Here is a 72,089-nt window from a genome sequence, read left to right as displayed (position 1 = left end):
TTTAATTAACATCATAACTTTTTAGATATAATTATACTAATTTGTATAGTAAACTAGCTAATAATGAAAGTAATTAGAAGCACTAGATGATTTAAATAAATTATAATGAAAATTATTAGGCAGAGTTTAACACCATTATGTTAGATCCGGCCATAATAAGACTCGTTATTAACTACACACCCAATAAACTAGAGTGAGCGAATTGGATACTTGTTTAGACATGATAAAATATGTTTAGCAAAATGTACACTATGTAATTTTAAGAAGCTATGGTTTATCATTTCTCCTTCTTGATACATAAAACATATATATGTCACGCTCAAACCATCAATCATCATCATCATCGTACTCAGTATATCCCACCAATAGCAAAGCTATGGTAGGGTCTGAGGAGGGTAAGATGTAGGCAGCCTTACCTCTACCCCATAGGGATAGAGAGGCTGCTTCCGGTGAGACCCCCGGCTCGATAGTAGTTTTGCATCAAGCCTTGGACATAAGGCACATAGCACTCAATCATCGAGACACCGGCTGATCGGTGCATGTACCCTTATCTTTCAGCTATCAACGCCACTACATGATGCCTGATTAACCGTCCGTCACTTTTAACGTTATTTTCACGAGATTAGTAAAATAACGTCAAAATTAGTGCAATTTCACTTTTGCCCACCCGAGGGTTCACACATATATACATCATATGTGCGCACCGCAAGCAGGGCTAACGCTCAAACCATCAATCTAAGTGTTAAATGAATCGTTTTCAAGTTTAGTGTCCGTGTTAATCGCATTGTCTCTAGCATGTAAAACATGATTAGATACGATTTGTCAACCCTGCAAAAACCAAATACATATGTATTTTTTTAATGCGGCTTTCATGAATATTCTTCACTAATAATTATTTTATTTTTGTTTTGAACACATTAAATGAACTTTCTTGTAAAATCAGGGTTGTTTATTTTCTAAACAAATAGTCTTAGATTCATTTAAACTATTAAATCCTAAATATTGAGACAATGGTACGTTTGAAAAATTATTATTTTATTGATTAAATCATATCAAATGATGATACAACACCATATACTTACTAGAATGAATCTAGCCATCTATACCTAATTGAAAACATTAGAAAGATAGATGATAAATGAAAAAAGAGGAATTAAAAAAGGAAAGTAACTCCAAAGACACATGACTAACTAACTATGGTTAGGTTAACAAATCATATCAAGAACCAAGCTTTCCATGCACTATATATACAAACCACCTCACATGCAATGTTTCTCAGTACACATCATATCTAGATTAAGCACTAATTACATAAGTCTCATCTAAGATAATGAAAATATTTGTAAATGCAAGCTTCTTTCTTCTAGTCCTATGCTTAGTGGTAGCCTTTCTCATTCTCTCACTCCCACATCTCTTTGTTATTTCTCTTGTGTCTCTTTTCCCACTTCTCTTTAACATATGGTTAGTCCCCGGTGGGTTCGCATGGAGAAATCCAAATTCAAACCCCACTAAGATACCTGGTCCGGTCGGTTGGTCTTTCCTAGGTATCTTACCTAAAATGGGTCCTCATGCTCATCGAAAGCTTGCATCTATAGCTAGCTCGATGGGCGCTACTCGTCTTATGGCTTTTAGCCTTGGCACGACTCGTGTGGTTATTACAAGTGACCCTGAGACTGCTAAGGAAATCTTGTGTGGTAGCGCCTTTTCTGACCGTCCTATAAAGGAATCAGCCACTTTGTTGATGTTTGAGCGAGCCATTGGGTTTGCCCCTTCGGGGATGTATTGGAGACATCTAAGGAGGATTGCTGCAAACCATATGTTCTCTCCCAAAAGGGTGTCGAGTCTCGAATGTCTTCGACATCGTGTGTGCGATAAAATGATGGAAAAGGTGTTAAAGGAGATGAGTGTGAGAGGGGTTGTGGAGTTAAAAGGGATATTACAAAAGGGTTCATTGAGAAATGTTATAGAGAGTGTGTTTGGTAGTGGATTAGGGTTAGAGATGGAAGAAGAATTAGGGTTTATGGTGAAAGAAGGATATGAGTTGATAAGTGAATTTCATTGGGGAGATTATTTTCCAATTAGGGTTTTGGACTTTACCGGACTCAAGAGGAGATGCCATAAGTTGACTTTGAAAGTCAAGAGACTTGTAGGTCAAGTTATTGAAGAAAGAATAAGAGGTGGTGAAGGTATAAACAATGCCCAAAATGACTTTCTTGGTGTGTTGTTGTCTTTGCCTAAAGAGGATCAACTCACCCATGCTGATATGGTAGCCGTCCTTTGGGTAATTAGTCTCTCTCTCTCTCTCTCTCTTATATATATATAATATTTCTTTCATTTTCTCTATATTTTTAGTTCTCTCTCTAGTAATATATGTATACCTATATCCACACATATTTAGTCATTCTCTCTCTCTCTCTCTAAGCCATATTTTCCTCTCATATGCATAACATGAAGCAACTACCCATAATTTTCTCTATGAACATGCAAAGGTTACATCTAACTTAACACTAGCTACTCATATATATATATATATATATATATAGTTTAATTAATGATAATTTTTTTATTGATACGCATGTATATAAACTTCATGTCATTATATAGTGTATTATGTATATGTAAGACTTGATATTATAACGTAAAACTGGTACAACATCCGTACATAATTAATTCGCTAATATTAATAATCCGGTAATATTTCTTATATAACAAAATCAAGGGTGTCAGTTCTTGACTTAGTTTTACAATTAACTCTAGGAGGTAAGCTTTTATTGAAGCAAAAGTAGATAGAAGTATCATTTTATGCAATACATAAGTTTGCCAAAAGTGGGTATGTTTTCTGAAAATTTAATTGTGAAATTGACCATCTAATTAACTAATATAAAATCTTATCTTTCTAAGAGAAAAAGTGAGGTTAATCCATTGTTTAATGATGAAGATATTTTCAAGTAGATGGGTGTTGTCCCAAAATCATTTATTTAGTATCTTTCATGGATATTTTGAGATCACTTTTCAAAAAAGAATGTTGGATATGAACCACTTTTATATAGTCAGACAGGTAAGGGAAATAATTTAAAAGTTTTCTATCTTTTGGTCAAAAGTTAAGGTTGGTAGAATAGAAAACTTTTTGAGGTGTACATGTATGGAAGGAACTTTGACTACACTAGTTACTAGCTACCTCAATAATACAAAGGTTTATTATCCTTGGTTTGGCACATTACTAGCTTTATTTAAGTATAGATAACTTTATAAAGACATAATAAATGTTTGAAGAATGATAAATATTATTAAGACTACATTAATTGAAGACACACTACTCAAGTTTATGGAATGTCATAATTCAAAATAGAATAATATAAATTTCATAAAACATAGCTATCACTAGGGTGACCCATGTCAGGATGGCATATTATCTAATGAACTTAAATATTTGTATAATAAGTAATAACATCATCCTAACCCTTAACATATTCAAAACCGTATAACTTATCCATGTTTTTGTAGGTTGCAATCAAGTTGTAAATTGGTTGATGATACTAAAAACTATGTTATAATACAACCCAAGCACGACAACTTTAATTAAACAAGTTACGTACACATGTCAACTTGTATTGTTTATTGTGAAATTAGTTAGACAAGATAAATAAAAATAACTTCTTGATAATCCGTAGCGTGTCAGAAATTGCCACTCATACCTATCGCTGATTTAAAAGTTGGTTTTACTAGAATTCTTGAACTATTGTTCTCTTTCTACAATATAAAGAACTAGGGCATATACATGCAATCATGCATACCCAACTTTATATGTAGTGTTCATAATGCTTGATGTCATAAATTTTAGTGAAATAATTGTGTTTTTTTAATTTTGTCTATGAGTTAAATAACATTTTTCTAACTTTTATCGATCCGTATAGGAGATGATATTTCGAGGAACGGATACAGTTGCGATTCTTCTCGAATGGATCATGGCAAGAATGGTTTTGCACCAAGACATTCAAGCAAAGGCTCAGGATGAAATTGAGAAGCTTGTAGGCCAACATAGGCATGTTCAAGACTCAGACATCCCAAATCTTGTTTATGTTCAAGCCATAGTCAAAGAAGTGCTTAGGTTGCATCCTCCAGGACCATTGCTTTCATGGGCTCGCCTATCTACTCACGACGTTCAACTAGGCAAGTTCTTTGTCCCGGCTGGAACCACGGCTATGGTTAATATGTGGGCTATCACACATGACCCATCCATATGGAAAAATCCATGGGACTTCAATCCCGAAAGGTTCATAGACGAAGAATTCCCGGTTATGGGTTCAGACCTACGGCTAGCACCATTTGGTTCTGGCCGTAGGGTTTGCCCGGGGAAGTCACTCGGGTTAGCCACCGTCAACTTATGGCTGGCAAGACTTCTCCAACAATACAAGTGGCTTCCATCTACAAAGGTTGATCTCTCAGAGTGCCTAAAGCTTTCTCTTGAGTTAAAAAGGCCATTGACATGTCTTGCTGTTGTGAGATGAACATGTTTTATCTATCTATCTATCTATCTATCCATCTAGCTATGTCTTTACATGTTATATATTGCAAGGAAACGAATTCCTTAAGTAGTAAATAAGCTGCATATTATGTGATTAATTGTGGCCATGGTTTAGCTTAATTCCACTCTTTCTTAATAGGAGGTGCACCCCCATAATTAAACTAGTATTATATACAATTAAACAAGAAGTTTGTTCCAAGTTAGAATATGTTGGATTAATGTATCAAATTATATTTATCTACTTTCAATGTTCGTTTGTAATATACGGAGTATAAGCTTTTGGATATATAGCTCATTGTTATAATGTTATGGATTGTATTGTAAACTATTTTATTATCACTTAACCTAAAGTTTAGTGTCTAGTATTTCATTGATGCTATAAATATATAAATCAATGCATCCATATATATAAGAAAAACAATTTCCTTCTTGAAATAAACCAACGTTTTCTTAATAATAATAATAATAATAATAATAATAATAATAATAATAATAATAAACTCCTCATAATTTGTTTCCCGAACATTCATTTAAATGTTCATGAAGATCAAGTAATCCAAATAATAAAGTTATATATGATATTGCAAACCGGATAACGACAAGAGTTTTAGCTCGATCCAAGATCATAAAAACAAATACCCATGTCAATACTCATGTTATTCGTGATCAATGAATAAAGATGTTACTATTAATGAGTTGTGTTTTGGTTTTATAACGTAGTTTAATTATTTTACGACTTTAAGCGAAAAAAAAGATATGTAACTTTGGTGTCATACATGTCATGGCTATAGCAGTAATAAATAGTGAAGAGGTATGTACCCGCCTTAACATCGAGCGGGGCGGGTCAACCCACAAGATATATACAAGACATTAGAAGTCAAAGATATTATCAAGGCACAAAGCCAAAACTTATGCTCAAGCATCACATGCTTGCACATATCACATATGCTCAAGCATCACATATGCTCACGCATCACATATGCTCGCGCGTATCACATGCTCACGCATCATATATGCTTATGCATATCACATCGTGCGTGGGGCATCCGCGCGCGGCGCATCCGCGCGCATTATACATGCCCACCCATGCGCGTGGGGCAACCGCGCGTGACGCGTATTACATGCTTGTGCGTATCACATCTACGCATGAAATATCTGCGCGTGAGAATAAAGAGAAGACCTCGCGCATCCTCAGGATGGGCGCATATCACACGTGCACATAATCAACCTCGTCCTTATCCAAATCAGGATTAGGGCAACCTTGATTGTGCATGTCAGACAACTTTCCAGAAGGCATCTTTTTAAGGAATAAGGATATGCTGATGTTGACAGCTGCTAAATGAAAGGTCGACAACTCAGCATGACACATGTGCTACCACGTGATTACAACCAACGAGAAAGCGCCAGGTGTCCCAAAGGACACGTGGCGCAAATCGATTGGAGGAGGCCAACGAAACCCTAATTTGGTTTTAGCTCAATCAGTGGAAACCCTAGCACTATAAATACATCATAACGTACACAGTTACAGACACATTGATTCACATTGAAGCATATTCAATTACATTCACTGACAGGCAGCCCTAGTCAGTTATTTTCTCATACACAGAGAGACAATCACATAATCATACAGAGTAACATACAGTATTCAGCTATTAAGCAATACTCTCCCAATTCCCTTACTCTCACATTATTATCTTCTCCTACACATACTTATTCTCACGCCGGAGGGTTACCCCAAAGAGGACCCCTCTGTCCCTTTCTGAGGGGTAAGTAACGGCGCTGTTCATTTTGTAGGTGGAAGAACACAGATCCAGAAGAACCATCGGTGAAATAGTACTATCAAAACCCGAGGAAAGTAGATCTGCTACCAGCGAGTAGATCCACGTTTCTTCATTGGCGCCATCCACTGTTACAAACGGCAATCAGATCTCATCAGATCTACATAAAAAAATCAATCACCATGGTTTCTGGCGTTCGTAACGTTGATCAAGCTCTGGAGGATATTGAACGTGAGGGTGTTAACGACGGACAACAGGTTCTGAGGGTTCCGCGTGATTCTACGCGTACCACCAGCAACCGTCCCTTCGTCACAACCCCTCACGGGCAGACTGAAACTCCTCCAGACGATCTCACGTTACAAAATCTTGCCGGCGCGAAACTGAAAGGACCAATGGGTCCAGAAGAAGAAACGAATGATCCGAATGAATGGCTCATAAACGAGCAGCGGCGTCTACTGGAAAAGTACAATGAAATGGTCAAACAGAAAAAGCTAGCCGACCAAACACAAAGGCAAGCGTTTGATAAGCAGACTACAAAAAGGCCGCGCGCGCCGGAAGAAGGACATTCTGTTCACACTGCACACACTGAGTTCAGTGATGAAGAAGTGCATAGCATGAGGAAGACGCGAGATACTCATGCAGGAGGCTCACAGCTCCGCGCGCCTGTGAACATGGCGCCTGGAGCCAGAGCAGATCGGGATCTGCACATGCCGTACAGCCCACCGGTCAGAGGGCAAGTGGACGTAACCACACCCTACAGACCAGCCATCTTGGTAAAACACTCAAAGTTTACTGCGCGCATCGCGCAGGCTCCCATCCAACACAAGACCAAGATGCCAAGTGGTCTGGGCAAATATGATGGCACAACAGATCCAGATGACTTTTTGCAAGGTTTCTATAACACGGGAAACCTAGAGAGCTGGACGATGCCAACATGGTGTCATATGTTTGCTCGCTGCCTCACGGGCGCAGCGCGGGTATGGTTCGAGAGCTTGCCGACTGGGCAAATTGATGGGTTCGAGGAACTATTAGAAAAGTTCCAAGCCCACTTCATACAGCAGCGCAGGCACACGCGCGATCCTGATGACATCATGCACTGCGTACGCAAGAATGATGAAACGATTGAAAATTACATCACTCGTTTCAATCAGGAGTCCCTGGCAATCGGGGGTATAACCGAGCAGCTCCTGCGTGTGGCCTTTATACAAGGCGCGCGCAGTGATCAACTCCGCCGAGCTCTCGTAAGCAAAGATGGTATGCCCACCACTTGGGAAAAACTAATGGAAGCATCGCGAGTTTTCGCGAGAAATGAAAAATAGATTGCCCAAGATAGGGCAAGAGAAAGAGCGCATCAGGCTGAATCACCGCGCAGCAAAGAGAAGAGGGCCAAACAGAACTCTGTATGGTCCAGGTTGCAGCCAACAAGTTTTTCTTCCGCAGAAAAGCAAGCGCAACCAAGCTCACCCCAGCCCCAAAAAGATGTTCGTAATCGCGGGGAGGGTGACAAGAGGGAGGGCGGCAGAGATCCTAGCAGACCTCTGCCAAGAATATGGACTCCCCTCACTAAAACACCTTCACAGGTGTTAAGTACTGAGAATGTTCAATTCAAGCCCCCCAAGCAACTACACTACAAGGGACCGCAAAACAGTGGCAAATATTGTGAATTTCACAGGTCCCCGGGCCACAACACCGACTCATGCCATCATTTAAAGGATGCGATCGAGAAGGATGTAAAATCAGGCAGGCTGGCTCACTTGGTGAAAAACCAAAGAATAGAAGATGAGCAACCGGAAGGAACCTCTGCCAGCAAGAAATACAAAAGAATCTGTGTGGCTGAGGGGGGACGACAAGGGCAGACGTCAAAAAAGAGAAGCGCGCAAATCCACGGAGATTGGCGCGAGCAGCAAGTCATCTTCCCAAGAATCAGGGGAGGCCCTTCAATAAGCAGTCCTCTCGTCATCACCACACACATTGCTCATTACGAAGTGTCAAAGGTCCTGGTGGACACTGGAAGCGAATCTGACATTATGTATGAGCAATGTTTCAGAAAGTTAGACCCGGCAGACCAAGCGCGGCTCGAAATTGTGAACGCACCAATCTGTGGTGTTTCAAATGAAATCATCCATCCCCTAGGCCAGATTCAGTTTGAACTAACTATGGGGGATGATGAGCACAAGCGAGCCGAAGTTGTCAACTTCTTGGTCTTGCCCACCACGTCATGCCACAATATGATCCTGGGTAGGGGAACGATTGCCCAATTTAATGCTGTACCGTCGCCAGCGCACGGCGCATTGGGGTTCCCTACACCAACAGGCGTAACATTTGTTTACCGCGATCATTTGTGCGCAGTGACAAGTACGCCGCGGGAAGGGAGAATGAAACTTCCAATGGCGGACAATGCGCCAGAGAAGTGGATTTTAAACCCAAAATTCCCAGAGCAAACGGTCACAATTGGCGCTACCATTTCAGACGAAACGAGATTGAGAATGAAAAGGTTGCTCGCAAAATACACGTCGGTCTTCGCGTGGCAACACTCCGATATGACTGGGGTCCCGCGAGATTTGGCGCAACATTCTCTTAACACGTTCAAGTAGGTGGAGCCAATTGCTCAGAAAAAGAGAATCATGGGGGATGAAAAGGCGAAGGCCATGAATGAGCAAGTTGAAGACCTGTTGCGCACAAACATCATCCGCCCGATTCGATACCAGACGTGGGTAGCCAATCCTGTGATGGTTAAGAAAAGCAACGGGTCATGGAGGATGTGTATTGACTTCAAGGACCTCAACAAAGCATGTCCGAAAGACTGTTACCCCCTCCCAAACATCGACGCAAAGGTGGACTCCGTGGCACCATTCAAGCTCAAATGTTTCCTGGATGCCTACAAAGGCTATCACCAGATTCAAATGGCACCACAAGACGAAGACAAGACGGCCTTCAGAACCGACAAGGGTGTTTTTTGTTACACAAAAATGCCCTTTGGTTTAAAGAATGCGGGCGCCACTTATCAGAGACTTATGGATTCGGTTTTCAGTGAACAAATCGGAAGAAATCTAGAAGTCTACGTTGATGACTTGGTTATCAAGAGCAGGGAGGAGAGACAAATGCTCAAAGACATCGAGGAAACTCTTCAGCGCTTAACGGAAGTTAACATGAAGCTCAACCCGAGCAAATGTACTTTCGGCGCGGAAGAGGGGAAATTTCTTGGTGTAATGGTCACTAAGGATGGTTTCAAGGTGAACCCTGAAAAGGTGGAAGCCATCCTTGACATGCCTTCACCATCCACCATGAAAGAGGTTCAGAAGCTGAATGGTAGGTTGGTGTCAATCAACAGGTTCCTAGCGAACCACGCCAGCAAATCTACACCATTCGTTAACACTTTGAGGAACTGCTTGAAGAAGAGCCAATTCAAGTGGACGCCTGAGGCTGAGCAAGCTTTCAGTGAGATAAAAGAATGTCTCATAAAGTTGCCCGCGCTCACAGCCCCACTTCCTGGCGAAACCCTTACATTGTACTTGTCAGCTGGAGACCGCGCCATCGGCGCAGTATTATTGGTGGATCGCAAGGGGATCCAAACGCCAATATACTATGTGAGTCGGGTGCTGACAGACCCTGAGACGCGCTATTCCATCATGGAAAAGTTAGTTTTGTCACTAACACACGCGTCGCGCAAGCTTCACAGATACTTCAATGGTCATCCGATTGAAGTTCTGACAGGTTACAACATCCAGCAAGTCTTGCGACGCCCCGCGCTCTCCGGAAGGCTGACAAAGTGGGCGCTGGAATTGGGTGAACACACGATCACTTATAAGCCCCGTCCAGCAATAAAGGGTCAAGTTTTAGCGGATTTCATCACGGAAATCCCAGAGGGAAAGATTGAAGAAGCTCAGCGCGAGGTAGACCCTCCGCGAGCAAATGATGAAGAAGATGTTTGGAGGCTATTCACTGATGGAGCCTCCAACAGCGAAGGGTCCGGCGCAGGCCTCAAACTGGTGGACCCTGATAATCATGAATATACTTATGCTATTAGATTGGACTTCAAGAGTACCAACAATGAGGCTGAGTATGAAGCCTTGCTGGCTGGTCTGCGCATTGCGCGCAAGTTTGGAATTAAAAGGCTAGAGGCCCATGTTGATTCTTACTTGGTAGCTGCTCAGGTCAACGGCCTTTATGACGCCAAGGAGAACACAATGCCTCTATATCTAGAGCAGGCAAAAAAGCTCGTTGAACAGTTTGACTTCTTCAGAATCATACACATCTCGCGCAGCGAAAATAAGTCTGCTGACGCGTTGAGTAAGATGGCTTCAACTAATTTTGATCACTTTGGCAAAGATGTCAGGGTGGAAGTGATGAGCAACCCGTCAGTGCAAACGCAATCTGTCCTTGTAATTCATACAACCCATTCATCCTGGATCACTCCAATAATGGAATTCCTGAAGGAGGGGAAGTTACCGGACGATCGCGCACAGGCGAGAAAGATAAGACACAAGGCGCAGAACTATGAACTACTTGATGGTACATTATATCGACGCTCTTACCTGGGACCGCTCATGAAATGCCTGGATGCTGAAGAAGCAAGCTATGTGATTAGGGAGATTCACGAAGGAATCTGCGGAATACACGCTGGCCCGCGCATGGTGGTTGCCAAGGCAATGAGCTCAGGCTACTATTGGCCAGGCATGTACTTGGATGCGCTGAAAGAAATCCAAAAATGCAAGGCATGTCAGAGCTACGCGCCAAACACCATGCGGCCAAAGAACAACTTGATTCCGGTGACCTCTGCATGGCCTTTCTACAAATGGGCCATTGATATTGTGGGGCCCCTGCCGCAAGCGCAAGGGCGAGTGAAATTTTTGGTAGTAGCGATAGACTATTTCACAAAATGGGTTGAGGCCAAGCCACTAGCAAAAATCACAGCTGAGGCGATGAAGCAATTTATCTGGAGCCACATCATTTGCCGTTTTGGTCTTCCTATGGAAATTGTGAGCGACAATGGCAAACAATTCACTGACAGGAAGATATCCAGCTGGCTCAAAGAATTGCACATCAACCAAATCTTCACTTCGGTCTACCACCCTCAAGGGAATGGCCAAGTGGAGCGCGCGAATCAAAGTTTGTTAAATGGGCTGAAGAAAAGGTTGGAGGGAGAATCCCATTCTTGGGTCGAAGAGTTACCTAATGTCCTGTGGGCGCACAGGACATTAAGCAAAACTAGCAATGGCGAATCCCCGTTCAGCCTAACCTATGGGACAGAGGCTATGATCCCAGCAGAAATTGGATGCCCATCCCATAGGGTACTCATGATGAGCAAGACTGATAACGAGCGCGAAAGAAGATTGGACCTTAACTTGCTTGAAGGGCGCAGAGAAGCGGCTATCATCAATGAAGCCAAATACAAGAAAAAGCTGGAAAAATATTATAATCAGCGCGTTAAAGAATGTCACTTCAAGAAAAATGATTTTGTCCTTCGAAACAATGAAGCTAGCCGCGCTATACCCCCAGGAAAAATGTCCCCCAATTGGGAGGGACCTTATCAAATCTCAGAGGAATTGGGGAAAGGCGCGTATGCTTTAAAAGATTTGAATGGAAAAAAGATACCGCGCGCATGGAATGCAGCACAGCTTAGAAAATGTTTCATGTAAAAATTCAAATATGTAATCAAGGCTTTTAAGCCATCATGAATGATGATTCGCGCTATCTTTCAATATTTGTTCTATTACCTTTGCATACATGTTTCACACTTCCTTTATTAATTTGGAGCAATATGACAACACTATATTGACTTCAAACCAAAATAAAACGAAGTAAAACATACATGCGCGAGCCTTAGCTCAAACACGTTAACGAGTCTTAACTCTAAAAACGTCAGGGCCTTAGCCCAAAACAAAGAGCCTTAGCTCAAAACACTCACAAACATCCATCTTACATCCCGCGCAGCCTGATCATAAAAATCCCTAAACACAACTAAGGCAAAGTACATGCCAAATCATAGTTGTTGAGGTCTCAGGTCGAGGTCGCGCATGGAATAAGAGTGGATATCTGAGTAACACATGCTGACATGTAATGGCTAAAACTCATAATTCCATATAAAAAACGCGCGACAACGAGGCGCAAAAAAGGAATAGTGAAAAGTCATCGCGCGTGTCAGCATAAACAAGATACTGCGAAACCACTTACAAAATAGGACTATGGTTAAGTGAATAATTTCCTTACAACCTTGTTCTTATTTTAACGTGCAAGCATATCTTATATCTATACAAGCAAACATGAAGAGATGAATGGAAATGCGCAAGATGTGAAAAAGGGAAAACAAATTTCATTCCATAGCGTTGAAATTTACAAGTATGATGAGTTACAAATTACAAATAAAAATAAAAACATGAAGGGCTTCTCAAGTCTCCACGTTGACATTAGCCTCTTCATCATCCTCATCATCGCCCTCGGCATCTGGCGCAGCCTGCTCCTCTTCATCTCCAAACTGACCATAGTCAAGTTCTTCCTCCTCATTGGAGTCTTCTATCACGACGGTGTCAGGAGCAGATTCTTTCGCCGCGCCAGAACCGCTGGCAGGGGCAACATCCCCCGCGCCACCATCATCGCCACCAGCCCCCTCGCATTCATCGAGTAACTTCTTTAGCGCGCCGAGGTCAGGCTGGTCAGCAAGCGCAGCAATCTGCAAATCAATAGAAAAGTATTGAGTACAAAACACTTGGAAAATTAATCAAGTAAAACTCATTAAGGTCAAGGTACCTGCATAAGGATGGGGATGGGAGTATTCATATACTTCTCCCCCACCGCGGCCATGTCCGCGCAGGCCGCGTCGCTCTTGTAAGGGTACTCGGATGGGTTTTTCTTCAACATGCCATATTCATACCCATCCGTAAACCCTTCAGCTCGACCCACCAAGCGCGCGGCAGCATTGCAGTCCATCACAAGGGCCTGAAACTCGGCAGAATATTTCATCGCCAAAGCGCAACGAGTCATGCCCTGTGACACCAGCCATTGGCGATCCTGCGCGAGGCCAGCAACAGACGTCTCGAGGGCAGGAACCTGGGAGTTTAATAACTCAACAGTTTCCTTGGTCTTTTTTAGCTCCTCTTTATCAGACGCTGCTGCCGCCAAAATTTTTTCTTTCTCCGCCTGCGCAGCATCAAGTGCTTCCTGGCTGGACGCTGCCGTCGCCAAGGCCTCATCTCTATCGGCCTGCGCGACCGCCAACTCCTTCTTCAGGCGCGCAACCTCGCTCTCCAGTGATGATTTCTCAGTGATACTCTGGACGATAGCTTGGTCACGCGCCTCAGCCTGCTGTTCCAAGACACGCACTCTCCGCGCGTACTTGGCAACTTCGGCCTCCGCCACCTGCTGCTTCTCCCGCGCAGCTTGGAGCTCATGCCCGCGCTTAATAAAGGCGGTGTTGGCACTTGCTCGATTTTCGCTGAGCTCGGCCTGGAGTTTCTCAGCTCGCGCGCGAGCATCAGAAAGGTTCCAGGCAGCCACCTTAGCCTCTCGCTGGGCTTCCACAAGAGCATCGCGTACTTTAATATAATCACGACGAAGCTCTTGGGAAGCAGCAAAGAAAGCCGACCCGGCGAAAATATAGTCGTTCAGCAAGTCCGCGCGGGTGCGCTCCTCCTGATACCTCCTTTCAGTAGGAGGCACGGCATGAGCCCAGAAGTCCTCGCATACGCCCATGGATTGGAAGGAACTGTCTTCATTAATATTCCATCTCGGGCGGTAAACGGGGTCACCTTCCTGCAAAACACAAGAAATGTTCTAAGTCATAAAACATACTTATATGGAGGTACGCGCAGCGGAGCAACAAATTAAAACATACCTGCGGGGATGAAGCAGAAAAGTCAGCGCCAGCCCCACCAGAAGTCTGCGCTGCGAACTCTTGTGGCATCGCAGGGCTGGCGCGGTCTCCCAAGGAGTCTTCAGCTTGAGCCCCCTCATCCTCCTCATCTTCTTCAATAGGCCTCTTCTCCTGCGACCTGGAGGGCTCCAAACCAGCCTCGCGGAGAGGGCTGCGCGTAGGAGGAGGCGAGGGAGGTCTCGACGCCGCCAGTTCGGTGCGCAATACGGCTTCCTGCTCCTTTGTAATCCCAAAAAGGGGAGAATCAGCACTAGCAGGAGCAGGACCAGAACCAGCGGCGCCGCCAACGGCGCCAGGAGTGTCACCAGCAACTTGTACGCCAGCTACAACTCCTATGAACAAATCAACAAGGAAAATTGGTTTATGACTGGATCCAAAAGAAAAAATTCAGAAGACAAATGTGCAAAACATACCTTGGCGCAATTCTGTTCGCGCGGCGAACATCGCCATAAAGTTCATTCTACCCTTCTCAGAGGGTAGAACGGGGGACTTCGAAGCAGACCCCGGCGCAGCCTCAGCACCTTGTGGCGCCTGCGATTGATCTGCAACCGTCGCCGGTCCTGCAAACATTCAAAGGAGCAAAGGTTTAATAATAATTCAATCAGATGAAGATAAGCAAAGTATACCTGTCGCAGGCGCGGCACTGCTTCTCTCTTCAGCCGCGCGAACGGAGGAGGTGACGCCACCATACCTCAAGTGGACAGGAGGTCTGCCCACTTTCACAGGCAGGGAAGCTAAAGAACCCTTGGTGGTAAACACCTGGGTTTCCTTAGGTTCCTTCGTTTGAGCATGGGGATGAGCGACAGGGGTGTCATCTTTCTTTTGTCTCTTACTGCCCCCTGCGCCAGATTTCCCCTTAGCTTTGCGCTTTAGTAGGGGCGCCTCCTCTTCCTCTTCCGCGAGCTCCAGCTCATAGTTTTCGAGCGCATCTGCAAATACAAGCAACAGAACTGTTAATAAATTTTGGTATTCTAAAGGAATAAGCATAAGTGCGAAGGCTTACCAGGCGCGTCGCTATCAAAATTAAATTCCAGATCCACAAGGATGAACATGTCATCGAAGCGATCAGGGAAACCAACCTCCCCAGCGCCAAGCGCGACGGAACCACCCTCCACTTGATCATCATAAGCGGCGTGGATATAATCCTTGGTGACTGCACAAAAAGAAGTCAAGTGATATCAGCAAAAAGAATTATGTTCGCGCAGAAAAAGAAATAAAGCAATAAAATAAACTTACACAACCCGTCGACTTGGATTACGGGCTCAAGCGCGCTGTCAGCCCACAGCTTACTCATGCCGACCCCCACCAGCGCCTCCTCGCGAATGCTCTTGGCAGGGGATGGTTCAGTGGTCAGCTTATTAACCCAGGCGCCAGTTGGGTTCTTGAGGACACCCTCATCCGCAGGCGCAGAAGAGATAGAGCGCATGGTCATACGGATGGGGATCACACCAGCCCTTATGTAAAAGAACCTCTCAGACCAGTCATGAAGGCTCTTGAATGAAACAGTGGAGCACTTCACCTTCTGACTGCGAGGAATAAAAGAGAACCAATTGTCTTGGATCTTGGGCTTGTAAAAATACTGAAAGCGCCGAGGAGTGGGCTCCTCGCGCTGGGATTTGCACATGAACTCAAAGTGAGTCACGCGCACGAGTCCAAATGGATGGACTTGGGATATATGAATCCCATAGAACTTCAGCAGTGCACCCACAAACCTTGTTATCGGGAGACGAAGGTTGCAGTGGGTGAAAAAGTGGCTATATAGGGATATATAGCCGGCAGGCGAGTCCGCCGCCGTTTGCCCGGCCCCAGGCAACATGCAGCCAAACAGGGTGGGAAAGCCCTGAGAGGCGATAAGGCTGTCAAGATCAGCCTGCCTCAATTTGCAGGGGATTTCATTCCACCTCCTCACCACCTTGGTCCTCCTTACCTCCTCCGATGAGCCCTCAGCAACCTTCTTCCCCTTGCCTTTCTTCTTCAACGTCGACATCACTACGGATTTCACGCGGCGTTTTCGAGAAACGATTGAGGTGATCGACGGGTTTGAGGAGTCCGAACTATCAGACATACAACTGAAAATCAAACGGAAACTTCTGAGGAACAGATATTTGGGAAGCAGAAAAAAAGGATAATCAGAAGACAAAGAAAGAAAAGCTTAGAAGAATAAGCAAGAAGGTGAAGGATAAAAACTCTAAGGGCTGGCTTTTATAGGCCCAGGAGAGAGAAATTTTGATGCTGAACGGACTTCACGCGCCCCCACTCGCAGGTCTTGGCCAATGCGAGCGTCACACGTGTCCCTGACACTGTGTGAGGAGACATGAAAGGAAACTATACGGCTGCTGCCAGAGTTCACGCGCCCCCACTCGCAGGAACGGACCAATGCGAGCGCGACACGTGTCCCTGACAGCATGTGAGGGGACACGAAAGGCAACTGTAGCACCTCGAGCACACGAAATGTCTGACACGTCTCCATCACTGACCCACGTCAGCAACCGTCACGTACACAGACGATTCGTTTTCAACCAAATGGATAGAACTTCGCGCAATGATGGAAACAACCAAAAAAACGACAAAACCCCTTTAAAAGACCAAATCAGTAAGTCTAATATCTATCTTACCGCGCTCGCGCGAGATAAGACACACATTAGACTGGGGGGCTTGAAGAGGTATATACCCGCCTTAACATCGAGCGGGGCGGGTCAACCCACAAGATATATACAAGACATTAGAGGTCAAAGATATTATCAAGGCACAAAGCCAAAACTTATGCTCAAGCATCACATGCTTGCACATATCACATATGCTCAAGCATCACATATGCTCACGCATCACATATGCTCGCGCGTATCACATGCTCACGCATCATATATGCTTATGCATATCACATCGTGCGTGGGGCATCCGCGCGCGGCGCATATCACATGCTCGCGCATTATACATGCCCACCCATGCGCGTGGGGCAACCGCGCGTGACGCGTATTACATGCTTGTGCGTATCACATCTACGCATGAAATATCTGCGCGTGAGAATAAAGAGAAGACCTCGCGCATCCTCAGGATGGGCGCATATCACACGTGCACATAATCAACCTCGTCCTTATCCAAATCAGGATTTGGGCAACCTTGATTGTGCATGTCAGACAACTTTCCAGAAGGCATCTTTTTAAGGAATAAGGATATGCTGATGTTGACAGCTGCTAAATGAAAGGTCGACAACTCAGCATGACACATGTGCTACCACGTGATTACAACCAACGAGAAAGCGCCAGGTGTCCCAAAGGACACGTGGCACAAATCGATTGGAGGAGGCCAACGAAACCCTAATTTGGTTTTAGCTCAATCAGTGGAAACCCTAGCACTATAAATACATCATAACGTACACAGTTACAGACACATTGATTCACATTGAAGCATATTCAATTACATTCACTGACAGGCAGCCCTAGTCAGTTATTTTCTCATACACAGAGAGACAATCACATAATCATACAGAGTAACATACAGTATTCAGCTATTAAGCAATACTCTCCCAATTCCCTTACTCTCACATTATTATCTTCTCCTACACATACTTATTCTCACGCCGGAGAGTTACCCCAAAGAGGACCCCTCTGTCCCTTTCTGAGGGGTAAGTAACGGCGCTGTTCATTTTGTAGGTGGAAGAACACAGATCCAGAAGAACCATCGGTGAAATAGTACAATCAAAACCCGAGGAAAGTAGATCTGCTACCAGCGAGTAGATCCACGTTTCTTCAAATAGTTAGCATATTAATACTAGATGGGTTAAGTTATCATATATAGTCTCCTAAATCTAGAATAAGTATAAAGACACAATATATCGTAAAATATAGCACAATGTTGAGTTAAATATAGCTTAATGTTGAGTACATAATAACGAAAAAATATAATATAATGTCGAGGAAAAAGACATGTCAATGAAAAAAAACACATAATAACGAAAAAAAATACAATAATAAATAAAAATGCACTATGATGTGAATAAAAATTCTAAAATCTATAAGATAGACATTGAAAAGTGAGAACCTCAAATCTAATATCATAGAGTTTGACGAGATAGTTCTAATGCCGCTAGTTTGAGTTCAGTCGGAGTTCGTTTGAACCCTTCCCACGGTTCTAATGTCAAAAGATTTATTAAATGAGCTTACTTTTAGGCTCGAGTTCAACCTCATGCTCATTTTAACTCGACTTGCTTAAACTTTTTTACGAGCCGATCTCGAATAACTTGTTTGCACCCTATATGAAATGCATATAAATCTTTTGACCACCACAAAGTTGTAGACATTTTTTTTGTCTTGTCTTACATATATCTAATCTATGTCTATATCCATATATATTCCATAATGCAAAGGAAGATAAATTAGGTGTATTGATTGATTGTGCGATTATTATTTTATCGATGGATTAATGTAGTCACTAGCTAAAGTGAAATCTCCATTTATTTGTAGCTTATTAGTATGATCCAAGTCACACTTCTTGATAATGGCATATATAATGTATTTGTAATGATGATGCAACGTGACATTAATAATAATGGTGGATGGGAATATTTACTTGTTTCGTGAATTGAAAATAGACATATGGATAACATGTGTCGTAAGGTTTATTATTGTAACCTAGTTTTTGTAATGGGCTAGCTAGTGATTGATCACGCACAACTTCTCTTTAAAGATTCGATTCTAGTTAGATATTTTCACGATTCTCACTTTATTTTCATCCATCGAACACACATAAAATTACGTAACCTAAACATGATTCGTGCAACATGTTTATATCCAAAATGGGCAAACAGGTTGACGGATTTGGGTTGATAAACTAGAACATCAGAAATAATAACAATAATAATTTCTTACCTGATTCAACCGCCGTAGATCTATCTTAGCATACTCTTCTCTATTATCTAAAGCTTTTGCACTATGTACGAACATACTAAATACTTACATTCAGTTGTCTGCAAGACAAGTTGACCTCAATGATTGCCGAAGTGATAGTCCATGTACTTGGTTTAAAAGCGACTTATTCATAAACTTTTGCACTATAAGGTTTCTCGCCACTCCCATAGCTTCTCATTCAAGCTCGATATGCTCCCCGCTACCAACACAATATCATTTGCGAAAAACATGCACCACAAGATGAGACAAGTGAAAGATAAATATAAAACTCAACGAGTCCTTGATTGCTACTGGTAACAATAGATTAATTATAATACGAGTTTTGCTATTCTTAGTCTCACCCATGATTATTATTATATCATGTTGCATACCTCGTCTCACACAATTATACTTGTCTAGTATCCGACCCTAATTACCTGTCATTCTAAAACCAAAACCATTAGCTCTCCTTTTAATCCAAAGAAACATCATAGTTTTTCGAATAGTCTATATGTTCTTCACAACCCTTGTTTTTTTCAGACTTAGTTCTGACTTCTTAAAAGTCGTGTGACCTTTGTCTTTTAAAAACCATGCGACTTTTTATCTTAAAAATTTTCTAAAAGTCACGTGACTTTTTATTTTTATAAAATCTTTACTTTGATCTCATAATTGTGTCTATGTCGGGCTTCTTGAGTAAATTGGGCTTATGGCTGTCCAACAACTTTTGCTTATGAGCCTTCTTGCTTTCATGGGCTCGTCTATCAACCGTAACCGTCAAGTCTCGTGTATATATGTAACCTAGAAAGCATTGGAATCTCCTTGTCGCAAAATCGAAATTCTTGTTGTCTGGTTTGGTATTATATTGATATCTATGTATATGTCTTTACTTAGTTGTTTAAGTAATTATCTCATTAATATATATATCATTACCTTTGTTTGCAGTTCAAAGCTAGCTGAAGATCGAAATCATCTATTGTCAAATCAATGAGTGAGTGTTTTTTCATCTTTAATTACTAAATTTTGTGAGCTTATTCCATCCTTGTTTTAATGCATGTGCATATCACGATGATGAGCATGCACTACAGTTCATCACATGATCCGCATGTGATGAGACATGACATGACACGTGATACAGTATCATGCAAATAGCTAGTATTTGAACAAATTAGACCATCAATTGAGCAATGAGTTTGAGTATTAATTTGAATAGATTAGACCAGCAAATCTGGCCATAGATTATGAGAGTGTATTATTATATTTTAGTGTTCAAAAGCTAATTACAGTTTAAAATATTATTTATAAATAATCTATTTGTAAAAAGCATCGGCTTTTGGGATCATAACGCATCGTCACGTTTTCAAAACCAAGATTCCATGTCAAAGTTTATCTATTTCAACCCCGTTTATTCTCGTTGATTACTAAACGCATAATGGATGTTAGTTTAAATTTTCGCATGCATACACCAAGTTCGGTTTATGTCAGATAAGATGTTTATAATGATAACTTAGGTTTTGATGCGAAACCAACTTAAAATTTTTACTTTATAAAAACATTTGTGTATGTAATTCCGTTATCAACATTGTGACCGCAGAGGAAATAAAGAAGGTGACGCGTCTCAGTCTTGCCAATTCTAAAGATAGCAACTTTGGGGAATGGTATAGTGAGGTATATATGTGGTTTGCATTATGTTTTTCTAGCTAGCTAAAGCTTCCCATGTATATTATTATTATAGGCTGCACTTGTGTAATTGGATCATCTTTTCTTTGACACCTAGGTTATTACAACTAGTGAAATGATCGGATATTATGATATATCCGGCTGTTACACCCTCCTGCCATGGACAATGGGCATTTGGAAAAGAATGCAAGTAAGGATGGAAGTGATAGAATTATAACTTTAATTACGGATGCATACGCATGCCCTAAGAAGCTTTGATGGAATAAATAAAACTGTTTTCTGACTTGTTGTTCATGCAGAATTTCTTTGATCCAGAAATTGAGAAGATGGATGTCGAACCTTGCAATTTTCCGCTCTTTGTATCCAAAGATGCACTACAAAAAGAGAAGGATCACATAAATGGTTTTGCTCCTGAGGTAAATTATGAGCTTCATGTCCTTAGGGGGTGTTTGGGATTTGCTTATTTTCACCAACTTATAACTTATAAACTTTTTGAAAAGTAATAAGATGTTTGAAATTGTTTATATTGTGAAAGGAAAAGTTCCATAAGTTACAATAATGTTGTAACTTATTAACTTAATGAAAAGTTATAAGGAGGTAAAATAAGGAATCCCAAACACCCCCTTACATTCATCTAAGCGTGTCTTTTTTAAATTTTTTGTCAAGTTTTATTATGTGAGAGTTATATGTTTTCCAGGTTGCTTGGGTGACAAGATCAGGTGACTCTGATTTGGAGGTTCCGATTGCCATCCGTCCAACTAGTGAAACCGTAATGTATCCCCATTTTTCTAAGAAGATTAGGGGACACCGCGATTTGCCCTTAAAGCTTAACCAGTGGGTCAATGTTGTTCGATGGGAGTTCAGTAGTCCAACTCCATTTATTAGGTAATAGTTTCATCATGATATTGATTACTGATTTGCTTTCGATATCTCTAACTTTCCATTATCGTAGGAGCCGTGAGTTTCTTTGGCAAGAAGGCCACACTGCGTTTGCAACAAAACAGGAGGCAGACACTGAGGTTCTTGAAATTCTCGAGCTGTATAGACGATTGTATGAGGAGTACTTGGCCGTCCCTGTTGTCAAAGGGAAAAAGAGCGAGATGGAGAAATTTGCGGGTGGCCTCTATACTACTAGTGTTGAGGTAATCTTTTACTTATGAATCAATGGGATCTTTATTCTATAATGTTTCACACCGCGCTTAAAATGGAAACAAAACCGTCGTCTATAAATTTTTTATCATAAACTCGCTAGATCATTGTATTCAAATGCCTTGTGATTTAGCACGCAAGCATGAATCCGTTACCACTTATATTGAAATGATTTAACTTGTGTGATCATGTTTGCCAGGCCTTTATTCCGAATACTGGTCGAGGTGTACAAGGCGCAACCGCACATTGCTTGGGCCAGAACTTTGCTAAAATGTTTGACATTAACTTTGAAGATGAAAAACGAGAAAAGACCGAAAAAGCAGAAAAGGCTATGGTCTGGCAGAATTCGTGGGCATATAGTACCCGAACGGTAACCTATCGTTTTTATCTTTATAAAAAATAAACAAGTTTTGATATATATAAATGTACTGTTTGTTTATAGATTGGGGTGATGGTAATGATTCATGGTGATGATAAAGGCCTGGTGTTGCCACCTAAAGGTGCGAAAGTACAAGTTATCGTCGTTCCTGTGCCTTACAAAGATGCAGATGTTGAAAACATATTGAATGCATGTTCTGCCACTGTGAAGACTTTATGTGATTCGGGCATTCTTGCCAAAGCGGACCTTAGAGACAATTATTCGCCTGGTTGGAAGTATTGTCATTGGGAAATGAAAGGTGTTCCCCTCAGAGTCGAAATCGAACCAAAGGACCTTGCTAATAACCAGGTAACATAGATGATAGTTGATACTCGTTCGGCTTGTAATAATATTGTTTCCTTAATTAGTTATAGTTAAAGCATTAGATATCTATAAATGAAATAACCTGAATTTGTTTTGACATGTTACCCGACACCCTTGACTCGGTCATTCTAGTTTCAAATCTTTAATGGAAAGCATGATGTGTGTTTTCAGGTGCGGGCAGTTCGTGGTGACAATGGAGCAAAAGTCGACATTCCAATGACGGATTTGGTTAATACAGTAAAGGGTATGCTGGATACTATCCAGCAAAGCATGTTTAATGTTGCTAAGCAAAAACGAGATGCGTGTATTCAAGTTACGAAAACATGGGATGAGTTCATTGAAGCACTAGGCCAAAAGAAATTGATCTTGGCTCCATGGTGTGATGAAGAGGTAATGATATTTAGCTCTCTAGTTTAATTTGTCCAAATTTTAATTTTTTAATTACATAACATCTTTATAAATAAGTATATATGTATGCCATAAAAAGTGTTTTAACATGTCACTTGTTCGGTTCACAACTATTTACGATTAACGATGCTTCAGGAAGTCGAGAAGGAGGTGAAAAGAAAGACGAAATGGGAGACGGGGTCTGCTAAGACGCTTTGTTCTCCATTGGACCAGCCAGAACTGGCTGAAGGTATATTTGTCAATTTAACAAAGAAAGATTAGGGTTAAATGAGCTATATTTTAGATATGTTTTCATCTTTTGGATTGCTTATTGTAATGTATCTTTGTTATAGGCACATTATGCTTTGCGTCGGGGAAACCTGCAAAGAAATGGACGTACTGGGGACGAAGTTATTAACAATTTGGTTATCGTGTTTAATTTCTGTTAGGGATATGAATAAAGCGGCTTTGTATAAGATTTGAAGTTATGTTTCTAAGTATATACAAGCAGATTGGTAGCTTTCTGTGTGTTTTATTATTATTATTATATCTAAAATAATTTAAATCTTGAAAGGCATCAATATGACAATGTTGCTAGATTTTTGTGTACCAATTTCACTACATCAAACTTTTCGACATTGTTCATCATTTAGTTATTCGAACAATGGCACATCAAACTCGACATGATAGTTAAGGTGACACCATCTTTTAACCAACGAATATTAATCACCCGATTTCCTTCAAATAGGCAAGTGCAACCGATTTTTCAACCCGACACCAAAGAGGTATGGTCACACTATGCCGTGTCATACTCTTTCTAAATTAATCACCTAATATTTTGTCCAATTTGAAAATGAACCAGTTTTTATTATTTATAATTAAGAATTACTTATGAAAGCCGCAGTAAATAATAAACAATATCAATATAGAAGTTTCCATTTACCGGGAATATATGGGCATGTAAATGAAGTAAACAATTTATTTAAACAAATGAACATGAACGTGTATCTCGTTTTTGGGTTTATGTTTGCGTCCCTATGCTCATTTATGCTTTGTTAGTCTGTTTTGTTGTTGTAAGGTTAGGCTAAATCATTAAATCAAAACTCTTTTCACTTCTACATACTAAGTTGTTAACGGCGCAGCTTGTTCCTCGCTTACCCATTATCTAGATGTAACTTGGTTTATGTTTTATATAAAAAAATATTGAGTTTTTTTTTTAAAAAAAAAAGTTGTCAACAGGCATGTTAGAATTTGAATATAATTCAATTATGAAATATTAAGATTAACTAAAGTCGTAGTTATTGTGCCAGTATCTTCTAGGCAATCAAGTGTTTGATTTTTCAAAGGGGTTTGTGACTTTGTTCTTGTTTCTTTTTTCACAAACAAAAGCAAAACCTAACATTATGTCGAATTTGAAAATGAACCGGTTTTTAATATTAATATTATATTTAATAATTACTAATGAAAGTTACATTAAATAATAAAAAATAACGAAGCTTCTATTTACCGTCTTTTTAAGGGCATATCTAGACTTATAAACAAACGAAACGTTTACTCAATAGTTCGTAAACCATTCAAGGGGTTGAACATGAACATGAACATGAACATGTATCGTGTTCATTCATTTATGATCGTTAATTTAAATTTTCCTTTACTCTTGTTTATGACTGTTAGTTTACGTTTTTCAAGTTCGTTCTTTACATGTTCTAATTTTTTCAAACTCATTACAGTTTTGTCTAGTTTTGATAATTTGTTAGGTCAAGTTGTAGTTCACATTTATTTTTAATAATTTTCACTCAGTTTTGTCAATGTATGTCCGATTACATTCGTTACCAGCTCATATGTTTATAAACATGTATATTTTCTTAACAAACAAAAACGAACAAGAAAACATTGTTTTTTAATAGGACCTTATCATAAGAATAGTAGATATGAATATTAAAATAAAGGGGTTTTAATTATGAGCCATGAAAAAAAGTCTAGTTGAACCCCACCACTAAGAATTTGATAGCCTTTTTGCACTAGAAACATGTAACATATTCCAAAATATACGGCAATCAATAAAGAAACACATGAAATTAGGAAGCATCGTGGTAGCACAACTAAAACAAGACGACACCATCCTAGTTGTGAATTGGTTGATCGTGTTCACAACAAAACACAAAACCAATAGTTGACATTTTACCTTATTATAGAAGCAACCTACTTTTTAACGTGACATGAATGTTATTGGTTTTATGCCCCACGTATAGGGCAGTATTCAAGAATCTCGATCGCTTGTATAAATTTTCTACCCGAGTATGACCTCAATTAGTGTTGGGTGGTTCGAATGGTCTTTAATTTGACTTAATCCAAATCACGCAAACTTAAAGTGGTCCCTCATTGTTGAATAGTCGGAATTAATATTTAGGTTGCTCGTTGTATTGGAACTCCAATACCAACATTTAGCTTGCTCGTTGGATCACTCGAATAGTACAATATAAGGTAGCATGATATTTGGAACTTTCATGATTTAAAATTCTTTGTTAACTCATTAGCTAAGATTGTATAGATAAGAGTATACAGAATCACGAAATAAAAAATAAACGAGATAACTCGTCAAACCACTAGATGGCTCAAGCTGAGCTACCAACTCGGATTGGACATACTCGAGTTAGTTCAACTTCTATGATTATAAACTTGAATTCGAGTTAATGTTGTGTTGGCTCGTAGTTGACACTTTGATCATTTCGAATAAATATTATGCAGTCCAGGTTTTATACCAATTTCTACGATACGTGAAGTATGATGTATGAATTAAAGTACTCAATGGACATGGTGTATGGTAAGGTACCTTCCTTTTGTTTTAAAGGTGGATAGTTCAAATCTTGTAAAACGCATGTATGTGATTTACACTTTTGTTGGTTGTTAAAAATATTTTGAAGTATATTAGTTTTCGGTTATAAAACATAAACATATATTATTGGATAAATTTGCATATCCTCAACAATAGAATATGTGGCTGTAAACATACTGGAGTTGGACCATTGTCACATTGTACATATATTTTTTCTACAAAGGAAAGGAAAGCAATGATTGAAATAAAAAAGTTGTAATATTACATTATTACCTATTAACTAATGTCTTCTTATATGAGCAAAAGGAATATATTGGCCTTCAATCTCTTCACAAATCCTTCATATAGAGAAAGTATATGATTACTAACTTTATGATTTTAATCATCTTATGTTAAGATCTTAATATAACTAATATAACTATAATAATATGATACTAATTTTAAACACTTGGAACAAAATATATCCTACTATAACATACAAACTATTCTTTTAAGTTTTAAACACTTGTATAGCATTAACATCTCTAGGGATTACATCTTGATTAACCACTGCAAAATTTATGGTATTTATTATAAAAACCGGTGGCCAGTGGCCGGTTCATCTGTCAACCACCATTGTATCATTTTCATTAACATCACCGTCGAATTCGCCACCGTCAAAAGCTTGTCTACACATCATCCCATGCCCGAATTTCCAGTCAAGCGCTTGGCACGCGCGCGAGCAATAATTAACGTCTCCACACACCGAACACCGTCGAAACTCATGCCTCCTCGTCTCAAGCCGACCACAACCACCATACGAGCATAACCTGACCTCCTGACTGTCGGTTGGTTCTTTAGGAAACCAATTGACAAGGAACCGGTTTGCTGGGTGTGGGTCCGATGCAGGCACATTACACCCAAAATCACTGAGTAATGGGCACACCGGACCCACCATCTGAGGGAGCAGGTTCCATGTCATTTGTTTACTTGAAAGTAACAATGATGATGGGGTTGTTGGGAAAACTCCTGCGAGCTCACGGGCGTTGGCTTGGATCAACAAACGACGCCCTTCGGCTACGTTTTTACTCACTCCGTATCCGTCTTGTAGACAATGTCCGAGCTCCCGGATAGCGTCGATGTGCCCGAGAAACGCGGCTCGGGCACACAGAGCAACTCCGGCTCGCAAATCCTTGTCGTTCTTCATTCCTCCGCTACCGTTAAACTGAATCACCGCCAGCGAGTACAATGCTGGCGCGTGAGACCGAATCGCCGCCTTCGCCATTAACGACGCTCCGCTTTCTCGATTTTGCAAACAATAAAATCGAATCTGTACATAACAAGTTAACAACAAACTATTAATGACTAAATCAATAACAATTTTAATTAAGTCATGCTAGAGCTACACCACCCATATCTAATTTAACTCTATAAGACACCATTTAGTAAAAAAAAATTTGTCAAACTTTTAAATTATTAGTCAGACTAACCGTTTACACAATATCCTAACAGTCGTTCAAACAATAGGGTGTAAAAATATTTCGAAAATTATTGGTCAGAATGGCCATTTGATTAATATCCGAATGTCCATTTTGACCGGTCAAACTTTGAATTTTTTTTGTCAAAAAGGCCACCAGACCTATATCCAGACTTCCGTTTGAAACAGTGCATGATTAGATTTCAAATGGTGTGTGCATAAAACTCACCATGCCGAGTGTGTAAGAAGCTTCAGCATTTCCGGCATCCGAACAACGTTTCAAAAACCGGTGTGAAGATTCCGACCAATTCTTAGCTTTAACAGCTAAACAACTCGAAGACGCCTTCGATAATACAAATGAATTAAGCCCTAATCCATTTAGTCTCTTGCATCTGTTCAAAATACAAAATCAGTACAAAATAATAATAATAATGCAAGTATTTTTTATTTTTATATTTTGAGATTCATACGTTGATAAAACACTGATGAAATCCGCGGGACAGTCGGCGGATGAGCCGAGCTTAGCAAGGATGGTTAAAATGATGTCATCAGGAAGATAGTGGAAAAAGTCATGTTGCCGGAATCTTTTACGGTTGATATTGATAGATTGTGTTCCGGTGAAGTTAATAATGTCTCTGATTCTCTTTTGATGACACATGATGTTGTTTTCATAACATGTTCCTCTTCTTGTTCTCATTACCTTATGTTTCTCTCTCTCTCTCTCTATAAACTTATGAAAATGTGGTGTAAATATATGTAAAGGATGTGTATAAGTATATATATAGGTCGGTTACATGGGATCCTTTTACTTTAATGTTTGTTGATGGTATATTAAAGATACAGTATAGTCTCCGTCCGACAAAGTCCTATGTAGCTGGGACAGCTTATTTAACAGCTAATATTCGTTTAACAAAACCTTAAAATAAAGATTACCATTAATTATGGTAAATGATTTGGTAAATTGTTAACATAAATATTCTTAATTTATGATTAAAATTAAATCAGTTTGAATGATATTTAAATAGTAAGCCTATCAAGTATATACGAAAGAGTTTGATAATGGTGGATTCTTTTAACAATTATGGAAAAAATGTTAATTTTGTTGATATATTGTGTAGAAAAATGGAAGTTATATGATAAAAATTATTGTGTTTGATATGCTTATAAATGAATCAAACATATTTATTGAATAATAATTAATTTACTTCTGCTTTATTCTACTCGTGTTATACATTTTGAGTGGGATTATAAGCTAGTTAAATATATGAAAAAAATGTATCAATGTTTTTGCAAGTTCTGATGTAATTTATATATTTATATTTATTTTAAATATAAATTATTTAAGTTCCATATATACCAACTAAAAGGTCGGGATTTAATTATTGATATGATTGTTAACTCATATAACAGCTTAATTCCTTGCATTCGTAACAGTTTATCATAATTAAAATTTGCTATTTATAATTTTAAATTTTGTCCAAATAAAAAAAATATATACCCCCACTAAATTCAAATATATGGTTTGAAACTTTGAATACATATAGAATGTTTAAAAATCAACCTTTGCCCATGAGTGTACTCGATGACCGGATTTCGTTAGTTGTTCCAAAAAAAAAATAGATTAAAGCATGTTACAAACTAAATGTGGAAAAAAAAATGTGAAAATATAGAATGAAAAATGAGTCATTAAATGGATTAATTAGACATGTATTTAGCATTAGTATCTAAATCAGAGTTACACAGTGAAAACATCACAAAACATACATGTATTGGGAAGCAATATTCCATTAACTACAAAATGATTTTAGGTGTGAAACATATATAAGATCTAGTATGTGACACGTTTTCGTTTAAGGTAGATCCGTTCGTTAAACTACAAGTGATTTCCACAACATTGTGACAATTAAGACAGTTTAACATGTCATAATTTTACACATGTCTTGTATAAAAGCTAACTAGAAGCATCGTTGTAGCACGGTTTCAAAGATCGTGATGTACCACCCATTACGTCGACTATTTTTTTTTAAACATCACTTAAAATTATAAACAGTTAAATTTTCCTCTATGTCATAACGGAAACTAAAACATATAACATTTTGATCGAAGACGATACAAAGTTTACCTACTCTATACTAAGCTATTGAATAAACCCTTGTATAAGTAACTCTTATAAAATTAATAACTAAACCTTTTAATGCAAAATACCATTTGTGGTAGTACATGATATATTTTTGTGGTTTAACAGAAATTGGAAATAAAGTAAAGATGCATGTATATTGCAAGACGAAGAAAGCCATAGGTTTTGTGACGACACTTTGATTTGTTCCCTGTGGCTGGTGCAAGACATCTTTTGTGATTCGACACGTAGATAGAATCGTGCTGACTCAGCAAAGCTGTTGCAAAGGCATGCGTGTGCCACGTGAGCAGTATAACTAACAATAAACAAGTAGAGTGTAGTAGAGGGAAAGCATGCGTGGGTGGTATGCCTGCCGTACGTACAATGTAAGTCAACATATATGTCTGACATAGGATTTGTTAGCTAGCTAGGTCCTTTTTGGCGGCTTATTTAGTTAGTTACTTGTTCAAGCCACGTGTACGATGTTCCATGACGGCGGCTGCTAGCTTAGCAGTTTGTTAGCTCACAATTGTATGACTTAACTTTATGACAAAAAGGTTAAATGTTTTTTTAAGGTAATTGTTTTAATCAATTTGAAAAAAAAGTAAGATAATCAAGGAGATCAAATGGTGTAGCATCGGTGATATGACAATTTATTAGTGAGTGATGTATGCGTTTGTTGCGTGATATCCTAATTCCTCGTCGACATGTTGGAGTCCACAACATGAAACAAAAGGCAATCCAAGCGGTAATATTACGGCGTGTTGGTGCATATAGAGAACTAGAAACGAGGCCCTCTTCAACAATAAACGAGTCACTGTACGTTAATAGAATCGAGGAGGATATCAAAAGATATAGTTTTCATTGGGTAAAACATAAAGGTAACATAGAAGGGGTTGAATGGGGAACATTGTGTTTGTTCTCTTTTTGAGTTTGTATAGTAATCAGGTGTATTTGTATTCGGGTGTATATGCATTTTGATGTGTTCGTATTTGTATAGTAATCAGGTGTATTTGTATGTGAGTTCAAATTCTTACAAGTGTTAGGTTATATGATAGTTATGTGTAAAAAAATATAATTTAAAATTGCATTTCAGAAGATTAAAGGTGACATTCTGTTATTAAGAAAATGGACAAGTTACATATTGCTAAAACTATGTCATTCGATTGATATTGGTTGATATGATAAGTTTATATGCATTTTAATTTAATCTGATTAATTTGAGGTCACCCTTCAAAGAAAATGAAATGAAAGGTTAATTATGATGTTGGACATATTCAAAAAAGTCGACAAGATCTAGTCAAGCAATTGGTAGGTTGACCTTTTCTTTCCTCCAGTTTTGACTTTTTCTTTTAAACCTTATGATACTTCTAATGTGAAATACATAGTGCTCATCTTTTTCTTCTTTAAGCTCAAACATGAGAATGTACACATTTACTTACATGTATGATATGTTTTCATATGCATTTACACAAAAACTGTAGAACACGATTGTATAAAATCGGTGTATGGTATGATACCCGTTTTGCTCTCCATTGTTATTTTACTTAGGTAAGTTAAACAATATGTATTGTCGTTTAAGTGTTTTTAATATTCTCAACTTATAAATAGTTTTATTTGAACGCTCCTCTATCTATATGTATGTGCAATAGTGCACCATTTTGATCAAAACTTAACGATTCACACTCTAACGTTAAACTACCCGTTGTGGGCGTTAAAATGGAGGCACCAAAGCCACATCATCGCCAGACACCAAAATGAGCTTGTGAGAGCGGGGCACTAAAATGGGAGGAGTCAGCCCATTAACGCCCAAACCACAACATGATAGTCAAATGGTAGTAGGTTAATTAAAGCCTATTTCCTACATGATAGTGACATGGCAAAGTGTTATACATTTTTAGTTAACCCACAACGGATGGTCTTATAAAAAATAAATAGGTGGAGAGGACCCGAGCTCATTTCAGTTAAATGCCTAAGTTGGTCCATGTCTCGCTCGTGAGACGAGTCCGGCACCCGGGAGGACATAATCCAACCATTAGGATTAGCAAGATCCGAGTACGATCAAGTTATATGAGACACATATTAATGTGAAATGCATATATGGACGGTTTCGTATAGCATATATGTATTATAACTCAAAGTACAATCGTCTAACTTATTCGGGGGGGGGGGGGGGGCATCAATGGTCAAGTATATTCGTTGATACAACCGTCTCCTAACTCGTTCAGGTTAAACCCCAACAATATACATCACTTTTAAAATTCAAGTAATTATACTTTTAGGGGAAACAATAGTACTACTAGAGAAACCTTTTGAGTATCTTATCTATTGCAATTGATGTTGACACTCACATCCAACATTACGGTTACCGAAATAATGTAAAAATATCCAAGTTGTTCATGTAAAAGTGTGTTTTGAAAGTAAACATAAAACATTGTAAATAAACACTTTTTGAAAATAGAAAAGCAAGATTTAGATGTCTCCTAAGCACACGGTCTTGATCATGCTCATTCACATAATATCAAACCACAAACATTGTTGCCATTTCTCTAAGTCATGTTTAACTTGGCATTTTAGTTATTATTTTGGTAGGCCTTATCAGTTTACTTCAAATGAACACTTACTTTGGTCCCAATAGATCCAGCATCAAGATTTTCATTTAATTCAGCCTTTGATTATGGAATTAACCATTGGTAGCCAACCTAGATCTACCACCAGATAATTTTATATCTATCTTAAGAATACATACCTACCTAAGAAAAAATAAACACTATAGAAAAGATAAGAAAATTTTTTTACCCTAAAATGGTTTCATGTAATGTTAAGAAAAGGTAAAAGAAAAATGTTATATTTTAAGCATGAGAACCCATTACGAGAAAACTCATGGGACCCATCAATATCCCGTTAAAAACGGGATCAGGTAAATCATAGTTTTCCTAGGTAGGTCGCTTTTGTAGGAAACTAGCGAAAGCAAAATTCGAACTTGAGACCCTACTCAAGGAGAATCATCTACACACTAGTTAGTGAGTTACCACCATACCACCGGTTGGTATTATGACATTTAGATTTGAATTTCCAAGAATATTTAGATTATAAAATGAAAGTTTTAACAAATGTTATTTTTACTATGTGGGTCACATTTATACGAGAACACGGGACCCACAAAATGAAGAGAGAAATAATAGCCAAAGTAACTCGCGTCTAATATTTTGTTGGTGACACATTAACAAATGCAATGTTTTTAAAACATCATGGGATTGGGAAATCTTAGGTTCAAGTCTTCATTTTTTATTTATGAATGATATTCATCGTTCCAAAAAAAAATCCACTTTGGAAGAGTGCTGCAACCTAGATATGTCAAAACTCAAAACATATGCAGTTTTAAGAATACAACCAAGATTTTTGGCATATAATCAACCAACAAGACAAAAGGTCCAAAATACCCTTTACGACGGTGTTTGGGATTGCTTATTGAAACAAATCTCTGCCTATTGCTTTTTGTAATAGCCAACAAAAACTTCAAACTCTCAAGTTCCAATAGCAAAGATTAGTTGTTTCTTTCCTCTCTTTTATCCCTCCCTAAAACTAGCATTTATCATTAATGGTCATAATATCATATTTTGCCTGCTCCATTTTTGTTTGTTTTTACTGTTCTCATTTTTCAAGTCTATGCATAGTATAAAGCAAATACTTCAAGAGTTGACCTACATCTTATATGCTTCATAATACAGTGAAACAGCCACATAGTGCAAGAAAGAATATGTGACCATGCTCAAATCATTCATTAAAGAAAGTAAGAAAAGTCTAGTGTAATACAAGACTACTTTACTTTGAAGGTTTGACCTCAACAAAACCATCATACAAGTCATATGTCATGTAAATCAAGCACATTTCATTTCAATTCTAGTAAAATATACTATTAAGACTCAAAATTCCAAAAGAAAGTTTGTTTTCCAGTAATGCAAATATCAAATAATAATTGTTACATTTATAGAGATTCAAATACTTTCCATATATGATTATAAGCTTTCAAAACATTTAAATGTTAGCATGCTACCCTTTTCGGATTTTCGTGTAGCGGATGAATAAATCTTAACATAATTGATGACAATAGAGGATACTCACAAATATGCAATGTGTATAATTGTGGTCACACAACATCTAATAAATCCCATTTTATCAAAGTAGTGTATCAACTAATAATACATGATTATATATTACTAGACGGGTGCCCGCGCGATGCAGCGGGGTGCGTGCACAAACATAATCGAACGCGTAACCGCTTGTGCTACACTCGTTACGTGGCACAATACACGCGTTGATCAGTCGTAGTACGTGTAAACAATGTCATCCGTATAACTAATGCTTGAATGCACGTACTCAGTGCCGAAAATCAAGAAGCAAAATTTAAATATACAACTATTTCAATTAAATTATTTCTTAAACCAACCTATTTTAAGCTGAATCCCGTTTCAACATGACATCGTTCTAACCCGAACTTGTTATGACTTGACTACTTTCAACTTGAAACATGTACCAACTTGAACGAAATTAACTTTTTTTTGTATCGACACGTTCTGACTCTAATCCGGTTCGACACATGACCCGAGCTCACATGACTTGATCTATTGTTGGTTATTACAGGTATCACGTAATATGTTAACATTATAAAATAAAAAAGTACAACAATATCATACTTAAATTAAAGAGAACAAAATGCTTGTTTTTATTGTATATTTTTTTTTATAAAAAATATTAACGTGTGAAAAAATTACGACTGTTAAAAAATCGTGGGGGTAGTTGGTTTTGAAGAAGGGGTAAATTTGTAACAATATAATAAGTTTACAAAAAATGGTTAAAGTTAAAGGACTATTATTGTAAGTTTCTTTTGAAACTAAATTGGTTAAAGTATTTTATGTTGAAAAGACTATATTACCCTTATTTAAAGTTGTACTGTATGCTTTATGAGTTGTAAAACTCTTAAAATGATATTAATTTTGCCCATCACTCACTCTTTATATATAGTAGAGATACTTTATATATAGTAGAGATAGAGATTATATATTCGAAGTGTAATTGAATCAATATTATACACATATACAGGGGCGGACCCACATAGTGTGGATCGGGGTCCCGGGACACCAATGTTTTTTAAAAATTTATTAGAAGCGGTATATTAAATTTTTTGAGGACCCCATAAGATTTAATACTTGGAACCCATACTATTAATGTTGATGTGGTCTGGTGGAAAGTCCCTTGTTTTATCTTTGAAAGGTCATGGGTTCAAGTCTTACAAGGCTCAGTTTTTGGTTTTTTGTGTTAATTTTTAGTGTTAATCAATCATTTGATTGCTAATGTTGCAATGATAACTTTGAAAACATTCAAACACCTTTAAAATACATATCATTGTTTTCAACTTTATGCATGGTTTTCTTTAGAAACATTCAAACACTTTAAAATATCAGTTTTATTTTTCACTAGTTTAAGTTAATGGTTTTCAACACATGCTTATGAAAGGGTGGATCTAGGTTCTATCTCAAAAATGTTCAAGAAAGGGAAAACAAAGTGTTTATGTGTCAACCCGACCCATTTTGACCCGTTCAGGTAGTGATGATTGAAAATAAAGTTTTATTATGATATTGTTTTTTATTATGTTCTTCGCCTCGACCTGACCTGAACAACGACCGACCCGAAAAATTTGAACACCGAAAATATGGGACCTCATTGGCAAAAAATCCTGGGTCCGCCACTGCACACATACATCTGAAGGTTTCAAATTTACTCAACAACCCAATACATAGATCAATATGGTTGGTTTGGAGGACGAACCGAGATCCGAACCGGGAGTTGGCGACCCGTACCCGACCCACCACAGCTATTACACGTCATCCGACCGGAACCAGCACATGTCCGACACCCACTATCTCCATCCGACCACCGGTTGCAAAGACAGCTGACCCGACCCGTTCCGTTACAGCTTGAACATCTTGGGAATTGACCCGAACCAGAACCCGAACCCGGACCCATCATTGGGTTGTGATCCATTACTGATTTCAATAAGGCTGCTCCGGCTATGACGCTTAGACCGGTGGCTAGTTGAGTCAATACGATCGGACCCATGTTAAAGATATTGAAGAATTGGTGATGAATTGATAAAAAGATTTGATTTTTTTTTGGGGTTGAATTGGAAACTGATTTTGTAATTGATTTGGGTGTATAAAGGTTGCACGCATGTGGAAGTGGTGATGGAATTGAACACGTAGAACCGTGTGAATTTGGGTTTGGATTGTAGTGAGGATATTGTTATGGATGCAAATGGTTGGTTTGATTGATGGCTAGTTCTTTCTTGTCCTCTTGTTTTTATTTTGCTCATTTTGATTCACACTCGGTATATAATCGATATCAAAGTTTTGAGTTTTTGATACTTGTATGGTTTGATACAAAACCGGTATTTTTCAAATTTTGTACAAAATACTGGTACTGATATGATATCGGTACCAGATATTTTAAATTTTTGGGATCGATATCAGTTTTATATTGAACATGATTATCAATCTAATTTACAACACGTTGGTGAATGGTGATTCTGTAATCCAAGTTTCAAACTGATGACGGGGTAGCCCGATCATCGAACCCAAAGCGAGTAAACACATTACCTTAGGAGCTTCGAAGATTAAACGGTTAAATGCTTAGAAGCTAATCTTCGAAGCTTCTTGATATGACATGAGCAATCCTTATCAGTCTTATCGTAAATGTCAAATCTCTTTATATGAAAAAGAAGGTTTACTGGCTTGCATGGAAAGTTGTAACACGTGTCTTGAAAATGAATGACACCCCCTTTTTACTAAAAGATACAGGGGTCGACTACATCTTTAAAAGAGTAGATAAACCTTACTTGTTCAAGCGATTAAGTTGATTTCACATCTCAACTTGAATAGGAACGCCCCACTATAAAAGAAGGACTTAGCACCTAGGGTATTTCATTCACACTTCCACCCTCAACATGCATATTTACACGTACACACTCTTGATTATCACCTTCAAATAACATATTAGTTTATTCTTATACTGGTTGTTGATCGCATGACATTCTCTCCTGCAATAGCTAACGGTTGTTTCATCTTAGCATGAGTCATTCAAGCTATCAAGACCCGCAGTCGTCTAAATCATCATTATCATTAACCCATCTTCGTGCCCCTCACGTGACGACCCGTTTTGTCTTTTTTCTCCCCATATAAACCTCAGTCCCAATTCGCAAGCCTCCTCACGTGAGTGCTGGGTTGTATTTGCGGAAAAGGGAAAAAACTATAGGGACAAAACCGTCCTTCACGTGAAGGGCACACTGATGGGTGTAACGACTAGACTTAACGAGATTAGTGAATTTGGGTTTAATTGCAAGTGAAACTGTAACATCCTGAAAATTTCGAGTTCAAAGTATCAACATTCCAAAGTCTAGGGACTAAAATTTGCCAAAATCTAAACTTGAGGGTTAAAAATGAAATATTTGTTTTCCTGACCCATCGCGCTACGCGATGAGTCAGAAGAGAACCCCATCGCGTACCGCGATGGGGAGTCTGACAGGTTGTGACACGTGTGCCACGTGGCACACGGTGGCACATGGTGGCACACGGTGGCACTAGGTGCTGCCACGTGGCAACACTGTCGCCACGTGTCGCGGCGTCTGCCACGTGTCGACACGTGGTAGGCCTATATGGGTGACTCACCTGGGCTACATCGCGGTACGCGATGGGTGCCCAGAAGCCCATCGCGTACCGCGATGGGGACCAAAATTTCGTCTATAAATAGCAAGGTCCGAGGTCTTCACTTGGCACACCAAAATTGAGTTCTCAACTCTCTCTCTAACATCTCACTACAATCCCAAGTTCGTATATCCGATTTGCTTCGATAAACGTGCCCTGTTTCCTCGATAAGCGTGCCACGACCCTCGAATGTGTATCAAAGTTTCCTTGAAGGTTATACCACTTCCCACCCTCATACAACCAAGACGGTGTTAGTTCTCAAGGTTTGTATCCACAAGTATTGAAGATTTGGCAATTCTCGATTTGCGTGTCGAGTAAAGAGAAGCGGCGTCGAAGTGCTGCTCAAGTCTCTAGAGCTCCCTACGCCATTTGAGGTTAGGCGTAATGTTGAATTCAATATAATTGAATATTATATTCAAGGCTTTGATCTTAAGTCGAGGGTATACTCGATACCTCGGTAAACGAAAAGAAAACATGACAAAGAAATGAATGAGTATTGAATATTGAATAAACATATATATGTGTGTAAGTATATATGAATGTATTCTTTGTTATGAATTTATTATTTATTGAATAAGAGTATTCTTAAATAATAAAAGATTACGTTTCTTGGAGAAGAAGAAACGTCGGGTTTTCATATAAACTAAAGGTTTATAAATTTACTTTTAAACAAGAGATTTTCAAGTAAATAAAGAATTGAACTAGAGGTTCAATCGAAGATTGAGATATAAGACTAAAGGTCTTAAGCCGGATCGTGTATCCGACTAACAAACATTTACACTCGTAACTATAGGTTCGAGGTAAAGAAAAGGGAAAGACCCTTAGACGGTGAGTGAAGTCGATCATAAAGAGACAAGGTGAATGCGCCCCCAAACTTTTAAAGTTGTTTTCAAAATGTGTCAACTTGTTATTTGAAATTGTTTACAAGGAACTATGTGTTCCTAAAACCATTATAGCTATGGGTATGAACCTAGCCCTCAGGCTATGGTATACATATGTCTGGATCCTTACAGAGGTGGTACTATGCGATGTATGGGCATGATCACACCACCTTTGGTCGTAGGATGCTCCGCTGCATGGAATACGACCCTATGTGTATATTTACGTGTACTTAATTGAAGTCGCACGCTGCGGTGTTTCGTGAGGTGACCTAGTGTAGAGGCTCTAGTTTATAATGTGTTATTTGACTTGGTTATTCCTAAGACACGTTGGGCCGAGGCAGGCGTAGTCTCGAGGGGTAATTATGTCAGGTCCCGAATTCTTGAATGTATGGTCGATTCGAATCGGATCTTAATCAATCATGTCATAACTCACACAAAATTAATCGTGTTGACAAGCGAGTTAATGACGGGTTACTATGTTTAGAAAGATGACCGTTTGTTAAAGGCGGAATCAATAACAAACATACGGTTGCAATGAATATTCAAAATACGAAGACAAACGAAGGATTCACTCAAAAGATTTCCATTTATATAACACAAAAGGATAATCAATTAGGGTTTAGAAGGAATCCTAGGACAGCCGTCACATACAAAATATTCTCTTAATTAATGTGTCGGTCTTATCCGTATTTTCGTTTCTCGTGTATCTCTCTTCTTTGGCGGCGTGCCCTAATTATTCTATTTATAGGCCTGCCAACCTAAGACAGCTGTCATTCCTTCTAGAAACCCTATCCGATAGTACATATTCAATTTACATATTCAAAAATATACTAAGTGTAAAACAAGTCTTTCGGGTAGGCTTTTCATTAAACTTCAGTCTCCGAGTACGCAGTGTACTCGGCCTTCCTTCAGACTTGGTAAAATAGAAGTGTACTCGGAATCAGTTTCCGGGTAGACTTTACTTAAAGAATATTTTACCAAGTAAAATATTCACCGAGTAGACTTCAATCTTCTTGAATCTATCAAACTTTGCTCGACAAATCCTTACGAGCAACCTTGTTCTTCTATGATCCTGTTCGGCTAATTGTCAGTTTAACAACTTATTGATAAGGCGTACTCGGGAGTACATACCTTACTTGAGCAGAACCTTACTCGAGATAACTTAAAGATATTCTATTAACTCATCAAGTATACTCGGACCATAATTATTAAAGAATACCTTGCCCGGTCTTTCAATTACTTGGCTTCTTGGACTTGGTTGACCAGACCTTACTCGGAAGAGTAAAATACTTGGTCTTGAAGAACAACCCTGCTTGACAAAGTGAACCTTACTCGGATATGCCAAATCAATGAACCTTACTCGGAAATCACTAAAAAGCATACCTTGCTCGGATATCCACTTTAAGAAGACTATTTGAAGTAAACCTTGCTCGGAAGGCAAAATCTCGTACTCGGCTAAGTAAAAGCTTATTCGAAGGTCCAAGGTGTGCTCGGATTCAATACTTAGCAGTTTCTGAGGAGGTTGAGAAGATTCCAATCTTCCAAATTCTTCGTTCAGGTCAAATCTCCTCATTTGGGTCAAATTCTTGACCCAACAAATTAAGTAAAAGAAATATTTTTGCGTCAGCGTGTTCACCAGCATTCGTTGCTGACGTATTTTATTACATTTTGCAGGTGAACAAGATTAGCACTTGGAGTTTCGAAGTGCTATTGATATATCCGATGGCTCGGATTACTTTTTGTAACTTAATATATAAACGTGATGGTTTTTGTAAATATTAAAACACATAAATATTTTGTAACTTTAAAGCATGTGTTTATAATCCCAACTTTTATATAAAGTTTCACTTTCGATCCTTATAAATTATAAGTCTTCCGCAAAATGAACGCAACTCTGATTTATTTACACTTGTGGTACCAGCTATTGAGTCACACGCCTAGGCCTTAGATAGGGGTGTGACAGGTTTGTATCAGAGCCATCGATCTTAGCGAATTGGGTATCATAAAACAATACCCAAGCTTCAATCCAAGTATATGAATTATTGATTATGTGTTTAGGGATAAGATAGGCTGGTAACCTTTCTTTCCCACTCCTCACTCTAAACCACCTATATATTAGATGTCGTTTAAAGCTCACATCGAGAACTATATGCGCAAGGCGAAAGAGGCCGGAATTGCCGAACCTTACCCCGAAGACAACATGAGCGAAGGATACTATGAAGCCTACTTCAACCAAGATGTGGAACACGACTTGTCCCAACCAGTGTACTACCCAGGGAGTCGACACTACCCGATTGGCGTCCCCGATAGTCCACCGAAGTCAAGCGATGAGGCGTCAAGGCACTCGAGCTATCATCCACCAGCTCTGCCGATGTACCAACCCGCGGAAATACCACAATATTTTCCAACTGGTTATGGACCGCCAAATCCACAACCAATCGAAGCTTTCACTTTCCAACCCACGGAGACAACACAATACTATCCAGTCGGGTATCTACCAAACTCTCAACCATCCGCCGAATGGATGAAGTATATTGCCGAACAACAAGAGTGGCATGCCGAAAGCTCCACCTTCAATGAAACAAGTTCCCAACCAACCCACTATGAAGGACCATCTCGTAGACCAAAGATGAGGGTGATGATGCCTACCAAGACCTTCCAGATGATCCCAAACATCAATGAACCCATACAACCCATGGAGGAAGATGAACCAGAAGAGGAAGAATCAGAGGAAAAAGAAGAGTCAGAAGAAGAGGAAGATCCCGAAGAGGAGGAAGAACCTGAGGAAGAGGTTGAAGAGGAACCGGAAGAAGAGCATCCTGAAGATCATAATGAGATAACAAGCCCGATGGATGGATCACTCACTTCCCAAAATCCAAGCTATGGTTCTGTGGATCCTTACATCCAATGTCTCGAAAAGCTTAGGATTGATACTTCATCAAGCTTTCCACCATATCAAGGTGAAATTCTGACAATTCAAGAACAAGCTGATGAAATCCATGAACAGAACCAAGCTGCCAGGACCTACCTCTACCTTTCATCCGACGGGGACTATGTTCCGTATCCCGAGCTGAGGAACCATTATGAAATGGTGACTCTGGGTTACCATGACCCACCTCCACAGTATGGATACCCAAACGTAATCCCACAGTCATATGAAGAGCACCTTGATCACGCATTGCACGAGACCGATGATTGGAGGAGGAAGGTGCATGAGGTGAAAAAGAAGAAAAAGAGTATGGGAGAAAAGCTTCTTCACAAATGAAACAAACTAACAAAGGTTGTGAAGAAGTACATGAAAGACTGAAGATGTTGATCAAGTGAAGACTGTGTGTAATATAGTCCTATCTGTTATGTGTAAAATAGTATGAATAAAGAACGTTTGAAACGTTCTCTTGTAATGATAGGACCTACTATATATATCGTGGAAACGATATATATATATATATATATGTGTGTGTGTGTAATATGAAAAATATATATCTTTTGATATATATTTATGTATAATAAATAAACGTGTGTTTGAATAAGAAATGTTGTTAAAATTTCAGACCTAATTGAAAAGAAAAAGAAATGTCTGAACAAAGTAACAACAACGAGAATGAAATTGCTCGTCAAAAGAAAGAGAAAGAAATGAGAGATAAGGGGAAAGGCCCCGAGAATGAACGGGAGGAAGAAATTCCCGATTAATTCATGACTAAAATACAAAAGATGATTAAGCAAGCTGTGAGAGAGGAATTTGAGTGGAGATCTCAATCTCATCAATCCCGACATTCTCAATCCGTTAATCCTTCCGTTCATCCTTCTCGTAAACCCGTGAAATTTCGTCCAAAACCTTCTCATGATGAGGAGAGTGACCATGGGTCTAATGCCGACGAGGGTATTAGACAAAAGTTTAAAAGAATGAAAGTGAGTGGGTGTACTTTTAAAGATTTCAAATACTATAAACCAAAAGAATTCCATGGTGACAAGGGAGCTATCACGACTGTGAGATGGCTCGAGGAGATGGAAACTCTTGTTATCACGAGCAAGTGTTCCGAGGAGGAGAAGATACAATACTCCGCTCTCATGTTCAAAGGTGAAGCGCACGAATGGCGGAATGCGCTGTTGATGAGTAGAGGAAGAGACAAGATGTATAGCTTGTCTTGGAAAGAGTTCAAAGCCATGGTGATGAAAAAGTTTTGTCCCATGCACAAGACTGACCAAGTGTAAACTAAATTCCTTAACCATAAGGTCGTAGGGACAAACCTTCGCGAATATAACACCAAGTTCCTCGAGTATTGTCGCCTTGTTTCCCAGCTGGTTAACCCTGAGTCCAGCAAAGTCACACGTTACATATGGGGATTGCCACAGGAAATCCGTGACATGGTGAGGTCTCACATGCCTCAAACCGCCGACTCTGCAATGGAGTTGGCTGGGTACCTGATGGGCGGCATGGTCCGCAATAAGGAAGAGGACAAGAAAGTGACTCCGACATCTGCTCAAGGAAAGACTGGTGGTAGTTCCAACTTTAGAGGCAAGGGCGTAAACCGAAGCAACTCTACGCCATGCAAGACTTGTAGGAGATATGATGTGTGCAAAATTATACACATTATTTATATCATTTATCCCCGATTTTATACACTTTTCATTACAAATCCATTTAGTTTGATACTAAATTATTTGTAACATGGATTTGTAGGTTCGAATGACGAATTGGTCCAAATAAACAAGAAATAACAACCAAAAGGACACAATTCAGAAACCGAACAAAACCGGGAATGAAGCAACAAGGTCCGAAATGGGGAATGAAGCAACTTGGTCCGAAGAACAACCGTTTGAAAGAACGAAGCCGGAAGAAATGAAAATCAAAAGCGAAGACAAGGCTTGAAGATAAAAAGAATAACAAGACACTGGCAAGACTTATGGGCTGTAAAGATTTGAAGACTGAAGACCAGCTGAAAGTTATGACCCATAAAGATTTCCAGCATCAGTTGACACATATGGGTTGTAAACACCCTTACGACCCATAAAGAACCGTCGGTCATTATTGTGTCACAAAAGTCGTCGTCGGTGCAACCAAGATCCAGAATATCCGGAATAGATAATATCAAGACGACCCCAAATAAAACTTATGGGTCATAAAGCAACCTTACGACCCATAAAGACTGTCGGTAGGAAGCACAATCCTGAAAATCTGGAATTGGAGATAAGATAAGATAAAAAGTTAAACTTATGGGTCATAAGGATACTGTTGAAAATATTACGACCCATAAGTATTCCAGATTTTCAGCTATAAATAGCAGCCCGAGTTTCAGCCAAAGACACACCTTTTCTCACATCTCTTCTCTCTAATTAGCTAAATAAGTTCCATATGAGTGCCAAGGAGGTTCCAAGAGTCTCGAGGAGGTCCTAACCACTTCCCGGGAGTTCTAAAGTTCTTCCCGAACACCCCACGAGTAGTATGTCTTTACTTTGTAAGTTTAATTTGGTTATGTTAATTGCTATGTTAGGCTAATAATCTATTAGTTTCGACATTAAGGGCTCTATTTTGTATTATGATTCGAATGTGAAATAGTTATGTGATTTTATTGTTGAAAGGTTTCGTTTGTGTAATTTCTTGAACTTTAAATCCGAAACTCTGTTAGGATTCAAATTAGTTTGTTAATGATCAATTTATTAATATGCTAATGACGTTCTTCAAAATTAAAATATGAAATATGATTTTAATCTTGATAATTAAGGAACAAATGACGGTTTTGTGTTTGTCTATGAATTCAATCTCGTTATAGAAATTATACAATGTGATTTAGTTTTCCGAACGGCGTGAACACTAAATGATAATTAATACTTTCATCACATGCAACTCGCACGCTAAGATCCGAACGGCGTGAGCTTAGGGTAACGAGTTGGCTCTAACTAACGAACTGCGCTTAGTTAGACATAGATGGAGGGAACGTCCGAACGGCGTGACGTTTAGTATTGATATAAATCTTTTAATAATAAAAATCATTGCACCATAATTATTGATGATCGTAGTTCGAATCAGAGGTATGAAATACCCCTTGTGTCGGAACTATCTTTAATAATTGTTTATTCTAAGTTACTTATTTTATCTCTTAGTTATATGTTAAGAATTTGTACTACTACTATTTAGTTTATGCTTATATAATTTATTATTTACCCAAATCCCCCCTGTTACAAATACTAGTTCTAAATCGTTCTCGGTTATAAAATTGTTAAAACGCAATCCCTGTGGACACGAACCTTACTACCACTCATACTATCCCTAATAGTGTGTAACATAGTGAGTTCACATTTATAAATTTATTTGCTGGAGCTGACGACACCCAACAAGATACCATAAGGGCCGATGCAATTTCGCCCCGTCTCCTAAAGTCTGTTAGTCATGTAATCGTACAGGACATGATGCCGCTAACTGTTGGAAGAAGAATATGACTTGCTTTAATTGCAAGGAGATGGGCCATTTGAGTTTTGAGTGCCCAAAGAACAAGCCTGCTGGTGGTGGTATGGGTGGAAGTGGCCAAAACAAAAAGAGAAACGCTCGAGTTTTCGTACTCGACACAAAAAGGGCCGCTGACATGCCGGAAACCGTTACTGGTACGTTTCTAGTCAACGACACGTATGCTAGAGTTTTATTTGATTCAGGTGCGAACTTTAGTTTCATAGATTATAGTTTTCGTAGTCTATTAAACGAACCATTAGTTAAATTAGATAAAACTCTAAGCATCGAGACTGCTAGTGGCGAAATCATTAAGATCTCCGAAGCCCTTGAAAACGGAAAAATTCTTCTAGCTGGTTATATTTTGCCTATTTGTTTGTTCCCCATGAGCTTGTCTAGTTTTGATATTGTACTTGGTATGGATTGGTTATCAGATAACCATGCTCGTATCATCTGCAATAGCAAAACCATAGAACTTCAAGCCCCCGGTAAACGAACAATTCGAATTGAAGGGGACAAATATGCTGGCCAAGTTAGCATAATCTCTATGATTAGGGCTAACAAGTGTTTGAATCAAGGATGCCTCGCATTCATGGCCTACGTCACTGAAGAATCTAAGCCAAAAGAAATCCAAGACGTCCCTATCGTTTCTGACTTTTCCGACATCTTTCCTGATGAACTTCCTGGAATCCCTCCCGATCGTGAAGTAGAGTATAGAATCGATCTTATTCCCGGTACGGCTCCGATCGCCAAAGCTCCATATCGCTTAGCGCCAACCGAGATGAAGGAGTTAAAGAAACAACTCGACGAGCCATTGGGGAAAGGTTTCATTCGACCGAGTTCTTCGCCTTGGGGAGCTCCTATTCTATTCGTCAAGAAGAAGGATGGTTCCATGCGAATGTGTATCGACTATCGTGCGTTGAATAAAGTTACAATCAAAAACCGATACCCACTCCCTCGTATTGATGATCTTTTTGATCAACTTCAAGGTGCTAGCTATTTTTCAAAAATCGATCTTCGTTCCGGCTATCACCAACTCAAAGTTCAATCGAAAGACATTCCCAAGACCGCGTTCCAAACAAGGTATGGACATTACGAGTTCACGGTTATGCCGTTTGGACTTACTAATGCCCCAGCCGCATTCATGGATATGATGAACCGTATTTGCAAGCCTTAATTGGATAAATTCGTTATCGTATTCATCGACGACATACTTATTTATTCTAAGTCTAAGGCCGATCATGAAACTCATCTTCAAACTCTTCTTGAAATCTTAAGAACCGAGAAGTTGTACGCTAAATTCTCGAAATGCGAGTTCTGGTTGCACGAAGTGCAATTTCTTGGTCATATCATTAACGTCAACGATATTCAAGTGGACCCCGCTAAGATTGAAGCTATCTCTAAGTGGGAAGTCCCAAAGTCGCCAACCGAAACCCGAAGTTTCTTAGGTTTGGCTGGCTACTACCGTAGGTTCATCGAGAACTTTTCTCGTATCGCCGTTCCCTTAACTTCTTTAACTCGAAAGAACATTAAGTATGAATGGGGAACGAAGAAACAAGAGGCATTTGATATACTTAAGCAAAAGCTTACCCAAGCACCCATCTTGGCTCTGCCAGAAGGTACTGAAGGTTTTGTTGTCTTTAATGACGCATCCCACTTAGGTTTGGGATGTGTACTAATGCAACACAAGAAAGTAATCGCTTACGCCTCTCGTCAACTCAAGGTACACGAAAAGAATTACACAACTCATGATCTAGAATTAGGCGCCATAATCTTTGCGCTTAAGATATGGAGGCACTATCTCTATGGAGTAAGATTTACCGTGTACACCGATCATAAGAGTTTGAAACATATCTTTGATCAAAAAGAGATGAACATGCGTCAATGACGATGGATGGAAACGCTCAACGATTACGACTGTAAGATTGTTTATCATGAAGGCAAAGCCAACGTTGTGGCTGATGCCTTAAGTCGTAAAGAACATGAGAAACCCAAAAGAGTTCGAGCATTGCGCTTAGAGCTTCAAATTGATCTCATTGAGCAAATCAAGCCCGCTCAAGTTCAAGCAATTAAAGAAAACCAAATTGCTGACGAAAAACGCAATGGCACTATTGACTCGTTAGTCAAAGCTGACGATAGTATCCTAAGACTCGGTAATAGGATTTGGGTACCGATCATTGGAGATTTGCGTGAAAAGATCTTGAACGAAGCTCACAAAACGAAATATATGATGCATCCCGGAAGTGATAAAATGTACCATAATCTCAAAGAGAATTATGGGTGGAATGGGATGAAGAAGGATGCCGCTTTGCATGTAGCAAAATGTTTGACTTGTTTGCAAGTAAAGGCTGAACACCAGAAGCCTTCGGGATTGCTTCAGCAACCCGAACTTCCCGTATGGAAGTGGGAGTTGATTACTATGGACTTTATTACCAAACTCCCGAAGACGACTCGACAACACAATGCTATTTGGGTGATTGTGGATCGATTGACGAAATCCGAACACTTTATACCCATCAATGAGTCGTACTCTATGGATAGATTAGCACGTATTTATGTAAACAACATTGTTGCTTTGCATGGAGTGCCGATGTCTATAATATCTGATCGAGACAGTCGTTTTACGTCTCATTTCTGGAAAAGCTTCCAACAAGCTCTTGGTACGAAATTGAACCTTAGCACCGCCTATCATCCACAAACTGATGGGCAAAGCGAAAGGACTATTCAAACGTTGGAAGATATGCTCCGTGCTTGTGTGATAGACTTAGGAGGAAGTTGGGACGACCACTTACCCCTAATGGAATTCTCGTATAATAATAGTTATCACGCAAGTGATCAAGCCGCACCATTTGAGGCGTTATATGGTCGAAAGTGTAGAACGCCCGTGTGTTGGTTTGAAACCGGAGAAAATCAATTGTCTGGACCTGAGATAGTCCAAGAAACAACCGACAAGGTTCTCCAAATACGAGAACGATTTAAGACGACGCGCGATCGCCAAAAGAGCTACGCCGATATTCGTCGTAAGCCGTTAGAATTTCAAGTCGGTGACAAAGTATTATTAAAAGTCTCTCCTTGGAAAGGCATTGTTCGCTTCGGTAAGAAAGGGAAGTCAACTCTTGGACCTTTTGAGGTACTCGAACCAATCGGCACTGTTGCATACCGTTTGCGACTGCCCAAGTAAATGCAAGGAATACACGATGTATTCCATATTTCGAATCTGCGTAAGTGTTTAACTGATGAAACTTTGGCGATGCCATTGAAAGGCATAGAAATAAACGAAAATTTGAAATTCGAAGAACGTCCAATAAAAATCGAAGATTCGAAAACCAAGAAATTAAAAAGAAAGACATTGAAAATAGTGAAAGTTAAATGGGACTCACGTAGAGGGCCCGAATATACTTGGGAACTCGAATCAGAAATGAAAAGAAAATACCCACACTTGTTTGAGTAAAGCAATCTCGAGGACGAGATTTGTTTCAAGGTGGGGAGGATGTAACGTCCTGAAATATTCGAGTTCGAAGTATCAACTTTCCAAAGTGTAGGGACTAAAATTTACCAAAATATAAACTTGAGGGTTAAAAATGAAAAATTTATTTTCCTGACCCATCACGCTACGCGATGAGTCAGAAGAGAACCCCATCGCGTACCGCAATGGGGAGTCTGACAGGTTGTGACACGTGTGCCACGTTGCACACGGTGGCACTAGGTGCTGCCACGTGTCACCACGTGGCAACACTGTCGCCATGTGTCGCGACGTCTGCCATGTGTCGACACGTGGCAGGCCTATATGGGTGACTCACCTGAGCTACATCGCGGTACGCGATGGGTGCCTAGAAGCCCATCGCGTACCACGATGGGGACCAAAATTTCGTCTATAAATAGTAAGGTCCGGGGTCTTCACTTGGCACACCAAAATTGAGTTCTCAACTCTCTCTCTAACATCTCACTACAATCCCAAGTTCGTATATCCGATTTGCCTCGATAAACGTGCCTTGTTTCCTCGATAAACGTGCCACGACCCTCGAATGTGTATCAAAGTTTCCTTGAAGGTCTATACCACTCCCCACCCTCATACAACCAAGACGGTATTAGTTCTCAAGGTTCGTATCCACAAGTATTGAAGATTTGGCAATTCTCGATTTGCGTGTCGAGTAAAGAGAAGCGGTGTCGAAGTGTTGCTCAAGTCCCTAGATCTCCCTACGCCATTTGAGGTTAGGCGTAATGTTGAATTCAATATAATTGAATATTATATTCAAGGCTTAGATCTTAAGTCGAGGGTATACTCGATACCTCGGTAAACGAAAAGAAAACATGACAAAGAAATGAATGAGTATTGAATAAACATATATATATGTGTGTAAGTATATATGAATGTATTCTTTGTTATGAATTTATTATTTATTGAATAAGAGTATTCTTAAATAATAAAAGATTACGTTTCTTGGAGAAGAAGAAACGTCGGGTTTTCATATAAACTAAAGGTTTATAAATTTACTTTTAAACAAGAGGTTTTCAAGTAAATAAAGAATTGAACTAGAGGTTCAATCGAGGATTGAGATATAAGACTAAAGGTCTTAAGCCGGATCATGTATCCGACTAACAAACATTTACACTCGTAACTATAGGTTTGAGGTAAAGAAAAGGGAAAGACCCTTGGACGGTGAGTGAAGCCGATCCTAAAGAGACAAGGTGAATGCGCCCCCAAACTTTTAAACTTGTTTTCAAAATGTGTCAACTTGTTATTTGAAATTGTTTACAAGGAACTATGTGTTCCTAAAACCGTTATAGCTATGGGTATGAACCTAGCCCTCAGGCTGTGGTATACATATATCTGGATCCTTACAGAGGTGGTACTATGCGATGTATGGGCATGATCGCACCACCCTTGGTCGTAGAATGCTCCGCTGCAGGGAGTACGACCCTATGTGTATATTTACGGGTACTTAATTGAAGTCGAACGCTGCGGTGTTTCGTGAGGTGACCTAGTGTAGAGGCTCTAGTTTATAATGTGTTATTTGACTTGGTTATTCCTAAGCCACGTTGGGCCGAGGTAGGCGTAGTCTCGAGGGGTAATTAAGTAAAAGAAATATTTTTGCGTCAGCGTGTTCACCAGCATTCGTTGCTGACGTATTTTATTACATTTTGCAGATGAACAAGATTAGCACTTGGAGTTTCGAAGTGCTATTGACATATCCGATGGATCGGATTACTTTTTGTAACTTCATATATAAACGTGATGGTTTTTGTAAATATTAAAACACATAAATCTTTTGTAACTTTAAAGCAGGTGTTTATAATCCCAACTTTTATATAAAGTTTCACTTTCGATCCTTGTAAATTATAAGTCTTCCACAAAATGAACGCAACTCTGATTTATTTATACCTGTGGTACCAACTATTGAGTCACACGCCTAGGCCTTATATAGGGGTGTGACAGAAACGAACCATAGGGACCAGAATTGCAAATTTGAAACTACTGGACTATAACTGCAGATTTGGATAAACCACATGGACAAAAGCCATAGTTCACTGAAATAAGTATTATAATTTATAATAAAAATAGAGTGAAAAAATCATGTCTACCCTTGACTTGACGATTAAATTCAACATAGTTACTGATTTGAATGTAATTGGCAAGAATTGTGAAACATGGATGATACATATGTAAAAAATAAACTTTTTGGACTAAATTTCTATTAATTGCCAAACCATAAGGACGAAAATGACACGTTATTCTAAAAAAACATAGAAATTAATTATGATAAACTTTGTTATATATGATAGTGATTGGTATATATCCTTACAATTTAACATATATATAGTTTACTAAATTAACCGAAAAACTAAATAAATAGATTTAAAGCATATATTATAATTTATAAATTTATATGACATTTTACAATAATAATAATAACAATAATAGATAAATTAATTAATTTTATAAAAATGGATCGCCTTTTAAACATATATTTATAAGTTAATGATTAAAAAAAGTGTTTGTAAAATGAAATCATATTCGAGTTTTGTTTTTTACAATATTTAACAATATAATATAACTTGTTAATGATAAACATTTGAAATTATATTTTTTTCAATCTTTAACAAACATGGTTTCTTGTTAATTTTTTAGATTTCACCAAGTATTTTGGAATATATAGTAACATACATAATATGTTAATATTTATTTTTATAAAAATGTATAAACATAATACAAATTGGGTGTAAAAGGAAAGTGAATAATTATTGATTTATAACATATATTATGGTCAATTAATATTTTAGTTTTCGAGGGAAAAGAGATATATATGAGGTTTAATGACAAATCAACGCGTGTCACAATTATTTTCTTTTAATAGAGGAGTAGAATATGATTGGATTTGGTCAACAAAGTCAAAGCCGAATTTAAACCAAACCTATTAGATCCAAACCCAATGCACAAATACCCGATTCCGGACTCGACACCCGGAGCCGGTTCCTAACTTCCTACCCGTACTCAACCTGCGGGTACGAATTGGTATTGGGTTTCTCCTACGACCTGTACCCAACCCGGACTCGCTGGAACCGGTTCCACCTTTACCAGCCAAAACCCAACCCGACCTTACTCAAAAACACAATCAAATACCCCACCATACCCGAGCCGGTTCCTACCAAACCTAGTTTTGACTTTTGTTTACCATACTTGGAACCGGTTCCTACAAAATACCCAGTTCATGCACCTCTATGTAGAGGTGCACAAAATACCCAATTTTGGAACCGGTTCCTACTCGTACCCGACCGCGGGTACGACATGGTATGAGATTTCTCTCCGGAGCCGTACCCGGAACTAGAAATACCCGGTTAAAACCTGGCCCGACTACCCGAAACTTGAAAAAATCCTGGGAAACCCGGCCAAATACCAGACTATACCCGGAAAATGATTCCTATCTGACCCGATTTTGACTTCTTTTTCCCATATCCGAAACTGGTTCCGGGTAAAAAAAAACTTATTTGTGCACCTCTATGTAGAGGTGCACAAATCGGGTTTTTTCTAATACCCCGGTTCGGGTATGGACCGGTTTCAGGGATGATCGGGTATTGAAAAATCGGGTATTGAGAGAAATCGGGTAGGGTTCGGGTAGGTGTTGAGGAGAAAAACTCAACCCTATGTACCCGGGTAGGGTATGATCGGGTTCGGGTATAATCGGGTATTGAAACTGGGTATGTGTCCGGGTACGACCGGATATTAATACCCGGTTTTGAATTTGTAACTTTTTTTATTCATTTTTAAATTTGTTTAAAATTTATATTTGCTTTGTAATTTATAAAAACAATTAAACTATATTACAAAAACCATAAATCCACTTAAATACAAATTATTTACTTAATAATATGCAATATAAAAAACTTTAACATAAAAGTTGTGAAGTAAACATAAAAATATACTATTAAAACTCCTGTATTATTTCAGCTATTTGAAAATTGGTATCGGGTATAACCGGGTATGGGTATGACCGGTTTCGGATATTTACGGGTATAAATCGGATACGGTTCCGGGTACGGGTATTGAGCTCAGAAAACATACATTATCCATACCCTATGGATAGGGTCGGTTCCGGTTGAGGAGTCTGCCTTATCCATACCTCTATCTCTATGGCTCTACCTCTATCGAAGAGTCTAGAAGGCATTTGGGCTAGTTTAGAATATTATTATTATGGGCCATTGCAACACTTGACGTGACCCAATAATAATAACAATAATCCATTGTAGCTCAACACACAGACAGAGCCTCTCATTCATTCTCATCGGATCGTCTGCTCCGTCACGACGAATTTCACCTCCGTCTCGTCGTCGTCATGTCTCAGGTGAAATCAAACTCCAATTCATCCGATTTCAATCCTATTACGAATTGATCTGCTTTTAATCGTTCATTTGTTCGATCGAATATGATAGATATGATCCGTTAGGGTTTGTGCCAATCGTTTTTATAATTAGTGTCTAATTCACCACTCGAATCGTTGTTTGATTGATGTGTAACACGTTAATCAATATGAATTGATAAAATATCAATTATTAGGGCTTAATTATGAATATTTTGAATTTGATGATCAATTGGATTATTTTGTTTGTGTTGTGGTTGCAGGTTGATAACAGGAACTCGTCCGCCGTCAAACGTGCTAGGACCGATGGTATGTTGATATTAAATGCTAGATACTTGCTCTTTTATTTTACATGTTTTTCATTTAGTTTTTGTAGCTCATTTCTTATTGATATATATTATATATATATATATATAGTTGCTAGTAATCCATTTATTTTGAAAACACAATGCAAAAACACCTGAGTGCATGTAGCCCTCTGAAAAAAAAGTCCATTGATGTGTTAAGGACATAAAGTTGAGAGCGGCTAAGGGTTGTAGGAAGCCTGTCTGTCAAAGCAGCATTTTCGTTGTTTGCTTTTGAAACACGCTGCATTCTGTTATAAGTTAGGGTAACAAGGTAGGGCCTTGGATTGTTCAACTCTTTTTTTGTAAGAAATTGACGTATTTTCCTCACATGATACATCATTTTTTTACAAAACGATAACAACACTCCAAGGCCTAACTTGTTACGCCAGATTCCTAACTTATAAGAGAAGAATGCAGCGTGTGTCAAAAGAACAAAAAAATTAAAATGTTGCTTTGACAGGCTTGCTACAACCCATACACACTCCCAAATTTATGTCTATAACACATCAATAGACTTCATCGAAGGGCTACCTGCACTCAATATACCTTTAGCTCATTCCTTTACAATTTTTAAAAGGGGGGGGGGGGGTTGCTTATATGCGCATTGTGTTTTGACACACTTTTTGATTGTTTGGATAGCGGAAAACTGCTTATAGTTATGATTCTTTTACATTTAATACCAATGTTCTTTCTCATCTGTCTCAAATGGGACACTTTACTAATTTTTGTGCCTCATGAAGTCGTGGTCATTATAAAATGTCTTTTTGTCATGTTTGGGTCATCAGAAACCAGGTAAAAATGCTGAGTTGACATGGTGATGTGTCGTTTTCTTGATCAATTTACATTTTTTGTTATTTAAAACGTTGATGCGATCTTTTTTTGTTATTTTAAAATCTTGTTTGAAAATGCTACATGAATGCTTAGAAAAATCAAAGCTGCTAAATAAATAAGAAAGAGACACATTACCATACCAGCTCAATGTTTTGGATTGCTTACCTAGCTTTCAAGTTACTGAATGACCCAAACAGGACTAAAAGATCTTTGACCCGCAGCACAAAAGATACAAATGAGAAAGTACATCGGTATTCTATGTGAAAAAAACCCTATGATCATCTGTTTGTATGAGGACGAAATAAGCAATTTGGGTAGGTGGCTGTGATTTCGTATTCAAACTGGTTATCTGATTCTGATCATTTTACCTCTCCAAATCCTGATGCACAGAATTGGTGAACACTAAAATAACTGAGTATCTTATTATTGTCTGTTGTTACATAAGATGCAAACACAAACGATATCTCACGCATTGCACTTGGCTCCAGCTGATTATTTGCTTCTGCTTATTTAAAAAGCATTTGCAGTTTTAATAAGCATTTCCGGCATCTCTTTACTCATCTTAATGTTAACATAAACTGGGATGTTGTTTTAAGGGGTTAGCAATGCATTTGATGATTAATTGGTTCTAACTTTGAACTCATTTTGCTCCACTTTCAGATCTTATATAATATATATGTAATTCAAGCTTTCAAAGAACCCTTAGCTGTTACTTTTAAGGCATCAACTATTTATACAGAGAAAATTCTTCTGTCAAACTTTTTGAAAGGCACCAATACTCTTACTTTGTTAAAGGTGACACTCTTCGGTGGTATTTGCACTTGCATGTGTAATGTAGAAGTGATCCGGCTTTATATTAAAATTTTCTTGGAGTTATATCAAAGTGTGAAACTTTAAGTTCTGGTATTTATTGGAGATTTATATGATTTCAGGTGGCCGTAGAGAAGATGACTGGACCTGTGCCAGCTGTGGAAATGTCAATTTTTCATTTAGGACAACTTGCAACATGAGTAACTGTACACAACCTAGGCCAGCCGATCATAATTCAGTAAGTTGCACAATAAGTTGCACAATCACATTGTCATCTTTGTTTTAATATAATCTTTTAACCAAATTGTGATATTGCAGAAATCTGCTCCAAGGCAAATGATGACCCCACAGGGTTACACCTCGTCTTCTGCTTATACTGGGGCCGCTGCACCCGCTTCAATGTATGTGGGTGTTCCACCTTATGGTGCATCTCTGCTTAATGCAACATCTATGCCGCCTTACGAGGCTCCATTGTCTGGTGGTTCTACCTATCCTTACATCTACAACAATCGCCTTGCTGCAGGCAACCCCTATCGACCTCTGCAAATTTCTGGCACGCCACCTTATTCTGGTACTTCATTGTTTCTACTTTCTATCAATGTGTTTTTATGACATATTGCGTTTATCAGTAATACATGTTTCTGTACAGGTGGTATCTATGGTTTGCCTCAGCTGATGGACCAACTTGGTTTGCGTTTGCCGATTGGCCAGACTGCTATGGTATGTCTTTATCTTGCTAGGGATGTAACTGTTATTTTTCATTGACCTCAAATATATAAACCGGATATGTACCCCGTTTCGTTAGTGGTCTAAGATCATAGCATGTGTTGATAAGTTTTGATTGATTGTCTGATTCTTGAAACTCAATAGGGACCAAAGCCTGGATTTTTCCCAGAAGAGACATCTCAAAAGAAAGGTATTTCACATCCAACTTTTTTATGCTTTGAAGCTTATAATATTGTGATTTGTGATGGTGTATAATGATCTGTTTGTCATTGTTTCAATTTTCAGATGGAGCTCGAGAAAACGACTGGGAATGCCCAAAATGTGGAAATGTCAATTTTTCTTTTAGAACCGTTTGTAACATGAGGAAATGCAGCACACCTAAGCCAATATTTCAGGTTTGATATGTTGTCTTTATATGCGTTCTATTTTTGGCACATTAAAGCATTTTGGACAATGTTTTATGTTTTGTATCACTAACTACTGAAGTTTATACTTTGATAGGGTGTTAGTATGCAGACTGCAAAGCCAAGCAAGAGTGCCAGTAAGTACTCAATGACAAAAGGGTCCAAGACCGGAAATGGTTCTAAACTCAGCTGATTAGGACTGGTACCGGTTTTATCCGGCCTGCCAGTCACTAATCAGCCCAACCTTCGGTTCAAGGATCTGGTTTTACTTTTACAGTCCAAACCGGTTTTAATTTTTTATTTCTGATTTATTTATGTACCTGTTTTTGTTGCAGAAACAGACACGCCCGAGGGAAGCTGGAAGTGTGAGAAATGTAACAACATAAATTACCCTTTTAGGACCAAATGTAACAGACAGAATTGCGGTGCAGAAAAACCAGAATCCCAGAATTCACCTACAAATGAAGAAAATAATGATCAGGTCTGTTTTGTCAAGTACTTAATCCAATTGTTCGTTGTTTGCTTTAAAATGTTCTATTGTTGCCTGCTTGGAGCCGTCTTGCATATAAATAAACAATTTTTTTTAATCATTTACAGCTTATCATCTATTACCAATTATGTTTCTCATCAGTTTATAATCTTAGTCTTAGTCTGATAAGCTTCAGATATGATTTTGTGATGTAAGTAAACAAAAATAGTAAATAATGAGTAAAACAGCGTTGGTTAACATTTGAGAGATTTTCCATTTCTCTCAGTAGTTTATCGTCAAGAGGTAAACCGACTCTAGAGTGATAATAATCAAATTAAGCATAAAATTAAAATTACAATCCTAATGCCTTTGTTTATAGATAAAAATACAACTTATGTCATCCTTTTTTAATAATGTGTATTTATCTAATGTTCCAGTGAGTTGGTCAGCTGTTGCTCAGTTTGGGTCTGAAAGTCAGTCATGTCGTCTTGTTTCTGTTGCTGCTGGTTATCAAGTTACTCTGGTTTGTGATTCCTGTTGTCAAATTGTGGTCTCTTACATTCAGATTTACGTGTCGGTTGGGTAAGTGTTCTGCAATATGTCGTTTTATTAAATAGGTACTTTGTCATGGTTCTTGTTTATGAACAATTAGGAATGTGTCTTGAAGTCAATTGTGTATCTTAATTTGGAGATCAGTGAGTGGTATAATGTTACTTGTTTTTCTGGATTTTGCTTTTGTTTCTCGTTGGTTTGGTCGTTAAAAGTCAGTCGTGTTTATCAGCACAGTTCACAATTGAAGTATCCATTTTCTAGGTGTAAAGTATCAATAAATGCTGATTGCTGACCAGTGTTTATAGGTTTCTGAACTTACGGTCATGGTTAAGTTGTCATAAGAAGCCCCAAACCAGTTAAACTAGGTCTATGTTTTTAGAGGTGCATGAGGCAAGCGTATTATTCTAAGCGCTGACCTAACCAAAATGGGTCTGAACCAATTTACTCTTGTTTCGACTTGTAGCTATATCACTTTTCAAAATTCTCTACATAAAATAATCTGAAATTTGAATTAAAACCATATTGAGAAGAACACTTTTTAAAACCTTTTTAGACTGCTTCAAAATGATTTGGTGAGTAATGTCTCTAAAAATGAGCAAGAACACTCGTATTTATAGGTTTATTTGGTTGTTGCTTGGCAATTAAAAGCCGTTTCGAGGGCGAGTCCAATGGAAACAGCCAGGGGCTTTGATTTTGGTCGTTTAAGCTTACAGGAAATTTGGGGTTGTCGCGAGTAAACGTTTCAAGCATTTGTAAGCGTGTTTTGTGGCTTTTTACTTGTTTGGCCCGTTAGAAGCGACATAATTACAGGCTTTTTTTAATGTGTAGAGCAGTAGAGGTATTTTATTTATTTTACAACCATTTAACAATCAAAGTAAAGTAAATGTCCTTTCATTTTTGAGAACCTATGGTGCTACCAGTGCAAAAGTAATTAGTCATACTTGAAGACAAAAATTAAAATTTGTACAAACCACGAAGGGCTATTTGTGTAAGAGCGTACACATTCATTCCCCATTTTTAAATTTAAGGAAAAAAAATACCAAAAACATAAAATAAATTTAAGTGGAAAATACCAAAAACATAAAAAAAAAAAACACATCTACATTTTATCAGCCATCCTCATTCTCCTACCTTATCCATTTAAAAAGCGTTCACATCCCCTATTACATGCTCAAATTATAACATAAGTGTTCACTTTTGCGGAATCTCATCAACAGTGGGGTGGTGGTTAATTGACAAAGACAAAATCTTTGAACACCAGGGTTTAGAGTACAAAAAAGATTAAAAGAAAGTTGTTGCTCTAATAAAACAAAATTCCTTGCTCCAAATTATACGGAATCTAAACTGAAACCCCATATTTGAGTGTTCATTATTCACCCATATCTTATGTTTTAATATGTTTGCGAGTGGAAGTGTATATTATGAATATATACGATGAGTCGAATATAGAAGAATTTTAGAATGTAAACATGTTTTGGATATATGTGTATTTTTGTTTAATTAAATGGATGGGGATGGGGGGTTTCATTGCATTTTTCATCCATCAACTCCTCCCTTGTCTAGAGGTTTTAAATTCTTAATCGACCATTAATTTTAAGGCTGAATGTTGTTTAATTTTAAGTTTGAACTCGATTAATTTTAAACGACAGTAACATTAAAATAAAAATAAAATTTCTTTTTTTTTTTAATTTATTATCAATATCGGGTAGGAGCATGTTCAAACAAATTAAAATTATTTAAATAAAATACACTTTATTTTAATCGTCTTCAATTATTCATGATCGTTTTTAATCGTCTTCATTTCTTCATTATCAACTTAATTCTTCAATCATCTTCATATTATGTTCTCATCATCGTCTTCTTCACCTAATAGGCCGGAAGACAGTCCTTCCTCCACCTATTCTTCGTGAATGGGTCATTCAATTGCAATTCGTCTTCGAGGTTTGTTTGGTCTTGTATACGATACACTGCGTCCAAGTGATCCTTCAGACAAATGCATATCTCTAACGACTCCAAAGTGAGTTTTGTTTCTTCATAACGATAATACCCTACCACTAAGATATAAAACAGATTCGAAGCTACCATAGAAGCTTGGACGGTTAGTAAAGCACGTGTTATAGTTGATATCAATTTAATATATAACTAAATTTATATCAGTTTAATATATAACTAGTATGTAGGACCGCACTACGCGACAAGACTATTTAGCTGAAAAAAAGATATCTACACTGTTCGGTTCGTTGCGACGGCTCGATTCTAAATTAAAAAGAGCGTAATATAGATCCATGTAAAACATGACACATGTCTTACAGATTATAAATTATCTAATTATGTATTGGTTTTTATCAATCCCAATTATCATCTTTTGGTTGATGTCATCCCAATTAACGAATTGGTTGATGACGATCCCACTTTTTATCATTTTCCTTTTTTTTTTTGCTATTGTAAGCAATACGAGTATTGTTGGACATTTACTAACAATAATATAAGTACCGTAACGAAGGTCACCTATACCAACCAAATTCATATCGCTTTTTATTACAAGTCGTATTTGTTTTTTCACTATGTTAATTTTCTTTTCATCATAAGCTATACGAGTGTTGCTACTACTGGCTTACGCATTGACGGAATAATCTTTCAATTCAATATGAGTATCGTAACAAACTTAACCTACACCAACCAAATACACGTAAATGTAATAGTTGTTGAATAAAAGTCTTTTTAACATTCTTGAAGTTGGGCTTGTTTAGTAAAACGTGCTCGGTAACCAAATAAGATAAAAAAAAATAAATAAGAGTAAAAACAAGATGACGTACGGCTGGGAGTTATAAACTTATAATACGAGGTTTTAAAACAAAGGACGATTGTTCCGTTCGGTTTGGTTTGAGTTTGTACGGTTTTGAAGGTTCTTCACTATCTATGATTTATTATTGTTATATTGATTCTAATTAATATGGTTATATATATATTAATGTTAGTATAATAACTTGGTTGGTTTTTGTTCATAAGTTGATGATTATTCATATTCACTATAACGATAATTAGTTTTTAATCATTAAATCGTGTCATACACTTATACGGCATGTATAGCCCAATACGAGCTGTATAGGCCTGTACAGTCATCATGAGGGTGTTTGATATTGTGTTTGAACTATTGGCATTGCTTTTCAACTTGTGGATATTTGGAATATGAATTACTACTTACATATATACCTTCATGTTACTGCATGTACAGATATATTTTCAACGAAGAAATCATGGCACCTGTAAGTCTTTTAACTTACACATATTAATTCTTCATCAACTGTTGAAACTAGTACTGGTTGTTTTGTATTACATTACAGGCCGCCGGGAGCCTTAAAGAAGAAATCGCTGAAGTTTGGTGATCAGGATCGATAAACACAATAACGGAATTTAGATCATATGCTCGATCCTTGTAACTTTCATTAGCTCGAAAAATTACAATACTCAAATCTCGTAACTCTCAACAGATATAACCCACAAGCTCGGGTATATATACTAGTTTAAACATGAAAACCTAATTAGACTAGAATACAAACTCCTTATCGTACTCAAACACTAATTAGTAAAAACATATTTAAACAATAATTAATAAATAAATTCCTTGTTGTCCAAGTCATTTGCTCGACTTGTTCACCAAGTAATTTATTCCATGTAAACCAAGTCACATGCTCAACTTGATAAACAAGACACCAACTCATCATAGGCTCGATGAGTCGGCCCAATGGAAATTACGCCCAACACCAAGCTCCCATAACGAACTAGCTAACGAATCACCCTCTGATTCGCTAAGCTCCCATAACGAACTAGCTAACGAATCACTCTCTGATTCGCTAAGCTCCCATAACGAACTAGCTAAAGAATCACCCATAACGAATCACCAATAGTTCTTATCCAGACTTTGACTCAAGGGTCAAAGTCAAAATCGTCAAGAACAGCAAATAGTCAACAGATCTTAGATCTGCAATTAAACCTTCGTTTCTTAACCAAATATCACGATTTTTGTATCAACGGAATCGTCTGACCAGCGCCTACAAACCCCAACCATCAAATCGGCCTAACATCGATGTTTAAGGGGTGCGATTTAGGCATATAGGTTACGGGTTCTTTTAGGTTAACAATTAACCTATCAAATGCTAATCAATTCCAGTAATATTTGTTGTTTTGGGTTCGTTTATAACAAACTAACACAGATCTATGATTTCCCAAATCAAACCGAACCTATACGAACGATTTCTAACTATAAACGTACCTTAAACGAGTCGAACTACGAACACGGTTAAGCGTTGATGTTGTTTTGGTTCGTCACGACGATCTAGCACCAACAAGCTCGGGTTCTCGTCTTCGGATCTTGGCTCGGGTTATAGGATAAGGTTTGTGTGTGTTTTCCAAGGTGTAGGCTATGGTGTAGAGATAATAATGGAAAGGATTATGGTTTAAGGGGTATTTATACTCTCTTAAGCCCATGGACCTAAGGCCCATCTATCCTTCTTGGTCCATAATTAATTTCATCTAATTAGCCCACTTGACCCATCTTTATTATTTTACTTTTTCTCTACCAAATCATGTAAACGTTCCCCATCATAAATAAATAATATATAATATTATTCTTAGAATTTTTGGGATGTTACAAGTCTTCCCTCCTTAAAGAGGTTTCGTCCCCAAAACCTAACTTATTCCTTGCATAGGGAACACTTCTATATTTACGCACTTTATTGAATCACCTAAGATTTCTGGCTTACTCTTCTTACTCCCGACTTGTAGTCATCGAGTGATGATCATGTGTTTTAGCTATTAAGGTAGCTTGTCCATGAGACCCTCGATGTACCAAGTCTCGTCTCGTCTTCTCAAGAAATCTTGTGTTATATAATAACGCTAACTCCTAAGATGACGCTCTATACAACACATCTACTTATCATAATCAACATGCATTCAAAACAGTTCATATCATAATTAATAAACACGAGTCTAAACTTCAATATAAAATAACACACATAGAGTCATTAATAAGTCAAACATAAAGTAAACTTATGGCTAGTAGCTAGCCTTCTTGAATGATATTTTCCAAGCATGCAGAGAAAACTGTTAAACCTCAAGCATTCTTCTCCGCCTCACGCCCTTCCTTCGGTTTTCTGCAGTCCCTTGCTAGGTGTCCACGTTCTTCACAGTTGTGACACATATGGTGATCCTTGCACTCCCAAGAGAGGTGTCCTGCTTTTCCACACCTGTAGCACACACCTAGTCCCATTCTGCACTCTCCCGAGTGTTTCTTCCCACATTTTCCACAGATCGGGAACTCATCTCTCATTGTTCCTTCCGCCGTTATTGTTCCCCTACAATCTCTAGCTAAGTGACCCGACTTACCACACCTGTGACATTTCTGATCCTCGGTGCAATCACGAGTTACGTGCCCCTTCTTCCCGCATCGGTAGCACTGGTTTGAACCAGCCTTGCATTCTCCTAGGTGCATCTTCCCGCACACTTTGCATGTTTCCTTTCCTGCAACCTTTGGTATCTTTTTTCCCGCATACTCCACGACACCTGCAGATCTTTTGGTCCCTTTCGCTCCTCCCTTATTATCATCACCCTTCTTACCGTCTTCCCCTGCCTTCTCGGTGGCCCTTCCATGGCTTTCAGCAGACTTTTCAGGACGAAATTTCTTCTCTGCAGCAGCTACAGCGTAAGAAATGGCAAATTGAACAACAGGATCCAGCTGATACCCTTCATCGCTGCTTGGTCCATGCAGAGTTTCACTTTTCTCCTTTCTCGTGGTAGTAACTAGTTCTTCAGAAGGCTCCCGGACAGCACGTGGCCCACAAGGACGTCCAGTGTGACCTCCCTTACCAACAAACCTTCTTGCTCCAGCCATCGTATTCTAAAGGAAAACACAAACGTTATCACTCTAGGAATTATTTAGCACATGATTCGTAAGGTAAGTAGTTAATGACGTTGATCAAGTGTAATTAACTATTTGAATTACTCCTCAGGTTCTACATACTTCCCTTTTTGATTTCACTTGGCTAGTTTCTACTTTAAACAGATAATCCATCAAAATCGATTAATCCTATCCCTAACATACCCAAATCCTTCCTTTAACAATTAAGCTAACATCTTACACATTATTTAACCATATACTTTACCGTTGCTGAGCTTGCTTGAGTGACACATGGCTATCTTGAACTGGTATCTTCTTTCTTTTCTTACTAAAATCCCATTCTCTGTTCGAGTCTAAGCATGTAGGATGCTTAAATCTCTCGAACTTTGCTCTGATACCAACTTGTAAGGCCCCGAACCCGGTAGCCCTACTTTAACGTTGGATTTACTCATAAACACAGTTCTTATAAATCGGAGTTAATTAAAACTTTCGCGGAATATAAAACGTCAATCATTCGTTACAAAACATTCGATCTTTTCTTTAAAACGATATCATAAAACATTATTTTTAAAACTTATTTTCTTCTATCATCAGATGCCAGCCGTTCAATCCATGCCACGTGCCGTCTTCATGCCTTCCCGATAAACATATATACCTGCGTGCATACTAAAAGTCAGCTACGCTGAGTGAGTTCTAGTTAATCACATATCATACTTTACATACACATATACGTGCCCGAAGGTACACATTACATACTTAACATGACCATCATTGTTTTCATATATATATATAATCATAACTATCCTTACGTTATAAAGAGCATTTCGCCCTACATACCTCGGATATTATTAGGGTCCGGTGCCTTCCATCCTCGGATATTATTAGGGTCGGGTGCCCTTCATCCTCGGATATTATTAGGGTCCGGTGCCCTCCATCCTCGGATATTATTAGGGTCCGGTGCCCTCAATGTCCTACTATTCTATATGCAAAAACGGTAAGTTTCATACGTACGTACATCATTAAATATTCATCTTACAACATACATATAACATCAATCCATTTCTGGACAGTACATGCAATTCCGAAGATCGTTCATGTACCGTCAAGAAATCATTCATACATTACACATAATACATATATGGCATACACTTATCACTTAGGATAAGTGTATTAACTAATCACATCGAGTATGCACACAGCCCTGAAAAACATAACAAGGAATGGGGCTAGAAACTCACCTGAACTCGGTTACTTCTACAGCTACTGGTTACTCCTTCTCGGGCTGTGCGCGTCTAATTGTTTAATAATGGAATATCAAATACTACTCTAGCCATTCTCGTTGTTACTTAATTAGTCTTACGCGTCTAAGCCGGTTTTACTTCATTAAACCATTACCCGGTTAGTTATCCTTTACTCGTTAACCTTTAAAGGCATCTTTCATAAATTGCCAAACTCCAAGGGCTGTTATGTAATTATATAATTATTTTCAAAGTCCAGGGATCATTATGTCTTTATATTAAACTCCTAGTTCGCTACTTTGCCCTTAACGAATTGGGTAAAGAATCACCCTCTGATTCGCTAAGCTCCCATAACGAACTAGCTAAAGAATCACCCATAACGAATCACCAATAGTTCTTATCCAGACTTTGACTCAAGGGTCAAAGTCAAAATCGTCAAGAACAGCAAATAGTCAACAGATCTTAGATCTGCAATTAAACCTTCGTTTCTTAACCAAATATCACGATTTTTGTATCAACGGAATCGTCTGACCAGCGCCTACAAACCCCAACCATCAAATCGGCCTAACATCGATGTTTAAGGGGGTGCGATTTAGGCATATAGGTTACGGGTTCTTTTAGGTTAACAATTAGCCTATCAAATGCTAATCATTTCCAGTAATATTTGTTGTTTTGGGTTCGTTTATAACAAACTAACACAGATCTATGATTTCCCAAATCAAACCGAACCTATACGAATGATTTCTAACTATAAACGTACCTTAAACGAGTCGAACTACGAACACGGTTAAGCCTTGATGTTGTTTTGGTTCGTCACGACGATCTAGCACCAACAAGCTCGGGTTCTCGTCTTCGGATCTTGGCTCGGGTTTTAGGATAAGGTTTGTGCGTGTTTTCCAAGGTGTAGGCTATGGTGTAGAGATAATAATGGAAAGGATTAGTGTTTAAGGGGTATTTATACTCTCTTAAGCCCATGGACCTAAGGCCCATCTATCCTTCTTGGTCCATAATTAATTTCATCTAATTAGCCCACTTGACCCATCTTTATTATTTTACTATTTCTCTACCAAATCAAGTAAACGTTCCCCATCATAAATAAATAATATATAGAGTTAAGTGTCATTTTAGTACCTGTGGTTTGTTCAATTACGCAACTTTAGTACCGATTTTGGACTTTTTGCAAATGGCTACTTCAGGTCTCTAAAACTTGCTATTTTAATACTTTTTTCTAACCCCATTTATTTTCATCCGTTAAGTTAGGGGTAAACTAGTAATTTCCTTTATTTTATTTACAAAAAAATATAAGGTTGAACAATATGAATTAAAAATAAACTCCTTTGATAGTAAAGGGACCTTTGTGCAATTTTCAAAAAAAAAATCCAACCCAGTTTCTTTCCCGTCTTTCCGATCGTATCTCGACGCCGGCGAGCTTGGTTGTTTTTCCGGCCAACTCCAAACAGTTCGCAAGACCAGTCCACAGCATTAATTCTTTTCTATTTCGCAATCATAACGCATCACGACTATCTCCTAATCTTTGGCTCGAGTTAATTCGGTTTTAATCAGTATTATTAACTTGAAACCTGCATTAAAACCAAATCAAATTAGACATGTTATTGTTGATTTAGCCAAATAAATACACCCAAAATCACTCATTCGATGATTGCGAACTCACTCATATGCTCAATTCCCCCAAACATCAACTCTGTGATCATCTTGAAACTCGCCATCGACGATACTTGAACTAGTCAACTGACATCAATCCGTCCACTTATCGGGTAATTTATTCCTAGTCCTTATGTAGAGAACAAAAGCCCTCTGTCAAATCACATTGACAGATGACGATTTCGGTCAATTTGAGGATTTCATTTCTAGGGTTTATGAGGATTTGGGTTCATTTACACATGTATTATAAACATTTTCAGAACTAGTTTGAAAGTAACTGTGCCACTTGCTAGAGTGGTTTCTTCATTTCTTGTTGCAACTTTGGTTAGTCTTCAGACCCGGGTTCGAGTCTAGGCACCCATTTTTTTGAGTTTATGATAAATATATTTGAAATTACTAGTTTACCCCCGACTTAACGAACAAAAATAAACGAGGTTAGAAAAAGGTATTAAAATGGCACGTTTTAGAAACCTAAAGTAGCCATTTGCAATAAATTCAAAATTGGTATTAAAGTTGCGTAATTGAATAAACCATAGGTACTAAAATGACACTTAACTCTAATTTATATTATTATTTTTAGAATTTTCGGGATGTTACAGTTTGTTGCAATCTTGTTGGCCACCTTGAAAAGGATGATTTAAATGGCATATTCTCATGTTAGTTGACTCTTAATAGTCTTATAGTGATTTTCTGTTTGGTAGTGATAGTTAGTATTTTAATTATTAGTAGTAAATATCAACAAAAAGTGGGAAAAACTGTGATAACCCATTCATATCGACACCAAATGAGCTTTCACACGTTGATTACAAATAGTGTTCAACTAGTTCCCGTTCCGATCAGCTCGAGATTGGCTTGTTAAAAAGCTCGATCGAGCCAACCTTAGACGAGCCCGAGCCTGATTTCGAGCCTAAAACTAAGCTCATTTAATAAACAAGCCTGAGCACGAGCTTCACTTATCGAGCTCGAGTCTGCTCACGAGTCTACACGAGCTCGTTAATATAATATTTATACTATTTTTTATATATAATATTTATACTATTTTTTATATATATTTAATATTTATACTAAATAATATATATTACTTTATATATAATATAAAGTTATAACTGAAAAAAATATAAAAATAATTATAAATACTTTGTATTTAAAAAGTATTTAAGAAACAATAAACGAGCCTAGCTTGAGCTCGAAATGTAAGTTAAACAAGCCGAGTCCAAGCTAGTCGAGCTCAGGCTTGGCCGTTTGCACCCCCAGTTTTACCTAAGCAACGCCTTTTGATACTACAATAATAATAAAATAATTATCTAATAACAAAAAAATATATAAATTCCAGAAGGACAAACTATGCCAGTTTCCAAGATTCCAAATTCTTTGAAGAATAAACTTATCATCTCCAAGACATGCCAACCTCAAATCACACGAAGACTATCAGATTCTTTATTCTCCACATAATCAATCCTCTTATCTACTATGTAAAGAAACATTATTTATATATCCTAATAACAAAATTGTTTGAAGTAATTCATCTTCATGTATTAGAATCGTTTAAAATTCATAAACTTAACTCATTTTTAAAACAAATAAACAAAACTAAAAACATATATGTGACTTAAATTTCGCTTATAATAAAAAAGGCTTTATAAACAGGTCAGGTTTGTACACGACAAGACATTTTGACTTAAGCGGATATAAAGATACACATCTATTTATGGTAAAAACTTTTTTTGATCATCCTTCATCTAGTGTTTCAACTGTTCAACATCATGATTTTGTATTTTTCTATTTCAAGACATGTTTCACTAAATGCTCATGTTATGAACATACTTTTCTTGATTAATCTTTGGTACTTGTACACGAGGCGTGATCAAAATGACAAACACAACGAAACACGAATTTGAATAAATAAAAGAATATATCAATCTCGGTTCAAAATTTTCTAATTTATAATAAGGGAGACATGGATCAACGGCCAGTACTAAACAGTCTGACCATCGAGCCACGACCTCCCAAACAAACAAACGAATAGAACTAAGGAATATTTACATCAATCACCTATAAATCCACGAAACTCATTCCGCTCTATAACGACCTCCATTAGCATTTAAACAAATAAACACTAAACATGTACTCGTATAACCTTCGGGCTCGGGTCAGGCTCAGGTCAACCACTTTCTCTCATGCAATTCCCAGGCAAGAGAAATCTATAATCGTCCGCGTTTTCAATAAGATGTTGCGGAAGATGAACAGCCGAATACGAATGTGGGATGGGTCCCATTTTCCCGATAATATCCTTAAACGTATACTCCTCGGGTATCATATCGAAAAGATTGGACCCTTTGCAAATCACATTTTGAACCCTACTAGGGTTCAAAAACCTCTTGAACCTCACTCTATCACTATGACTATAAGCTTTCATTTTGAATATAAACTCATTAACGTGTCGAAAACAAAAGCTACAATGCCACCCGGCATCCGCCAGTATCACATCCGAATGACGAAAATGCGCGTATCTCGTTTTACCCGATTGATATCTATGAACCGAAGCCCGCCAACTATTATTATCCGAAAGAAACTCAAACGAATACAAATAATTTTTTAACCGAAGATGTAACGCAGGCGGGATATCGTCACACCATCTTAAAAGATTAATCGTGTGTCGGCTCGGGATCTCATCGACATCCGACATTATCAACAAATCATCGTCTTCAATCCCAGCTTTTTTAATTAGATAATCCAACGCTAACCGTTGATACGCCTCTTCAACAAACGGGTTCTCCCCCTTTTTAAACCTCCCGGGAATCATCCCGTAAGTCAACCTTGAGTCAACGAATTTAAACCGGTCACGGTTGCTAGAAAACACTAACGGTTTTGGGACCCCGGTGAATGTCGAGTTTGATTCCAGTAGTACAAATTCGGTCACGTACGGGTACAACTCGTGCCATCTTATTGTTAAAAGATCGACCTCGTTACTAAACAAAACGGCATCAAAAACGCGTCTAGGGAACTCTCGGGTTTTCCATCCGTGAAGCTTACATAAGTTTTGCATCGAGACGTTTTCGTGATAATAATGTGGGATTTCGTGGAATGGTTTCGGAGGTGATTCCCATATCGGGCGTAAAAAGTATGAGATTTTTTGACCGTGAACGTATAGTGCGAAAATAATCGAGGGTGTCAACACGAATATGAAGATCAGGGCTTTTAAATCTAACCCGCGAAGAATGCATTTTACTCGCGATAGAGTCGAAGGTTGACCCGAATCCTGCAAATTAAAATGTACAGTTTGGTTAGTAAACATATACACTTTCATACATCTGCAGCCTCTATAACTCGACCTGAACATGACCCGTTTAACCCGAAAATTAAATTATTTAACTGTTTTACATATTAATACTTTAAAATTCAAAATTTACATATAATTTTTATTTTTTAAGCAATTATGTTTAAACCATACCAATTTAATTTTTAAAATTTATACTTTTAAATTATAAATTACCCAGATGGTTTACTTTGTTGTATATAAAACATATTTAAAAAACTAAAAGAATAAATAAACATGTCAGCCACAAACCCGTCTGGTTGGCACGAACACAACTGTTTAGCTAAATGAAGTTGTTTAGCTAAATGTGTTCACGGGTTCAACTCAAACCCGTTTAGTTAACGTTTTTGCGGGTTTAACTCGCGTTTAAACTAAACCCAAACTCGCAAATTTTGTGTCAGGTTCGGATCAAAATCAATATTTTTTTATCACAAGTAAACAGATTTACAAACAAAAATATATAAACTTATAATTTGTTCTAATTTTTTTTATTTCTTTTTTCATATTATAACTTTTTTTATATATATTTATTAAGAAACATAGATATTACATCAACATAGCAGGTAGGCGGGCAACAAGCTGCGCCGCCACCCCTTTCTAATTAATAATAATAATAATAATAATTCACAGGCTTTTTTGTCACAAAGTTGTCACAAATACAAAAAAAAAAATTAATAATAATAATAATAATAATAATTCACAGGCTCTTTGTCACAAATACAAAAAAAAAAGATTTAAATGAACTAAGTAGATTATTAAATTTACCTCATCACAAATATTACTGCAGATATCATCTGACTTTTTAGTGCAATATCTTGATCCACCTTCTGCCATTAAATAAGCTTTCTCCACAATATTGACCGCCATAAAAAGTCAAAAACTCCCAAATTCAATATCAATTGATTAAATTGATCACCCCAAAATTGATTATTAATAATAATGGTTATAATAATAATCAAAGGGTTATCCCAAATTTAATCTTCTCAAGATTTAAAACCCACCAATAACCAAAAAAATATGATCTTTAAGAGTGAAATTAATAAAATTGAAGAAATTTATATTAATAATAATAGTAATATAAAAAGTTGAAGAAAAATGGAAGATGAATTGAGTTAATTTCTGGGTAAGTTGGATTGTATCTCTATGTATCCTGTAAATTACTCTATGAATATGAATATATAGAAGACATATAGATATACATTTGAATGAAATGAATGGTGGTATATATATATAGTTATATACATGGGAGATGATAAAGAATAGTTTTTGGAATTGACCAAGTTGCCCTTGTTATTTGTGTTTTTTTAATTTCCTTTTAAAATATTTTGAAGATCTATATTTTAATTAACTTTTTTAACTTATTTAGCTGGTTTTTGGAACGGTGTCTTTCTGAAAGCACAATTTTAAATTTTTGAAATACGGGTATGGCTGGTTTACATCACACGTTTCTTAGACTCTATCAATAGCTTTATTATTGACAGGGTTTTATTATGTATTGCTGGTGGTTTCTATATATATGTATATAGACTTGTATTTGTTGTATAGGATTTGTATACGATTGCTTATCATGTAAATTACATATTAGTTATTTATGTTTATGTTATCAATTTCAATATTTTTTTTGGTTTTTATATGGAAACAATATCATAACGTATGATTTAAGTCGCCTATCTTGTAAATTTAAAGTGATTCAAGTGAATGTAACAAATGTGTTAGTACTAAGATTTGGTTTTTAGTTAATTAGACTATTCAAATTTGATACTTTAGCCATCAAAGATCAAATAGTTTAGATGCTTGAATTAGCTTAATTTTGATCATCCAATTGAACTAAGAGGTTTGGACCGGTTTAAATTGGACCAGCCAATGAAAATAAAGTCGAAACATCCAAACCCGACACAAAGATGACTCATAAGGCAGAAGAAAATACGACGCCACAAATTGAATGAATTTTTGAAGATAAAGATGAAGGAAATAAAGAAAAGATTCATCCGTATCTCTAACTTAATTTGTGTTTATCTAAATTCCTTGTTTAACTTTTTATAGTTTAGTATAATCAGGGTTACGACTTGTTTAAATCTTTAGTTTAATGATGTTTTCATAAACAAAATTTCCAAGATTTAAGCTTGCCGACTGATCATTCAATTCAAATCATTTATATCAAATAAAGTGTTCCCGAACCATTTGATTGTCCATTTCCCGTATATGAACACTCGTATTTAGACATGCACAAACTCGGGTACTTACCGGTTTTCAAGAACAAAACCCCTAAACAATATAACCGGTTTCGGGTACAACCAAACTGGTTAACCGGTAAATAACCGAAAAAAATCGATTTAAAAAAAATATTAAAAAATTAAAAAAAAAAAAAACTAAAATCGGTTTCGGTTAACCGGTTATTAACCGATATCTAGACCAAAATGTATAACCAGTTACTAAACGCCGGTTTTTTCGAGTAAAAACCAGTTAGAGAGAGACCAATTACTAGCCGGTTAACCAGTTTGGATGCGCACCTCTACTCGTATTAGTGTGAAAACTAAGTGGTGGTGCTTTTTAATAATTATATATATATATATACTATATTTTATAAAATGAACTCGAGTAAAAACCAGTTAGAGAGAGACCAATTACTAGCCGGTTAACCAGTTTGGATGCGCACCTCTACTCGTATTAGTGTGAAAACTAAGTGGTGGTGCTTTTTAATAATTATATATATATATATACTATATTTTATAAAATGAACACAACATGTTGAGGGGTAGTTTGGTCAAACTATGGGATAGAAATGGTCTCAAGATAGGGGTATTTTGGTCATTACGTAGAAGACTTAGCCTTGTAAACGCGGTTTGTTGGATAGACCGATCACCCAAGATGGCAAACTTTGGACCTACCCAACACACCCTTACGACACGTTTAACTTTTTGAAAACAAACATTAAGGTAATTACAAATTATCCATCTTCCTAGTAGTTTCATTTTAATTTAATTTCTAAAAAAGTTCAATGGTATTTTTCATATTAAAATATAAATTTAAATTATGCATAGGGAACGAATATTTTAAAACTCACTTGAGTTATATGCATTATATTTTGGTTATATAATAATAATAATAATAATAATAATAATAATAATAATAATAATTTTACACGACTCGACTTTTAACATAGGTGTAATAAACATTACATCACATAAATATTTACTTTTCACATTGTAATGTAAACATTTGTTATATCTGTTTTAAAAGTTGATTTACGTTATAAAAATAATAAAAAATACTTTTTAAAGATGTAACTTCTAAGAAATGAAATTTTTTTAATATTGTAAAATGTAGTTCTTTAGAATTATCATAACTTAAAGAAGTTCTCAAATGATGTCAATTGAAGATTTTGTGTGATGATTAGGTAGCTTTGTGTTCGAGGTATAGTGCGATGGGTATTCGGGTCGTTTTGTAGAAGATGGTTTTGTTCGAATTTGCCCTCCT

General features: G+C 37.8%; 6 protein-coding genes across 6 annotated transcripts; 3 read left to right on the top strand and 3 right to left on the bottom strand.

Annotated features, from left to right (window-relative positions):
• The first annotated feature begins 1,330 nt into the window (after positions 1-1,330).
• Positions 1,331-4,622, top strand: LOC143635332 (cytochrome P450 78A5-like). The gene is made up of 2 exons (XM_077103193.1): positions 1,331-2,281; positions 3,915-4,622. Exons 1-2 carry the CDS (start codon positions 1,331-1,333, stop codon positions 4,506-4,508), a joined length of 1,545 nt encoding a protein of 514 aa, XP_076959308.1. The 3' UTR covers positions 4,509-4,622.
• Positions 4,623-19,765: 15,143 nt separating this feature from the next.
• LOC143635329 (proline--tRNA ligase, cytoplasmic-like) lies at positions 19,766-23,512 on the top strand. Its single transcript, XM_077103192.1, has 11 exons — positions 19,766-19,826; positions 20,651-20,724; positions 20,834-20,926; positions 21,036-21,152; positions 21,434-21,621; positions 21,689-21,878; positions 22,085-22,255; positions 22,328-22,612; positions 22,799-23,017; positions 23,171-23,264; positions 23,368-23,512. The coding sequence occupies exons 1-11, from the start codon at positions 19,766-19,768 to the stop codon at positions 23,430-23,432; spliced, it is 1,557 nt and encodes a 518-aa protein (XP_076959307.1). The 3' UTR covers positions 23,433-23,512.
• A 2,797-nt stretch (positions 23,513-26,309) lies between these two features.
• LOC143635338 (F-box protein At1g67340-like) lies at positions 26,310-28,101 on the bottom strand. The gene is made up of 3 exons (XM_077103197.1): positions 27,777-28,101; positions 27,536-27,698; positions 26,310-27,159 (listed from the first exon to the last, which is right to left on the bottom strand). Exons 1-3 carry the CDS (start codon positions 28,001-28,003, stop codon positions 26,449-26,451), a joined length of 1,101 nt encoding a protein of 366 aa, XP_076959312.1. The 5' UTR covers positions 28,004-28,101; the 3' UTR covers positions 26,310-26,448.
• Positions 28,102-35,215: 7,114 nt separating this feature from the next.
• Positions 35,216-35,753, bottom strand: LOC143635339 (uncharacterized). Its single transcript, XM_077103198.1, has one exon. It carries the CDS (start codon positions 35,540-35,542, stop codon positions 35,225-35,227), a length of 318 nt encoding a protein of 105 aa, XP_076959313.1. The 5' UTR covers positions 35,543-35,753; the 3' UTR covers positions 35,216-35,224.
• A 16,516-nt stretch (positions 35,754-52,269) lies between these two features.
• Positions 52,270-56,675, top strand: LOC143635337 (ranBP2-type zinc finger protein At1g67325-like). Its single transcript, XM_077103196.1, has 10 exons — positions 52,270-52,346; positions 52,625-52,670; positions 54,472-54,587; positions 54,668-54,920; positions 54,999-55,069; positions 55,220-55,265; positions 55,361-55,470; positions 55,577-55,616; positions 55,815-55,960; positions 56,386-56,675. The coding sequence occupies exons 1-10, from the start codon at positions 52,338-52,340 to the stop codon at positions 56,386-56,388; spliced, it is 840 nt and encodes a 279-aa protein (XP_076959311.1). The 5' UTR covers positions 52,270-52,337; the 3' UTR covers positions 56,389-56,675.
• A 10,514-nt stretch (positions 56,676-67,189) lies between these two features.
• LOC143635336 (uncharacterized) lies at positions 67,190-69,782 on the bottom strand. The gene is made up of 2 exons (XM_077103195.1): positions 69,378-69,782; positions 67,190-68,555 (listed from the first exon to the last, which is right to left on the bottom strand). The coding sequence occupies exons 1-2, from the start codon at positions 69,477-69,479 to the stop codon at positions 67,458-67,460; spliced, it is 1,200 nt and encodes a 399-aa protein (XP_076959310.1). The 5' UTR covers positions 69,480-69,782; the 3' UTR covers positions 67,190-67,457.
• Positions 69,783-72,089: the final 2,307 nt, after the last annotated feature.

The sequence above is a fragment of the Bidens hawaiensis genome, unplaced genomic scaffold, assembly GCF_021521415.1.
Source record: "Bidens hawaiensis isolate Kalapana, Puna unplaced genomic scaffold, B.hawaiensis_p1.1 tig00007433_1, whole genome shotgun sequence".
Taxonomy (NCBI): Eukaryota; Viridiplantae; Streptophyta; class Magnoliopsida; order Asterales; family Asteraceae; genus Bidens; species Bidens hawaiensis.
This window is presented reverse-complemented; position numbering and strand designations above follow the sequence as displayed.

Coding starts and splice junctions, on each gene's coding strand:
- LOC143635332 (XM_077103193.1), top strand. CDS start 1,331: ATGAAAATATTTGTAAATGCAAGCTTCTTTCTTCTAGTCCTATGCTTA. Junction 2,282..3,914: donor ATATGGTAGCCGTCCTTTGG/GTAATTAGTCTC, acceptor CGATCCGTATAG/GAGATGATATTTCGAGGAAC.
- LOC143635329 (XM_077103192.1), top strand. CDS start 19,766: ATGGCTGTCCAACAACTTTTGCTTATGAGCCTTCTTGCTTTCATGGGC. Junction 21,153..21,433: donor TAAATGGTTTTGCTCCTGAG/GTAAATTATGAG, acceptor TATGTTTTCCAG/GTTGCTTGGGTGACAAGATC. Junction 23,265..23,367: donor CCAGCCAGAACTGGCTGAAG/GTATATTTGTCA, acceptor TCTTTGTTATAG/GCACATTATGCTTTGCGTCG.
- LOC143635338 (XM_077103197.1), bottom strand. CDS start 28,003: ATGAGAACAAGAAGAGGAACATGTTATGAAAACAACATCATGTGTCAT. Junction 27,699..27,776: donor TTCATCAGTGTTTTATCAAC/GTATGAATCTCA, acceptor TATTTTGAACAG/ATGCAAGAGACTAAATGGAT. Junction 27,160..27,535: donor CTTCTTACACACTCGGCATG/GTGAGTTTTATG, acceptor TGTTATGTACAG/ATTCGATTTTATTGTTTGCA.
- LOC143635339 (XM_077103198.1), bottom strand. CDS start 35,542: ATGGGTCCGATCGTATTGACTCAACTAGCCACCGGTCTAAGCGTCATA.
- LOC143635337 (XM_077103196.1), top strand. Junction 54,921..54,998: donor TGGCACGCCACCTTATTCTG/GTACTTCATTGT, acceptor GTTTCTGTACAG/GTGGTATCTATGGTTTGCCT. Junction 55,471..55,576: donor CACCTAAGCCAATATTTCAG/GTTTGATATGTT, acceptor ATACTTTGATAG/GGTGTTAGTATGCAGACTGC.
- LOC143635336 (XM_077103195.1), bottom strand. CDS start 69,479: ATGGCGGTCAATATTGTGGAGAAAGCTTATTTAATGGCAGAAGGTGGA. Junction 68,556..69,377: donor GCAGTAATATTTGTGATGAG/GTAAATTTAATA, acceptor TTTAATTTGCAG/GATTCGGGTCAACCTTCGAC.